The sequence below is a fragment of the Bos indicus genome, chromosome 16 (assembly GCF_029378745.1).
Source record: "Bos indicus isolate NIAB-ARS_2022 breed Sahiwal x Tharparkar chromosome 16, NIAB-ARS_B.indTharparkar_mat_pri_1.0, whole genome shotgun sequence".
NCBI lineage: Eukaryota > Metazoa > Chordata > Mammalia > Artiodactyla > Bovidae > Bos > Bos indicus.
The window spans coordinates 44,758,790-44,809,695 of record NC_091775.1 but is presented as its reverse complement, the minus strand read 5'-3'; the positions used below and the strand labels follow the sequence as shown (position 1 = coordinate 44,809,695).

Below are 50,906 nucleotides of genomic sequence, written 5' to 3'. Positions count from 1 at the left end.
TCTATTTGCCATGAAGTGATGGGACTGGATATCATGATCTTAGTTTTTTGAATGCATGACACTAAAGACAGTGTTAGGGGGTAGGATGGCTGATCATGGACCTTCTTCTGATTGGTTGGTGGTGTGACAATAAGGTGATGAATGGGAATCTCAGTTTCAACCTTCTGGTTCCAACCAGTCTGGGGTCCGGTACTTGTGGTCAGCATGTCATCACCATCCTCCACTGGGTGGGGTCTAAGTTTATGCAGAACAACTCAAAGAGTTGGATCAGATTGTTATCTCTGTCCCTTCAGGAGGAACTAGGAGTCCTGGGACTTTATTGTCCTAATCATTAACTGCTGGATCTGCTCTTTGGAACTCGGGGAAAGCCTAGGAGACTAAAGTCTTTTTTTCTACAAACAAGAAACAAGAGACAGTGGAGGTACTGTTGTTCCCAGGGGGACACCGGAGGGTCCTGCTTAGTTTCAATTTCCCACTTTTCTTAGATACTCCTCAATCCTGAGGGGAACAGGGAACAGACAAGGACGAGAATAAAGTTTTAGAAAGAAAGGTTAATCATAAACTCGGCAGGAAAACTCAGTTTCAGTTTTTTCAGTTTTGAGGTAGACTCGGTTTCAGAAACCATAACTGGTAGGACCTCAGCACGTGACTGTATTTGCAGTCAGGGCCTTTAAAGATGTGCCTATGGTTGAGTGAGGTCATACAGATGGGCTCAAAGCTCTTAGAGAGACGCCAGGGAGGGAAGGCCGGCTGAGGACACAGGGAGACAGTGGCGTCTGCAGGCCTAGAGAGAAGCCCCAGGAGAAACCAAACCTTCAGCACCTTGATCGTGGAGTCTCGGCCTGCAGAACTATGAGAAAATCCCTTTCTGTGGCTGCGGCCACCCAGTCTGGTACTTTGTTCAGGCAACCCAAGCAGACTGAGACATTAGGTAATCTGACATTTGAGAATAAGGAGTGGCATTGACACCCACCAGGATGGGAGGGGTGAATTCCTGAGAAGGGTGGGTGGGTTCCTGGGTGACTAGCCAGGGAGCAGTTTCCTGACTCGGAGAATCTCATCACCCTGGTACAACCCTTGTTGTCCAGAAGTGTGTGGGCTTCTGGAGGCCATGACCACCATGTCTCCCTTCATGGTTTGATATTGGTGCAGCCTGGATCTGGGGTGAGTGGGTCCGACTCAGTCGTGTCCAACTCAGTCGTGTCTGACTCTGTGATCCTATGGACTGTAGCCCACCAGGCTCCTCTGTCCATGGAACTTTCCAGGCAAGAATACTGGAGTAGGTTGCCATTTCCTACTCCAGGGGATCTTCCCAAACCAGGGATGGAACCCATGTCTCCTGTGTCTTCTGCATTAGCAGGTGGATTCTTTATCACTGAGCCAGCTGGGGAGTGGGGGGTGGGGGGAACCTGGATCTGGTAACAAGAGCTTTGAAACCTCCATGTGAGACCAAGTGATCTTGCTCATTCCCAGCATCCAGTCCTTCCTTCCTTCAGTGTAAGTAATGCTTAGTGTAAGGGGCATTGTACCAGATGCAGCAGTATCATCAACTGCTTTATCTCCAATATCACAACCCAAGGCTCAGTGAACTTTCCGCACCAAACAGTAACTATTTTCAGCTTTACAGCCATCCCATCTATGTCTCTACTACACAGTTCTGCCTACATAGGGAAAGCAGCAGCCATGAGCACTACGTAAATGAATGGACAGGGCTGTGTCCCAGCAAAACTTGAAGGACACAGAAATTTAAATTTCTGTAGTTTTCACCTGTCATGAAATATTATTTTCCTGGTGATTCTTTCCCAATCCTTTAAAAATGTAAAAACCTGGACTTCCTGATGGTCTAGGTGTTAAGACTCCGTGCTCCCTATGCAGGGGACATGGGTTCAATCCCTAGTCGGGCAACTAGGGATTCCCAGAGAATCCTAGGGAACTTGAGATCCAGCAAACCACATGATGTGGCCAAGAAAAAAATACAACTTAAAAAAAAAATCAAAAAAGTAAAAATAAAACTTCCCTGGTAGTCCAGCGGTTAAGAATCCGCCTGCCAATGCAGGGGACACGGATTCAATCTCTGGTCTGGGAAGATTCCACATGCCAGGGAGCAACTAAGCCCGTGTACCACAACTACTAAAGCCCGGGCACCAAAACTCCATGCTCAGCGACAAGAAAGGCCTCCACAGTGAGAAGCTCAAGCACTGCAACTAGAGAAAGCCCTCTCACAGCAACGAAGACTCAGCACAGCCCCCAAAATTAAAAGTATAAAAAGAATTTTTAGCTTCTGGGCTATACAAAACAGACCTTAAGGTTGTAGTTTGATGATCTTTATTCGAATTTTTCAAAAAATTCATCAAGCCAAATATGTAATAAAATGACCCAGAGTCTAACAGATTCATCAGGGTTCCTCTGTTTCAATGCCTTGTTGATGGATATGAGTCTCTTTTATTTTTTTAAAGATTTGTTTAATTACATGTTTCTTTATTTATTTTTGGCTGGGCTTCCTGGGTCTTCCTTGCTGCACGAGGGCTTTCTTTGGTTGTGGTGATCAGGGGTACTCTTTGTTGTGGTGCTCGGGCTTCTCTTTGAAGTAGCTTCTCTTCCTGTGGAGCATGGGCTCCAGCCACCAGGGATTCAGTAGTAGTAGACACAGGCTTAGTTGCCAAGTGGCATGTGGGAATCTTCCTGGAGCAAGGGTCAAACCCATGTTGCCCGCATTGGCAAGCAGATTCTTAACCACTGGACCACCAGGGAAGCCAGATGGATATGATTCTTGATGTCGTATCTGAGCTACAAAAATTGAGGTTAAGATGGGTTCCTTCCAATATTTCACAATAGCCAAGATATGCAAACAACCTAAATATCCACTAACAGATGAATGGATAAAGAACATGTGGCATACAGATGCAATGGAAAACTACTCAGCCATGAAAAAGAATGAAATGATGCCACTGGCAGCAACACAGATGGGCCTAGAGATTATCATACTAAGGGAAGTAAATCAGAAAGAGAAAAACAAATACTATATGATATCACTTAAAAGTGGAATCTAAAATAAGACACAAATGAACTTACCTGAGAAACAGAAACAGACCCACAGATTAGAGTACAGACTTGCTGTACTCTTGCTGTCAGGGGGAGGGAGAGGGTGGGAGGAACGGATTGGGAGTCCAGGATTAACAGATCTGAACTATTGTATATAGGATGGATAAACAACAAGGTCTTGCTGTATAGCATAAGGAACTACATTCAGTATCCTCCAATAAACCATAATGGGACAGAATATTTAAAAAAAGAATATACCACAGAAACTAACACAACAGGAGCATCTCTGGTGGTCCAGTGGTTAAGAATCCACCTTCCAATGCAGGGGACTCGGGTTCGATCCCTGGTTGGGGAACTCGGGTTCCACACGCCGCAGGGCAACTAAGCCCACTTACCACAACTAGACACTACAGAAGCCTGCTTCCTGCAATGGAGACCCGGCACAGCCACAAACAAAAGCAAAACAAACCAAGAAAAGAAACAAGCACTCATTGTAAACCAACTGTGGTGGTTGATGCTTTAGTCGTTAAGTCATGTCCAACTCTTTGCAACCCCATGGACTGTAGCCCTCCAGGCTCTTCTATCCATGGGATTTCCCAGGTGAGAATACTGGAGTGGATTGCTGTTTCCTTCTCCAGGGGATCTTCCTGACCCAGGGATCAAAGTTGGGTCTCCTGCATTGAAGGCAGATTCTTTACCAACTGAGCCACCAGGGAAGCCTAAAATCAGGTCAATTTTTTTTTTTTTTTAATGATGGCAGGACTTCCCTAGTGGTCTAATGGTTAGGGCTCTGCATTTCCACTGCAGGAAATGCAGATTCAATCTGTGGTCAGGGAACTAGGATCCCGCACGCTGCACAGCACAGCCAAAAAAGAAAGAAAACATAAGATGGGCAGGATGGGTATCTCCACCTCCACCCTGGAAGTTGATCCTGGAATGAAAATATTCACTTAAATTCACTTTCCCAGTTTACTCATCACTCAAGACTTGTGACTTGTGACCCAATCTGCTTCTAAAGTTCTGGGAATGGAAATCTGATCTGTGACTGCAGGGTTGCCTATAAGGGCACAGATGGGAGCCAAGTCCCAGCACGGTGTCCCTAACAAGCAGGCATGAAGTGCCAGCCCTGCTCCTCCATTGGAAGCCTCGCTCATCCCTGTGGTTGCTAAAGTAGTGCTGGCAACCCCAGGCTTATCCTAGAGCATCAGCCGAGCTCCTTTGTGCTCCCCCAGGGGAAAGCCCGAGGAGTGAGAGGGCAGAGCTAGAGGAAGGAAACATCTCCAACCTCACAGTACAGCAAGTTCCCGGGACCACTGCCAGGACCAGCCAGTCTCCCAGGGATGCACAAACAGAGAAAGAAGGGAAGCGGCATCAAATCGGCTGGCACATGCCCCAAACCAAGAAGCGTGTTTAAAACCTCCTTCTATGGATAAACAGGGGCTTCCCAGATAGCACTAGAGGTAAAGAACCCACCTGCCAATGCAGGAAACACAAGAGATGCGGGTTCAGTCCTTGAGTCAGGAAGATCCCATGTAGAAGGAAATGGCAACTCACTTCAGGATTCTTGCTTGGAGAATTCCATGGACAGAGGACCCTGGGGGGCTACAGGCCATGGGGTCGCAGAGAGTCAGATTCGACTGAGTGACTGAGCACATGGATAAACAGTAAGATCCTACAGTATAGCACAGGGAACTATATTCAATACCCAGTGATAAACCATAGTAGAAGAGAATATGAAAAAAAAGTCTGTGTATGTATTGAATATGTATGTCTTGACTATGTATGTAATGAATATAACTGAATCACTTCGCTGTACAGCAGAAATCAACACAATGTTGTAAATCAACTATACGTCAATAAAATAAGTTAAAAAGCAAAAACCTCACTCTACACTAAACGGGAGGTGAATTTCACCTCAACTTAAAGCCAAAACAAAAACACTTTAAAAGGAGATCCAGTCTAAAATTCAGAGACTTTTTTTAAATCTTATGGTGGCACAGAACAGCATGTGGGGTCTTAGTTCCCTGACCAGGGATCAAACCAGGGAAGTCCCATAACATTCACGGACTGTTTTAAAGAAGTATCTTTATGGGTACAGAGTTACTTACTGAAACTAAGTGAACCAACTTTCCCATAGCAAGGCTCACACTTGTCCAGGCGATGGATGAGAAGGAGGTCGGGGCAGGTCAGTATTTTTCACAACTCTGTTATCTACTCATTTTACTTGTGCTTCCTGGGCTGGGCACAGGGTGAGCTGTAAACACTGTAGCAGGACAGACAACTGTAAACAAATGCTTCTCCCTGGGACATCCGGCTGAAATGTCCTAGGGTGGCCCTGGGTGTGCAGAGGAAGCAATGCTGAGCGGGCCGGGAGGCCAGCAGCAGGGCTCCTCCAGGAGAGGAGGTGACATTTAAGGTTACTTTACATCAGTGAAAGGGGAAAGAATCCCAGGGAGAGGGCATGGCCTGTACAAAAGCATGGGGACATGAAAGTGTCTCAGGGAAGAAGAATCTGGTGATACTCTCAGGGAAGATTGTGCTTTTTTTTTTTTCTGCCACACCTTGAAGCATGTGGGAGGGCTTCCCAGGTGGCTCAAGTGGTAAAGAACCTGCCTGCCGATGCGGGAGGCACAGGAGACGTGGATTTGATCCCTGGGTCAGGAAGATCCCCCAGAGCGGGAAACGGCAACCCACTACAGTATTCTTGCTTGGGAAATCCCGTGGACAGAGGAGGCTGTCAGGCTACAGTCCATGGGGTCACAAAGAGTTGGGCACAACTGAGCACATGCATGCACTGCATGTTTGATCTTTGTTCCCCCGCCAGAAATGAGCCTTACGTCCCCTGCAGTGGGAGCGTGGGGTCTTAACCACTGGACTGCCAGGGAAGCCCCGGTGAATTGGGGCTTGCATTCAGCTGGGCACCTTAGGATGGGAATTCTGCAGAGTCAGGGTTGAGGATATGAGGCCTCTGCCAGACCCTCCAACACTGCTCCCAGGACGACTGAACTTAACGGATTAAACCTTGTCCGGGATTAACCACATCTCCTCAACCAGCCCCACGTCATGGCGAACACTTCCCAGTAGGCCCCCATGGCTTCTGGAATCCTCTGTGAGGACAAGAACATTTCTGGACTGTGGGGACACATGTTCAGAGTGAAACAGGAGCTGATCGCCTTGAGAGTCACTTTGATGGAGAGATGCCCAGCCCCCACCCCCCTCAGGGACAGTCTGAGCTTCGTCCCACTCAGTCTCCTTGGGGCCCCCTCAGGGTCTGGCCCCACATCCCCACATGAGTAACAGCTTGTTGGCACCCCATTATCCTTCTTCTCCCTGCTCACCTCCCTGCCCCACCTGTGAACACCTCCCACACCGACTGGCCCAACCCAGGGCCTTCTCACAGGCCCTACTTTGAGGAAAAGCAAAGGCAAACATGTATGGATGTGAGAATTAGACTATAAAGAAAGCTGAGCGCCAAAGAATTGATGCTTTTGAACTGTGGTGTTGGAGAAGACTCCTCAGAGTCCCTTGGACTGCAAGGAGATCCAACCAGTCCATCCTAAAGGAAATCAGTCCTGAATATTCATTGGAAGGATTGATGCTGAAGCTGAAACTCCAATAGTTTGGCCACCTGATGCAAAGAGTTGACTCATTTGAAAAGACCCTGATGCTGGGAAAGATCGAAGGCAGGAGGAGAAGGGGACGACAGAGGATGAGATGGTTGGATGGTATCATGGCTTCAACAGACGTGAGTTTGAGTAAACTCCAGGAGTTGATGATGGACAGGGAGGCCTGGCGTGCTGCAGTCCATGGGGTCACAAAGAGTCAGACATGACTGAGTGACTGAACTAATCTGAACTGAAAGGCAAACATAAATTTCCCCTTTAGTTCTTTTTTTTCTTTTCTTTTTTTTGGCTGTGCCAGGTCTTAGTTGTGGCATGTGGGATCTACTTCCCTGACCAGGGATCGAATCCAAGACCACATGCATTGGGATCATGGAGTCTTAACCACCAGACCACCCGGGGAAGCCCCTACCCTTTGGTTCTTTCTGGATCACAAAGGTGGTATAAATTCAAACTCCAAACTCACATGAAGGCAGGCCTGTGGGCACAAGTTTTCAGAGGAGCTCTTTTGTTCTTCCTCCTTGTGTCCAGACGAACAGACAAGTTTTTGTCCCCTGACTTTAAGAGCAGTTATGTTAAAATCCGGGCTTCCCAGGTGGCTCTAGTGGTAAAGAACCTGCCTGCCAATGCAGGAGATATAAAAGATGCAGGTTCGATCCCTGGGTTGGGAAGATCCTATGGAGAAGGGAAATGCTATCCACTCCAGTATTCTGGCCTGGAGAATTCCATGGACTTTATAATCCATGGGGTCACAAAGAGTCAGACACGACTCAGTGACTTTCACTTTCCCTGGTGGTCCAGTGGTTAAGAATCCGCCTGTCAATGCAGGGGACATGGATTCAATCCCTGGTCTGGGAAGTTCTCACATGCCATGAAGCAACTAAGCCTGTGAGCCACAACTACTGAAGCCCGAATGCCTAATAGCCTGTGCTCTGCAACAAGAGAAACCACTGCAATGAGAAGCCCACGTACCGCAACAAAGAGTAGCCACCCCACCTCACTGCAACTAGAGAAAGCCCGTGCAAGCAATGAAGATCCAGTGCAGTCAAAAATAAATAAATAAAGTAAAAATGTGAGATAGTAAAAGTATTTTTTAAAGACCATATACAAAAATATAAATATTTTTTAAAAGGGTATGTTAAAAAACTTTTTTAATAAATGATTCAGAGAAAAACTGATTTTGATTTTTAAAGTTCTCCTTTGTGTTCCATCTTGATGTGGAGGAGTTTTGCAGCAAGGGGTGCTTTTCAGGATCTCAAATCAGTTGTATTTCTGGAAACACAGGCTCTGGTACCAAAGCATGAAGGGCCTGCAAAATCCCTCAGCGTCCCCATCAGCATCCCCTTCACAGTCTTGTAAATGCCGTCAGAGAGCCTGCTTCTCCCTGAGTGTGTGGTTCAGCCATGTCTGCACTGCTACAGACTCATGGGGCTTGAATTAGTGAAGTTCTAGGATGCATTCAGAGTGTAGGTTGCTGCAAGACAATCCCCAGGCTAGGGGTGTGGGTGGGGTAAAACCAGATCCTGAAGTCCATGTTGGCCTGGTGCTGACCTGGCATCTTCCCTCCCTTTCTGACAAGGCTCCAGCCACCCAGGCCTCCTTCTTCCAGTTTCTCACAAATCTAAGCTCACTCCCACCTCAGGGCCTTTGCACCTGCTGTGTCAATGGTGGGGACACTCTCCCCAGGCTCTTACACGTCTAGCTCCTTTGTAGCCTCCACATCTAGCCTAATACCACTTCTGCAGACAGGCCTTCCCTGACCATCCTCTCTGAAATGACTGTTAGATACTTAAAACAATTTACCATCACAGCACCCTACTTACTTCCTTCAGGGAGTGGGACATGTAATAATTTAACTTCACAGACCATTTGTTCCTTTGTTTATTGACAGTCACCTCTGCTGGAATTTGAGCTCTGTGATGGGTGGGGACCACTTCTTTTTCTTACTTGAGGTCCTAGTGCCCAGATCAGAAGGAATTCAGGTAGAAGTTGTGTAAAAAAAAAAACAAAAACCACAATGACTCCATTAAGCCCTCAAATCGAGCTTAGACCTAGAAGACAACCTGTGGGTGACAATGTCCTTCTTTTTATTTATTTATTTATTTTTGGCTACACTGGGTCTTCGTTGCTGCATGTGGGCTTTCTCTAGTGGTAGGGAGCAGGGACTGCTCTTCGATGTGGTGCTCAGGCTTCTCATTGCAGTGGCTTCTCTGGTTGCAGAGCACAAGCTTTAGGAACTGTGGGCTCAGTAATCATGGCTCCCAGGCTCTAGAGCACAGGCTCAGTAATTGTAGCATACAGGCTTAGTTGCTCTGCGGCATGTGGGATCTTCCTAGATCAGGGATTGAACCTGTATCTCCTGCATGGACAGGCAGACTTTTTACCACTGAGCCACCTATGAGAGACAGTATGTGTGGGGGAGATTCTGAACAACCTGGTGAAGTAAGCACTATAAGCATCTTCTTATAAAAGAGGAAAGTCAGGTAACTCAACCCAAGTTATACAGCCCATTAAGTACCACAATACACAGTGACGTGCTCAGCTGTGATTAACTTTGAAGGTCATGGCCATGGCAGCCAAAGTCCTTCTGGTAAGAACCCAGTCTGTCTGCCTTCCCTACTCTTGCATTCCTCCCCCTTCACTGGTAACAGATTTACCAGTCAGCACAAACAGGAGTGATCAGTGGGAAGGTGGCTTACAGGTCAGGGAGAAAGAATGGGAATACATTCTGCCGAGAGTCCCTAATCCAGTCCTGGGAGGGTTGGAACATGGACTCTGGAGCTCAACTACCTTGGTTCAAAACCTCTGTGCCTCGGTCTCCTCCTCTGTAAAATGGGGACAAGAATAGCAGTCTTCACCTCACAGGATCTGAGAACAGTTGAATGAGTTCACATGGGTACAGGTGCTCTGTAAAGGGTTAGCTAGGGGACTTCCCTGGAGGTCCAGTGGTGAAGACTCTACTCCCAATGCAGGGGGCCTAGGTTCAACCTGTGGTCAGTGAACTGGATCCCACATGCTGCAACTGAGACTTTCATGCCACAACTTAAGATCCCACATGCCACAACTAAGACCCGGCATAGCCAAATAAATTTTTTAAATACATATTAAAAAAGACAATAAAGGTTAGCTAGGATCCTGGGTCGCTTTTTTAGAACTGCCACATCTCCTTGACCTGGGCCCAGGGCAGCAGCCCAGCTCGGCCCCTGCTTAGACTGTGAGACTGCCAGGCTTGCAACCAGAGCCAGCTCCCTGGGAGGACTGCAAACATGGGATAATTTCCAGGAGCTAATGAATCCTTCAAACCTTGGAATTGCTGGCACATCACCCTTTCGGCCCTCTGAAGCATGCCTTGGTTCCACCTCCCTGGGTGAGTAGGCCCAGGACAAAAGCCCATTGAGAAGTGACCATCAGAGCCTGAAGGATAATCCAAGGATACACAGGCACCTGTGCCCCCCTGCACGTCTGCAGGGACCTGCTGAGACTCCCAGGCCTGCTTCCATATCCGCCGTCTACCAACTCCCTGAGGTCCCACAGGAGGCCAGAGAGAGCAGTTTTCCCCTCGATTTTGTCAATTACAACTGAGCTGAAACTGCCCCGAGATAAACAGCTCTTCTCTCAGCTTCCCCAAGGGGAGTTCTCAGCGCATTTCTCCCGGTTTACTTACACGGGTGAAGGATTTCACAAAAGGGTAATGGGAGTCACCACTGGGCTCTGACATTTGTGGTCATCAGTGTTGATGTTGAGATGTGCACCCAGGCTCTAGGTCATCTACATTGGGTCCACACTTTTTTTTGGCCATGTCACACAGTTTGTGGGATTTTAGTCCCCCGACTTAGTTCATTACCCATTAATCATCAGGTCTCCAAGAGAATGAAGCCTCAGGCATGTAGGATCCTCTAAAGTTTAGCCCCTAAAGATGCCCTCTGCTATGCTCAGCTCTGCAACAGAGTAGGGGGCAAATCAGTATTAGTTGCATGAATGAATGAATAAGTAGTGTCTGCCTTGTCTCTCCTTCCTGCTCAGCCCAACTCTTCGGTGGTTGGAGGTTGCTTTGTGTCTAGACACCGTTGCCTCTCCCTGGGATGGCTGCATCCATGTTGATACTCCTGGCCCAGCATCCCTCAGAGGTCAGCACAGCCAGCCTCAGGTACCAGGTTGAGGAGAACAAGGGTCTCTCCCCAGTTCAGAGCCCCAACCTGTGGAGAAGGATCCAGACCCCACTTCTCAAAGTCTCTTGCCTAACAGCCTTGGCAACTGCCAGCCGCCCCCACCAATCAGTGTAGCTTAAATCCTTATGGGTTTATAGTCTTACTGGTAGGTAAAAAGTCTACCTGCAATGTGGGAAACACAAGTTTGATCCCTGGGTTGGGAAGATTCCCTGGAGAAGGAAACGGTAACCCACTCCAGTATTCACCTGGAAAGTCCCATGGACAGAGGAGACTGGTGGGCTACAGTCCAGGAGTTTGCAGAGTTGAACACAACTGAGCCACTTCACTTTCAGGGGTTTCCCTGGTGGCTCAGATGGTAAAGAGTCTGCCTGCAATGCAGGAGACCCAGGTTCGATCCCTGGGTCGGGAAGATCCCCTGGAGAAGAAAATGGCAACCCACTCCAGTATTCCTGCCTGGAAAATCGCATGGACAGAGGAGCCTGGTAGGAGTTTGCAGAGTCAGACATGACTGAAGCGACTTGGCATGCATGCATGCATGTTTACTGGCAGCTTCTATGACCAAGGGACAATTAGCTTATGTAATCCTCACCACAACCCTGAAAGGCAAGCACTATCATTATTTTTTCTTTTCTTTTTGGCTGCACCACTTGCCATGTGGAATCTTAGTTTCCTTACCAGGAATTGAACCTGTGTCCTCTGAAGTGGAAGCATGGAGTCTTAACCACTGGACTGCCAGGGAATTCCCAGCAGGCACTATTATTGTCCATCTCCTCTTTATAGTTGGGAAACAGATGCTCAGAGAAGTTAAGTGACTTGCCCAAGGTTCTGGCCTTTGAACCCACATGGCCTGACTCCAGTTATCTTCTGCCCCTTCTTGGTGATAAAACATTCCTGTTCCACAGGCAGGGCAGCTTACTTAACCTCTCCTAAGCTCAGTTTGCTCAGCTGTTAAATGGGTATAGTAAGAAGACATGGCTTGACGGGAGGATTGAATGAGGTAGCACTGGACCTGACTGGCATTCCAAAGAATAGCAAGGAGAGATAAGAAAGCCTTTCTCAGTGATCAATGCAAAGAAATAAAGGAAAACAATAGAATGGGAAAGACTAGAGATCTCAAGAAAATTAGAAATACCAAGGGAACATTTCATGCAAAAGACAGTGAAAGTGAATTCGCTCAGTCATGTCCGACTGTTTGTGACCCCATGGACTGTAGCCCACCAGGCTCCTCCATCCATGGGATTCTCCAGGCAAGAATACTGGAGGGGTTGCCATTTCCTTCTCCAGGGGAATCTTCCCGACCCAGGGATCGAACCCAGGTCTCCCGCATTGCAGGCAGATGCTTTAACCTCTGAGCTACCAGGGAAGCCCAAGAAAATTAGAGATACCAAGGGAACATTTCATGCAAAGATGGGCTCAATAAGGACAGAAATGGTATGGACCTAACAGAAGCAGAAGATATTAAGAAGAGGTGGCAAGAATATACAGAAGAACTATACAAAAAAGATCTTCAAGACCCAGATAACCATGATGGTGTGATCACTCACCTAGAGCCAGACATCCTGGAATGCGAAGTCAAGTGGGCCTTAGGAAGCACCACTATTAACAAAGCTAGTGGAAGTGACTGAATTCCAGTTGAGCTATTTCAAATCCTAAAAGATGATGCTGTTAAAAGTGCTGCACTCAATATGCCAGCAAATTTGGAAAACTCAGCAGTGGCCACAGGACAGCAAAAGTCAGTTTGCATTCCAATCCCAAAGAAAGGCAATGCCAAACAATGTTCAAACTACCACACAATTGCACTCATCTCACATTCTAGCAAAGTAACGCTCAAAATTCTCCAGGTCAGACTTCAACAGTACATGAACCGAGAACTTCCAGATGTTCAAGCTGGATTTAGAAAAGACAGAGAAACTAGAGATCAAATTGCCAACATCTTTTGGATCATAGAAAAAGGAAGAGAATTCCAGAAAAACATCTACTTCTGCTTTATTGACTATGTCAAAGCCTTTGACTGTGTGGATCACAACCAGCTGGAAAATTATTAACAAGATGGGAATACCAGACCACCTTATCTGCCTCCTGGGAAATCTGTATGCAGGTCAGGAAGCAACAGTTAGAACTGGATATGGAACAACAGATTGGTTCCGAATTGGAAAGGAGTATGTCAAGTATATCATCACCATGCTTATATAACTTATATGCAGAGTACATCATGAGAAACTCTGGGCTGGAGGAAGCATAAGCTGGAATCAAGATTGCCGGGAGAAATATCAACAACCTCAGATATGCAGATGACACCACACTTATGGCAGAAAGCGAAGAGGAACTAAAGAGCCTCTTCACGAAAGTGAAAGAAGGGAGTGAAAAAGCTGGCTTAAAACTCAACATTCAAAAAACTAAGATTATGGCATCCAGTCCCATCACTTCATGGCAAATAGATGGGAAAACAATGGAATTTCTTGGGCTCCAAAATCACTGCAGATGGTGACTGCAGCCATGAAATTAAGATGCTTGCTCCTTGGAAGAAAAGCTATGACCAACCTAGACAGCATATTAAAAAGCAGAGACATTTGCTGACAAAGGTCCGTCTAATCAAAGCTATGGTTTTTCCAGTAGTCATGTATGGATGTGAGAGTTGGACCATAAAGAAAGCTGAACTATAAGCTGGCTGGTGTAAATGATCTTGCCATTTTGCACTCAAGACTCTGTAACTTCAGGCAAAGTCCTCAGCCTGGCCACTCGGGTGGAAGAATACCCACCTCCCAACCTTGATGGGAGGATGAAGTGAAACACTACTCCACTATCCCTCAACCACCGTTCTTAATTCCAAAATGCCCTGAAAATCGGAGGCGAACTCCCTTGGCAGCAGAACCTGACCTGGATCTGGATCTGCCTCATTTGGTAGTAGAGTCTGACCTTGCTGGATCACGAGGCTATTTACACAGTGTTTTTTTTTTTTCTTTTTTTTTAGTAAACTTTATTAAAATATAATTTAAAATAAAATGTATATATCTGAAGTGTATACTTTGATAAGAGTTAATCAAAGCATATACCAATATAATCACCATACATTCACAATAGAGAGCATTTCAGTCATCTTATTTGTTTTAATATTTATTTATTTGACTGTGCCAGATCTTAGTTGTGGCATATGGGATCTTTAGTTGGGGATGTGAGATCTAGTTCCCTGACTGGGAATGGAACCTGGGACCCCTGTATTGGGAGCATGGAGTTTTACCCACTGGACCTCCGGGGAAGTCCCTCTGCCCTCTTAAAAAGTTCCATTTACACAGTGTTTTTTAATCCCACACAGTGTGGTTATTCAGAACTGTTATGTTCCTGCTGATGGACTGCTGGCCTGGGCCTGGAGTGTCATCTAGCATGCAGTTTATGGACGGTCCGATGTCTCTAAAATCTTCAGAATAACTCAGACTTGTGAAACACACCCAAGGTTTTAGATAAGGAGTTGTGTTTATAGCATTCTCTGCACATGGCTGGCATACAGCAGGTGATCAGCAAATAACCCTCCTCTCTTCTTCATGTCCTTAACCCCTCTTTCCAGCCCACTCTGCTCTTCTAAATCAGAAACAAGAGTTCTTGTGCATATCAATGGATGCAAATAGATAGTGGTACAAACTCTGGTAAAAACTACCGTGTTATCAGTGCTGATCATGGGTAGGGCTCTAAGCCGATCATGTGTCCTACCTCTGACCATGCAACTGGGTGATTAAGCGCATTCTCTTTGTTCAAATTCCAGCTTGGTCAGTTACTAGCAAGGCATGCTGTGTGACCGCTCTACCCCATGACACAGTAAATGGGGATACAAATCATAGCTCCAACTGAAAGGGTCCCAGAAAGACTCAGAACGATGTCTGGCACATAATAAGTGTTAGCAGAATTATTATTATTATCATTATTATTTTAATATTTATTTATCTGACCATGTCGTGTCTCAGTTTCTGCACTCGACATCTTTGTTGCAGCACGTGGGCTTCTCTAGCTGTGGCACAGGCTCAGTAGTTACAATATGTGGGATCTTAGTTTCCAGACCAGAGTTCGAACCTGAGTCTCCTGCATTGGAAGGCAGATTTTCAACCACTGGACCACCAGGGAAACCCCCAGAATTATTGTGAACCCTCACTCTGAAGTATGTCCCTTAACTAGCCTTGTTGAATAGGTGGGGTGACATGGGGAGATTAAGTAACTTGGCAGTTGGGCAACACAGCACTATGCTCTACTGCCTCTCAGAATCTGGGACAAAGGGAAGAATGGGAGAGGGGGAGGAGTGAAGAAAATGGGCATTATCCACCCTGGCAGTGCCTGCCCAGCCGGACAGACTGTCCAGTCAATTTCCAAGTTTTATTCCAAACTTATCAGGAACACGAGTCTGGGCCTCCCAGAACTGACCTTTTACCTAAGCTGCTTTCCTTCTAAGGAACCGTCAAGAAAATGTGGGGGTAGGGACAAGCTTACAAAACGTTTGAAAAAACAGGTTCCAGCCTGGTGGACAAGGAGAGAGAGACCCACTGGCAGTGGTTTATTCTCGCCAGAGCCAGAACAACAGAGCCTTTCATCAGCAAGAAGGCTTGGCTTTGCAGAGCCTCATTAGGACTGTAACCGGAAACCCGGCTCAGGCTGGGTCTAGTAAAGAGAAAGGAAAGGAGGGAGAGAGGCCTGCTGAGCATGTGTCCTTTGCCCTCAATCTCATCACCTGCCCCTGTTTCCCTCCAGCCACCAGGCAGGCACAGGCCTTTCAGCATTTGTGGGGATTTGGGGCCCCCAGTATTCTTGCCTGGAGAATCCCATGGAGAGAAGAGTCTGGCGGGCCATATTCCATGGGGTTGCACAGAGTCAGATACGATTGAAGCGACTTAGCATGCACGCATGGGGCCTATCCCAGCCTTAGGCTCTGCAAAACGGAAATGCTCCTTACAATTTCCTGCAAAGAAATCCCAGCCACAGCGACTGGGTCCATGTGCTGCAACTACGCCTAGAGCCTGCGCTCTGCAATAAGAGAAGCCACGGCAATGAGAAGCTCTCCCACCGCAACTAGAGAAAAGCCTGTGCGACAACAAAGACTCAGCACAGCCATAAATAAGTAAATAAATAAAAATGAAATCCCAGCCCCTGGACGGTAGGGTGAATGGTGGAATGTTTTTCTAATGCTATCCCTTTTGCAGAAAAACAAGGATTAAAGAAGCAATTAGAGGTTTGACAGAGGAAGAAAGCAAAAAGAAACAGGTTCATAAGTCAGCAGGAAGGTTCAGGCCCTTTAAAGCCAAAACCTCAGGTTTGGTTACCAAAAACCCAAACAAGCCTCTCCTCTAGACCCAGCCAAGTCTGGGAGTAGTTCACGTCTTCTGAAATTCAGCAACGTCTAAGTGGATCTCTCAGTGTAACCATCCGTCTGCCCTTTCTCATGTCTAAATTTGATATGATGTTCACATATGCATATATGTGGCCTGCCTTACTTTGTTTTTCTTTTTGATTAATATTATTCAGATATAATTTACATACAATAAAATGCACCCATTTTAAGTATAAGTTTTATTGAGTTTTGACAAGTGTATATACCCTGACCAGAATATGGAACATTTTCATCGCCCCAAGAAGTTCCTCTGGCCCCTTTGTCATTAATCCCCTTCCCAGCCCCCAGTTCAGCCCTAGCCCCAGGCATCTACTGATCTGTTCTCTGTCACTAAATGTTAGTTTTGTTTTTTTCTAGAATTTCTCATAAATATAGAATCCTGTGGCCTTCCCTGGCAGCTCAGATGGTAAAGAATCTGCGTCCATTGCAGGAGACTCAGGTTCGATCCCTGGGTTGGGAAGATCCCCTGGAGAAGGGAATGGCTACCCACTCTGCTATTCTTGCCTGGAAAACTCCATGGACAGAGGAGCCTGGCGGGCTACAGTCCATGGGGTTGCAGAGTTGGATATGACTGAGACTAACACTTTCACACTTTTCATGGAATCATGTACTCCTTTATGTCTGGCTCCTTTATTGTTGTTGGGGTTTTCTGATACTATTGTAAATAATTTTTTTTATTTCATATTCATATTGTTTGTAGCTAGCAAAAGAAGTATTTCTTTTTCTGTATATTGACCTTGTCTCCTTTGATCTTGCTAAATTTGCTGGTTAGTTCTAGCAGTTGTTATATAGATTACTTAGGATTTCCTAGTAAACTATTACATCATCTAGGCTAAAGACAGTTATTCATCTTCCTTTTCAATCTTTAAGCCTTTTCTTTCTTTTTCTTGTCTTACTGCACTGTGACCTCAGGTACCACTTTGAATAAATGGTAAGAGTAAATATCTTTCCTTGTTGCCCATCTTAGGGGGACAGACATGCAGATTTATGCCAAAAATTATGATGTCAGCTGTAGGTTTATTGTTACACCTTTCATTCCTTGCTCCAGTTTGCTAAGAACTTTTTTCAGGAATGGGTATTCTGTGTTATCAAATGTCTTTTCTTTTTTCTAAATTTTTGGCCACACCCAGAGGCATGTGGGGCCTTACTTCTCCAACCAGGGATTGAACCCATACCCTCTGCATTGGAAAGCGGGGTCTTAATCACTGGGCTGCCAAGAAAGTCCCTCAAGTGCTTTTTCTAAACAGAGTCAATGCTCAATAAAAATGTATTGAAAAAATGAACCAGATAGCGTCCTTTCCTTGACATGGGGATCAAACGATGTACGCATACATGCATTTCAACATATTGTCAGAAATTCATTTCTCTCTGAAAATGTCCCAGTCTTCACTCCCACCAACACATACACCAGGGAATGAATGTTGGTGTGTTGTTGTTGTTCAGTCGTGTCCTACTCTTTGCCACCCCATGGACTGTCACACCCCAGGCTCCCCTGTCCTTCACAATTTCCCAGAGTTTGCTCAAATTCATGTCCACTGAGTCAGGGATGCTGTCCAACCATCTCATCCTCTGCTGCCCTCTTCTCCTTTTGCCGTCATCTTTCCCAGCATCAAGGTCTTTTCCAATGAATCAGCTCTTTGCATCAGGCCGAAGTATTGGAGCTTCAACTTCAGCATCAGTCCTTCTGATGAATATTCAGGGTTGATTTCCTTTAGGATTGACTGGTTTGATCTTCTTGCAGTCCACGGGACTCTTAAGAGTCTTTTCCAGCACCACAATTGGAAAGAATCAACTCTTTGGCACTTACCCTTCTCTTTGACCCAACTCTCACATCTATACATGACTACTGGAAAAACCATAGCTTTGACCATAGGTAACTTTGTCAGCAAAGTGAGGTCTCTGCTTTTTAATATGCTGTCTAAGCTGAGCAGTGAAGACCAGGAGAAATAAGCACTCCATGGGGTGACTTCAAAGAGAAGGTGATTTCTGAGCTGGTTTCAGAGAAGGTCCAGAAGGAGTCTGGCCAATTGAGGAAGAGGACATTGTAAGCAACAGCATGGTCCACGTCAAGGAGGCGTGAAAGGTTGTTGCATCATCCACTAACTAGCTGAGTGACCTTGGGCAAATCTACCCTGCTTATCCATAAAAGGGAAGGAAAACAAGAGGGCTGCCAAACAGTGTGAGTATCCAATGAGATGAATACAGAAAAACCTTGGAAAAACTCTAACATGAAGGCAGCATTACTATTAACAAGGGGATGGGGAAGCCTGCTTATGTGTTGCTAGTGGTAAAGAATCTGCCTCCAATGCAGGAGACATAAGAGACGTGAGTTTGATTCCTAGGCCGGGAAGATCCCCTGGAGAAGGGCATGGCAATCCATTCCAATATTCTTGCCTGGAGCATTCCTTGACAGAAGAGCCTGGTGGGCTACAGTCCATAGCATCGCAAACAGTCAGACACAACTAAAGCGATTTGGCACACACACACACTTATGTGTCCGGCACAGACTAGACTGACAGTGCTTAGGGAAAGAGGAGGAGGCGGGCTGCTGCTCTGGGTGAGAAGCCTGGGTTCCAGCCTCAGACACCTGTGTGAAAAAGCACCCAAGATGGAGGGTTGTGCTCCAAAAGTGCATCTCCTTGGGTTTAGAATCTCACCAGGATGGGAACAACTTTCTCCTGGTTAACATGATTGCATTACTCTCTCCTGTTTTCTACTCATGCCTCATAAACCATCTTCAGCTAAAACGAACATTGACTTTCTGAGTAACTGAATCAAGGGATTTGAGAGATCCAGGAAGCAGGAAGAAACAGCTTTCTTTTTTTCCTGGCTGCCTCATTTCCTTCTTCCCTTATTTCTCCCATATATGGAGCACTGATGTGACTTTTTCTGCTCCTAGGGGGAGTAATGGTTTTAATATATAGTAGTCACCATATTTGTATTTTGGATGACCGCTCTTAACACTTGTTTTTAAAGAGCCCCAGCAATCAAATACCCAGCTCCTGTGTTTGCACACAATTTCCCTTCTGCCTAAGCTCTCACTGTGTTTACACACAGGACAGCTAGCAGCCTGGTCTGGTTGAGGTACTGCTTTTAGCAGCCCTGGGAGATTGAAAATAAAACGTTGGCATAGTCTGTACCTGGTGCCTCTGGAGGGGGATGAGAGTGGAGGGCAACCAACTAAAGGGATGAAAGGGTGGCTTGTGACAGGTGGAAGATTTTTGCTGCAAGAGACAGGAAGACTTGAAACCAGCGGCTGCAGTGGAAGGAACACAGAAAGGGGGATGACTCTGGGAGAATTCCAAGGACAGAAGTGCCTGGTGGGCTGAGCAGAGAGATAAAGAGAGGAGTCAAAAGTAATAGGAAAGTTATTGGCGTTGGTGGCTGTGCAGATGGTGGCATCATCTTCTTCCAGGACAGGAAATACAAGAGGCAGACAGGTTTGGGGGAGGGGAAGAATGAAGTGACGAGTCCTATTCAGGGCATTCATTCATTATTTTTTTGGGCATATACCTTGGTATCTGCCAAGAGGCCGACACCTTCTCAGGGAAAACCCTGCAAGAAAGGAACAAAGTCCCTGCACTCCTGAAGCTTACACTCCAGGGGCGGAAGGACAATTTACACAAATAAAACAACAAAAAAACTGCAGAAGCCTATGTGAGGAAATTAGAGTCACGTGGTAGAACGTACAGCAAACGGGGGGCGCAAAGGAAGGCCTGCATGAGAGTGGAGACTTGGAGTTAAGTTGCCAGGTTAAGCTTGACGATGACCCAAGGACACACAAGCAGAGAAACAGCTCGTATACAGAAACTTGAAGCTCAGACGTCTGGGCTGGAGATGATCAGAAAAGAGACCAAAAAGCTACTTCTAGAAAAATCAAAGAAAACACAAAATGATACCACTGGGAGTTAAAGCTGTTTGGATCTTGCTTTTCCCCTAAACTGGGTGATAAGCACAGAGCTTGAGTTGTCATACGTAATTTATATACTTTTTTACACACTTTAAGTATCACAAAGTAAACGACTATAAAAATGAATAAAGGCTAGGCGCACGGTCTCGCTGGGCTCCACCAATCCCAGTTTCCAAGCCTCCCGGATCAGGGACCAGGCAGCTTTAGCCGGTTCTCACTCCAAGCGTATTGGCTCCCGCGGCTCCCACCCGTCTCTCCCTCCCGGTCTGCGCAGTGGCTCCGCCCAGGTCCGCCCTCTGACCAATAGGCGCGCGGAATCCGGGCCCACACCCCCGTCGCGCACCGCCCCGAGCCCGCGCCGCCTAGTGACGTCACGACCCGGCCCCCGCACGTGACAGCCGCGCGCCTGGTTCCCTCTGGCTGCGGCGCTCGCGCTGCAGTGGCCGGTGAGGCGCCTTCAGCCACGCGGCCGACGGCGCAAGCTGAAGGAGCCGGTCGCGGGGTTGCGCGCGCATGGAGGCGGCACCGGAGGCCGCCTGAGGGCAGCCGGGAGAGCGGAGCGACTACCTCGCGCCTCCGTCGAGCCGCCTGGAGCCCGCGGCACCCAGCGGCTGCGGGCCGCGGAGCCGGCGCGGCCATGGCGACGGGGACTCAGCAGAAGGAGAACACGTTGCTTCACCTCTTCGCCGGCGGGTGAGTTACCGGCCCGACCCCGCGCCCCCGCCCTTCTGCCGCGCCGCGCACCCTCGGTGCACCGGGGCCGGTTACCAGCCCTTCCTGGGCTGAAATGCGGGTTCTCGAAGGAGGAAGTCCGGGCGATGGGACGGTGGGGAGGCCCGAGGGGCGCGGGGCCTGTCTCCCTCCAGACCACATCCCCCGACGGTGGTTTTACGCGGCGCCCACGCCCATCCCCATCCCCGCGGCGTCTTCTCCTTTTTCTTCTCTTAAACAATTAGTGGCCGGTCTGACGAGTGTCGCTCGGCGGTCCTGTCTGGCCATGCTGCACTTAGCGACCTCAGAGTAATCCCCCAAGGCCTTTTCCCGAAGGCCCTAGGCGGGCTTGGAGATGCTCAGTGTGGCCCGGGAGTTCCTCAGTGTAGCGCAGGGACGAGTTCATAAGGTAGAGATGCCGGGATTGGGCATCAGCAGGCGCCTGGGAAGTGCTGGTGAACCGTGATGCTCGGGTCAGCAACCGGTGGGAGGGCTGATGGGGGACCGCAGGATCAAATGAGAACGGGAAGGTGTGTTGAAATGCTTCTTACCTGCTAGTTGTAGCGTCAGAAACAACGTAATTCTAAGATGTGCCCTGTTTTTAAAGCATCATTTGGCGGATCGTCAGGGCATCTCTTATGGTTTAGTGGCGGCAACGTATTTTTAGGGAGGTTAGGAAGGGAGCTGGTGTTTTTGTTTTTCGGGAGATAGAAGTTAAAATGTTTCGTATTAGTGATTTGTTTTCTTTCGATACAGCCTTTGGGTGCTTTTGGAGTCTTCTAGATGTTTGGAGTCTTGTTCAAGGACCTCACAGGCCTGGCACAGCCATTTTTAAGTGTAGGACAATTCTACATAAAGTAGCACTTATCCTATTGTTCTGATTTGAGTATTTTAGTTGCAATTTTGTGTTTTAGTTGCTACCCAGATATGTTCCTTATTACAAACAAGCAGTGGTGAAGAATTGTCTGCAAAAATAACCCTTGATGAGAGTGTTCCTGAGTTTTTTGGTATTTTTTATTGTAGTTGTTTACCTAGGTACTTTGTTTCTCCTGTCAGAAAATTTGATTGTTCTTCAGACATAGGCATGATTTCTCATTCATCTCTCTTCTGCCCTTCCCTCTCATTTTGCTTCATCTTTCCATTGAGATTTATTTTGAGAATAACACAAGGTTTGGGGAAGGGGCCGCGTTCCTAAATTAAGACAGAACATTGATTTGTCATTCTGGAGGATTTTAAACAAGTTGGCCATGTTATTAAAGTCATTTCTCAAGCTAACAGGGATTTTTTTTTAAAATTATTTTATTCTCAGTGATTTTGATCTACTGTTTCTAGTGAGGTGGTCTTTTTTTTAAATGCTTGTATTCTGAACCCAGAGAGTTCCTTGCTGTAGAGCAGCCTCTGTGAGGCTCGCTGCGTGATTGATTCCCCTGTCGACTTGAATCTCCCAGCGCGCCCTTCACAGTGCCCTCTGGCTGCTGATTCTCCTACTGGAGCACCAGCCTTTTTCCTTGTGATGGAGGAAAACTGCATTAGCCAGCACAGCTCCGAACTGATTAAAACGGTGGTTTATTAGGGTGGTGCCTGGGGCCATTGTATTTAACAGGTTTCTATTCCTTCATTAGCAGTTCAAGATTCCTTGCTGATCTGCAAGAAAGAAAATAAGTATTTGAAAAGGATGCTTTCAGAGTAGCTAATTGGATTTTGACTCATTCCCACTAGCCTAAAATACAGTGCTTCCAGTTCTTTTAGGGAAGAACATTAAAGGAGCTAAAATATCAAATGGGTGGGTGTATCCTGCAGTTCAAATCAGGCAGTGCAATGGTCCCACCCTGTCTGTTGGAAGGCTGTGTTGCTTTGCTCAAAGTAACTAGCTTCCACTGTTAAGCTGCCCTCTTTCCAGAGAACTGAGTTTAACTGCTTTTGAAAAGAAGTCAGAGACCCTGCTTTTTAATGTAGACTCTGTCACATTTCTCCTATTTATTGAATAGCTATTGGAAACGAACATCAAACAAGTTTAATGCTATCACTAATTGATGATACTGAGTTAATATTTTTACCAGGTCTAACAGACTTATGAATAGTTGAAAATTAATTTTAGATCCTAGAAAATAAAAATGACACCCAAAACAACTCATGTAGTTTTTTAAATTTCCTGCATTATTAAAAACAGTTTCATGGGTTCTTTGCAGAGGCAAAAATGCTCCTAAATTAACCTGTAATAGTCAGGTTTTTATTAATAGTCATCTTTTTAGTATAGCGTTGCCCTTTAAGAAAGAGGAGAACTGAAGGAGAAACCACCCACAAACCAACACCTTCAGAATCAGGTCTGTGTGCATACATATATGCAGCAAAGGTGATTTCATAGTTAATTTTAAAATAGGCTCCCCTTCTTTATGTGTTGCTTCCTCCTTAGAAATATGTTGAGTTTTGATGGCAGCGTGGTAACGAATTCTCTGAATAGACTTCTAATCAACCCTCACTGTTCCGTGGTTGCAGTGAAGAATGTAAACATTTCCAAGCCCAGTGGCAGGAGTTCAGTGAGGCGGTTACCATCATTTATGACAGGGCTACCTAATTTATTCTGATTACATAATTTCTTTCTGACCTCTCATTGCTCATTTTTTTGAAATTCACTGTATATTTGGCTCTGCTGGGCCTTCCTTGCTGCTGCGAGTACTTTCTCTAGTTGTGCCAAGTGGGGGCTACTCTCCAGCTGGGATGTGTAGGCTTCTCATTGTGGTGGCTTCTGCTCAAGGGCAGGCTCTAAAGCTTGGGATCCATAGTTGTGGCCCTTGGGGTTTAGTTGCCTGCAGCATGAGGAATCTTCCCAGACCTGGGATCGAACCTGTGCCTCGTGCATAGGCAGGCAGATTGGTACCCACTGTATGACCAGGGAAGTCCTCATTGCTAATTTTTGCCATTATAAACTGGACATCTTTATGTGTACCTGTGTAGTCATCTGATTATTTCCTGAGGGTAAACTGTGAGCATGGTATGTACAATTGCTGAGTCAAAACACATTTTTAAGACTTGCGATAGCTATCAGCACCTTCATTAGCCATCTCCTAGGGTGGGTTCTTTGTGTGAGCAAACCTTATTCATTTATGTTGGTTTTTAGTGTCTCTGGCTACCCTGGTGGTTCAGACACTAAAGAATCTGCAATTCAGGACACCTGAGTTCCATCACTGGGTCAGGAAGATCCCCTGGAGAAGGGAATGACAACCCACTCCAGTATTCTTGCCTGGAGAATCCCATGGACAGAGGAGCCTGGTGGGCTACAGTCTATGGGGTCGCAAAGAGTCAGACCTGACTAAGCAACTAACGCTTTCACTTCAGTATCTTTAGGGATTCTACTGTTTTCTGCTTTCTTCTCTCCTATCCCCAAGTCTGGGTGGCACCTTCAAAATGAAAAACCTAAACCAATTTTATTGTTACTTCCTAAAAAAACCTATCATTCCTTTTCTACTATTTAAGCCCATCCCCTTAAGAGAAACACGGAAATCCTCCAAAGTAGCCCTTCCATGTGTAGGCCTCATGACAGAGAAAAATCTATTAAACTTTCCCTATGGAATGACTTGGGTTTCCCAGATGGTGCTAGAGGTAAAGAAAGAATCCGCTTGCCAATGCAGGGCACACGGGAGACGCGGGTTCAGTCCCTGGGTCGGGAAGATCCCTAGAGGAGGGCGTGGCAACCCACTCCAGTATTCTTCCTTGGACAGAGAAGCCTGGAATGCTGCAGTCCATAGGGCTGCAAAGAGTCAGACATGACCAAGCAACTGAGCACACATATGTGGAATGACTTGGTGGTTCTGGTTGTGAACAAGCAGCATTCAGGAGAGTACTCAGCACCTGAAATAGCTCTACTAAGCTGTCCTTAGATTAGAGCTTGACGGCCTGGATTATACGCTTTAGGTCTTATTTTTATGGCGTGGTGTTTTCTCTTGTCACTAAATGTATTTACAGGACCTTTAAACTGTACTTTAATGGGGATATGTATGTCTTTAAGGTTTTAAAAATGATATAATCTAAGATATGTTCACAGTTCAGTCTTTCCCCTCATTGTGGACAGCTGTCATCTGTACTGTCCCTGTCCCTGCAGGTTTAATCTGTATCAGCTAAGTGTTAGCTTTGAAGTATTAGGCATACCTGATAGCTCAGTTGGTAAAGAGTCCGCCTGTAATGCAGGAGACCCCAGTTCAATTCCTGGGTCAGGAAGATCCGCTGGAGAAGGGATAGGCTACCCACTCCAGTTTTCTTGGGCTTCCCTTGTGGCTCAGACAGTAAAGAATCCACCTGCAAAGTGGGAGACCTGCGTTTGATCCCTGGGTTGGGAAGATCCCCGGAGAAGGAAACAGCTACCACTCCAGTATTCCTGCCCGGAGAATTCCACGGACTGTATAGTCCATAGGATCACAAAGAGTCGGACACAACTGAGCAACTTTCACTTTGATTAGGTATACGTTAATATATTTGCTGAGGAACCATATGGAGAAGATGCATGATTTATTTGCAATGATTAAAGAAGCTTTGATAAGACAAATATAGTGTGCCCATGTATTTTATATAAAGCTTATGTAAGTATACTAAGGCTGTAAATTGATTTTCTCCAGTGTATTTCATACAGGCAACATTTTTTTTTAATGTATTATGTTTGGATGAAAGGTTCCTGTTAAAATTTATGCGTCATGTAAGTTTAAGCCTCACGGGTAGCAGCCGTGTCTGTTTTCTTCACTGATCCATCCCAAATACAGTAACCCCCACGTGTTAGAGATAACATCATTGCTACTTGTTTAACGAGTAACTAGATGAGTAAAAGGTATTGTGCATCTAACCTGGAGGTATGTAGCCTGTTAAATTGTCCCAAATAAAAGCACTACTGTATTTGTAATTATCAACATGCTATGCTATGCTCAGTCACTTCAGTCGTGTCTGACTCTCTGTGACCCCATAGACGGCAGCCCACCAGGCTCCCCCATCCCTGGGATTCTCCAGGCAAGAACACTGGAGTGGGTTGCCATTTCCTTCTCCAGTTCATGAAAGTGAAAAGTGAAAGTGAAGTCGCTCAATCGTGTCCAACTCTTAGCGACCCCATGGACTGCAGCCTACCAGGCTCCTCCATCCACATGGCTCTGTAGTAAAATTAGCGTAAGGTAACATTTTGGATTTGTGTGTTTGTAAAAGATACTGATTCTCTTCCATTTCAGAAAGTACTGTAAAGTTGTTTTTAGGTCCTTATTTATTTATCTTTGTCTGCACTGGGTCTTTGTTGCTGTGCACAGACTTTTATCTAGGTGCACTGAACAGGGAGTTTCTCTTGTTGTGGAGCATGGGCCCTAGAGCAAGGGAGCTCAGGAGTTCTCTAGAGCCAGGGGCTGGGCAGCTATGGCGCACGCACCGGCTTAGTTGCCCCCTGGCATGTGGAATCTAACTGGGCCAGAGATCGAACTCCTGTCCCCTGCATTAGCAGGCGAATTCTTATCCACTGTACCACCATGGAAATCCACTGTAGAGTTTTCTGTTCGGGTGCTACTTTATTTTTTTTCCCTAAGTGAGGTAGGGTATAGAAAATAGCATCTAAAGGATAATTAGCTGCATCAGAAAAGAAGCATTTTACTTTACTGAGTGAACACAGAATTTGTATAATCAAAACCTTCTAAGCCTTGTGCTAAGTATTCAAATAAAACATTCCAGAAAATTATGTGTAAAGAGGCATTCATTCCTTTTTTTCAGATAGTGACTATAGAGGTAGCAGATGAAAGGGAGAAGTTATCAAAGGCTCCAAATGTAGGGATCACAGGGTGTCTGGCCATATTATTAGTCAGTAGAATCCATATTGTAGTTAGGTATAAGCTGTGAGTCTGGAAACCAGTTTACTGTCAGTTGGGTAGCAATGATAATAATGAGTGTTTTGGTCTTGGCTTTAATGTCTAAATTGAGTGAATCTATGTATAGAAAACAGCTTCTTGTTGAAAACGTCTAGGTTTTAAAATTCTCTTTGTTACGTGCAACTCAGAGTTAAAAGGTAAAAATGTATCAAAAGGTAAAAATTCATCTTTGATCACTTAAGGACTATAGACAAAAATTTAGTGTATGTATTGTAGTAGTAATGGTCCAGCTTAGCTTTGTTCTGCCAGAAAGTAGAGGGGAGGAGCCTAATCCACAGGCTTTAGAGAAATAACAAGCAAGGCCTACATGGGTAAAGATAAACAGTTAAATACATCTTTATGTAAGAAACAGGAGACTTCAGTTCTGAGCAGGAAGAATGAAAGAAGGTAGAGAATGAGGGGGAGGGGAAGGACAAGTAGTAAAAGAAGATACAGGTGCAGAACAATACAGGTCATAAGTTTTGTTTTGTTTTAGAAAATCAGGCAGATAGATTTCAGAGAGCCTCTTGTTGCTACTCTAAGACATGTATGATTTAACTGCTATTCATGGCCTTTCTGCTGCCCTGTTCAAGCCCTTGGGATGGTTTCACTGAATGGAATATCCCAGAGGTATTGGGTATGGAATAGTCCAATGGTCTCTGGCTTCGGCATCCGTGACTAGAGCAGGATTTTAGGAATGAAATTAAATTAATATCCAGGGAATTTCCTCATAGCCATTAGAAACATAGTCCACTGGAAACACAAGTCCTCAGTGTGTTTTAGAAGATTACTGATAATAGTTAATCCCTTTAAGTACTTTCTTGAGAAGCTTGGGTATAATTTTTTTTTTTAATTGACTAGGCTCATTTGGGAGACTTTCAGTTATAAGTAGTAAATCAAATTCACTTACAGCTGCCTTGATTATTGGCATGTATACCCAAATTTTAGAGTGGGCACAGGCTTCAGGAAGGGCTTACCTAAATAGCTCAACAGTGTCACTGTGGGACCCCTCGACGACTGCTCTGCTTTCCAGAAATATCTGCTTGATTCCAAGGTTGGTCCCTGCGTGAACACAGAATGGCTTCCAGCATCTCTCAGCTTGTTCTCCACTGAACAAGCTCGAGCTTAACTCTGACTGGACCAACTTGGACGTGCATCCAGCTCTAAGGAAAGCGGTACTGCTCCCCAGGGAACTATGTCACTTACCTTGGGCTCAATCATGTGCCGTCTCTGAACAGATGACATGGCTTTATGTTGATTAAGTGAGTTAGGACTAAACTAGAAATGGGTTTAATCCCATTCAAACTATTTGTTGTTTAGTGGCAAAGTCGTGTCTGACTCTTTGTGACCCCGTGAGCCATCCATGGCATTTTCCAGGCAAGAATACTGGAGTGGGTTGCCATTTCCTTCCCTAGGGCATCTTCCCGACCCAGAGATCAAACCCGTCTCCTGCTGCGTCTCCTGCATTGCAGGTTGGTTCTTTATAGCTGAGCCACCAGGGAAGCCTGTCCAAACTATATGACTTAAGAAATTTGGGACAGAGAAAGCAGGAATGGATGCTGGGGACAGTACTCCGCATTGGTTATACCGCCTTCAAATACACACACTGTCCATTTTACTGATCTGGAGCCGGGTTTCTCAAGCTCGGCCAAACAATTGTTTAGAGGTCAGGCTTGTCCTGTGCATTGTAGAATGTTAGCTGCTTCCCTGGCCTCCAGCTCCTAGGTGCTAGTAACCCCTCCCCCAATTTCGGCAACCAAAAGTGTCTCCAGGCATTGCAGGATGTCACTGGAGCCAGGGCAGCAGCATCCTGGCTGAGACCACTGGTCTAGAAGAGTGGTCTTCAGACTGATCACACAAGCCTGTGATTAAAATGTTTGTGCATATCCCCATGTATATTTATATTAACTTATTAATTCTATACCTGTTATAAAACATATACACAAAATAGAAGTTAAATGGTGGTGATTCTAAATACAATGAAATTTTATTTTTGGCTGTAATACTTTCTTCCTATATGCCGTGGATCTTTGTGCGTGCCTTTTAGAGCATTCCCCCACTGTGGAGGTTAGTGGCCTAAAATACGGGTGTCCAGTCGGAATTAGTCAGTTGCTCAACTGTGTGGGGCCAGCACTATGTCACCATGAAACTCCAGGTCCAGTGTGACTTTCCCTGCTGTCTGAGCATCGGCTACCCGGGCCCTCAGCTGAACCTACTCTGAGACTTAAAAGGAGGACAGCCACTGACCACTGCATCCGAGGCTGCATACGCAGAGCAGAAAGGCTATAGGTTATAGATGTCAGCATTGTGGCCTGTGGAGTGTTGAGAGAGGCTGTGCCCGTCACTGTTCCCATCCCTGTCACCAGCCCCTACTGCTCTGTGCTGTAGGTTGAGGCAGGTTGTGAGGCTGAGATGTGGGTACCTTGTTCTGTGTCCAGAGGCTTCCTGCAAGGGGAAGGCTGCCGCCTTATCAGCCAGCGCCAGCAGGATGAGAAGGGACCGGTGTGGCGTGCTTGGGGAGGGCTCGGGGTCACTTCCTACCAAGTGTCAGTCTTGTTGCCTCGTGGTGGGCGTGGAAGGACACTAGTGGGCCCCGTTGGCTTACTGTCAAGGAGTATGAGGACCAGAGGAAGGAAAGACACCCAGTGCTGCCAGCAAGTTTCTCAGGCCAAAAGGAGCGTGGGGGGTGGACTGCTGGTGTCTGAACACAGGGGTTCTCAGTGATGGGGCTCTTGGTGGAATTAAGCAGCGCCCAAGGAGGCCTGCACACCATTTACAGACTCATGACATTTGTGAGGCCACCGGTATACATAACACGTAGCCAGGGGACCCTCAGCTAGACCTAGACCTGTGCCCAGAGAGCCCTAAAAGGATGGGAATGGGGAAAAAGTGAAAGAGCAGACCAAGTCCCCTCAGTCTAGCTGGCAGGGGCAAGTTGTGAATCAGATTTGAGATTGAAGTTCTAGGGGACTAAATTTGAAAAACTGAAAGGACAGGAGAGGTGGGATTCGGTGGAGAACAGCTGAAAAGAAGTACTGGCAAGGGCTGGGGAGGACTGGCAGACGGAGCTGATGTCTCCACCCTTTCTGACTGGAGATTCCTGAAAAGCTCGGTTAATATTAATACCTTCAGCAGAGTCACTGTCGATGGGGCTTCGTCCTGGGTAATTGACCATGGTGAGGAGCTGGGCTAACTTGGAAGGTCTTTGCATTGAAGAATTGAGAATTGACAGGGCCTTTTTTTCTACAAAGAATATAATTTGTTGTACTCCTAAGTGCTTTGGACCCAACCTCGTTAAATATCTTTAGAGAATTTGGAAAGCCAATCTCAGAGAAGTCAGTATTTTGATTCCTTTTGTCTACTGTCTCCTCAGACTGATGAATGTCCTGTGTGTTTGGTTCATAAAGAAAGAAAAAGCAGTTGAACCTGTGGCGTGCGATAGTTGCAGAACTCGAGTTTTTAGTTGCCCTGAGGCATGTGGGAATCTTAGTTCCCTGACCATGTCCCCTGTACTGCAAGGCAGATTCTTAACCACTGGACCACCAGGGAAGTCCCAGATTAGTTTTTAAAATTCTGCTCTGGAATGTCTTAAATTTCGGGAAGAATCTTCTTTTGGACAATTTAGTGTAATGTTAGACTAATTAAATGTCCTTTGGGCATTTTTCATTTAAGTGTTTTTTCCTGGTAGATGAGAAGGGACTTAGGTACTGAGCAGCTGCTTCTTGCCGCACTCACTTTCCAGTGTGCAGTGCTTTCCCAGCGCTGTGTATGTTTCCTGGGATGCCGTGGGGCGGGCGGTATCACCCCTCTTGTAGAAAAGGCACGTGGAGACCCTCAGTTTGCCCCTGGAGGAGGCCGGGGTCTTTTCACCACCCGGCCCTCTGCCCTGGGCACGTGGGTGTGTAACATACAGAACGGTGGCTGTGGAGCGAGTGTGGCCTGCCACCCCCGCCCAGGAGGTGACCAGCTCGCTGTCAGCAGGTGTTTGCTTAGCACTTCTGCGGCCGTCCTCTGACTGGTGGCATCCGTGTAGATGACATTTGGCCGAGGCAAGAGGCACGGCTGACCTGGGGACAAGGCAAAGGTGGTTGACAGTGTCTTATTGGAACTTGTTGACTTTCTGATGCAAGAATTTACCGCAAGCTCTGGGGTTGTTTTTTTTTTTTTTTTTTTTTTCAGCAACATGGAATCATCACCTAGTTTTTATTGTAATAGATTAAGAGCAATTTATTTTATGTGAATCGATACAGGTTTGGAAGGGGTTTTTGTTTTTGGTTTTTTTCCCTTTTGAAAACGCTATTATATCCCATTTTCTTTAGATATATTTTTGTGCTCGGAGCATGTTATATCAACCAACATTCAACTGGGCTCAGGATTTTTTCTTCATACTGAAAGACACATTAAAGTTATAAGTCCTAGTTGTCTTAATTGACAATTTTCCATCTTAACTGTGAATTGCAAATAGTGTGAACTAGCTTAACAAACTGTATATAAATACCTGTTCTTCTGTAATACTCCCAGAGGGGATACCTTAGTATAGAGGGAAACAAGGCTCTGCAGACAAAGGGTCTGGACTTGGCTTTCAGTTGAGACACTTAGGCACTTGTGACTTGAGAAAGTATATAAACCTCATCGAGACCCAGGTTCCCTGTGAGGTCAGGATGATACCACCCTGCAAAATCGGGAGCTTGCATGATGGTTGTCCCGCCCACAGGTCAAGTCCTTCCTGCCATCCTCCCTTCCTGTTCTGGTTGAGATATCCTCTAGGTTGCTTTGTGTTCAATGGGTTTTGGCCGCAGTTCAGCAAACATTGGGTAAAGAGACAGCTGTGTTGTTTGTTTTGTTACATTTGTTTTTTTGCCACAGTTTGTGAGATCTTAGTCCCCCAACCAGGGATTGAATCCAGGCACTTGGCAGTGAAAGCTCAGTTTAGGGTATACTTACCATCATGATTTCAAGGCAGGTTTACCTACATAGTTCCAAATGGCTCTTTTCCTCTCCTCCCTGCTTCCCTAGTCTGTATGTCATTCTCTGTTTTCTGACATTGAGGCTCTTTGTGGTAAATTGAAGCTAAACAATGCTACCTTACTAGGATTGTTGGAGGGTTGAATTCTTGTCATAAAATAATCATTCATCAGTGGCAGCAGTGTAATTTAAGTTGATAGCGTCTATGTAGCTCTTGAGTTAGCAGGATTTTACTTGCTATATGTAACTATAGGCTTCTGATTTTAAAATGCTGCCTTACCTCAGGGCCTGTCCTGGGGGCTGAGGGGCTGGGTTTGCCTCCAGATTTTTAACACCTGCATTGAGTCAGGTAGCTCACTTTCAGATTCTGTGTTTGCCAAGGCCTGTCCCTCCTCTTGGCACTCCACTCCAGTACTCTTGGCTGGAGAATCCCATGGACGGAGGAGCCTGGTGGGCTGCAGTCCATGGTGTCGCTAAGAGTCGGACACGACTGAGCGACTTCCCTTTCACTTTTCACTTCTATGCATTGGAGAAGGAAATGGCAACCCACTCCAGTGTTCTTGCCTGGAGAATCCCAGGGACGGGGGAGCCTGGTGGGCTGCCATCTATGGGGTCGCACAGAGTCGGACACAACTGAAGTGACTTAGCAGGTCCCTCCTCTTTCTTGTTGCTTTTCCCAATCATAGATGCCTCTGCTGTTTCATTTTTATTGAACCACTTGTTTGGCCGGTACTGTGCTCTAACCAGGTACAAGAACATACAGTACACAGCTGCTGCCTTCCGGCCTGTGACAGAAGGTACACATTAAGTGCTATTTTCAAACATTTAGCTCCCTTATAGGGCAGTTTAGTAATCCCTCTTCTGACGAACACATACTGTTTGTGAACCTGTGAATCTTAATCCCAGGGATACAAAGATGAATACGATGCAGGTTCTGATCGTGAGTTTTTGATCTTCTCCAGAGAGAAGAACCGTTGTGACTGGTGGTACTGGAATGTTGTCATCAAGACCCAGCCCACCAGACGTGCAGTTCATGGATATTATTGTTTAAGAAAAGACAGAAATAGCTATTTCATGAACAATTGCTAAGTCGTGTCTGACTCTTTGCGACTCCGTGGACTACAGCACGCCAGGCCTCCTTGTCCTTCACTGTCTCCTGGAGTTTGCTGAAACTCATGTCCATGGAGTCAGTGATGCCATCCATCCATCTCATCCTCTGTCACCCCCTGCTCCTCCTGCCCTCAGTCTTTCCCAGCATCAGGGTCTTTTCCAGTGAGTCGGCTCTTCACATCAGGTGGCCAAAGTATTGGAGCTTCAGCATCAGTCCTTCCAATGAATATTTAGGGTTGGTTTCCTTTAGGGTTAACTAGTTGAATCTCCTTGCTATTCAAGGGACTGTCAAGAGTCTTCTCCAACACCACAGTTCAAAAGCATCAATTCTTCTGCTCTCAGCCTTCTTTATGGTCCAACCCTCACATCCACACATGACAACTGGAAAAACCATAGCTTTGACTAGATGGACCTTTGTTGGTAAAGTAAGATCTCTGCTTTTTAATATACTCTCTAGGTTCATCATAGCTCTCTTCCAAGGAGCAAGTGTCTTTTAATTTCATGGCTGCAGTCACCCTGCAGTGATTTTGGAGCCCAAGAAAATAAAATCTGCCACTGTTTCCACTTTTCCCCCTTCTATTTGCCATGAAGTGATGGGACCGAATGCCATGATCTTAGTTTTCTGAATGTTGAGTTTTAAGCCAGCTTTTTCACTCTTCTCTTTCACTTTCATCAAGAGACTCTTTAGTTCCTTTTCACTTTCTGCCACTAGAGCGGTATCATCTGCATATCTGAGGTTGTTGGTATTTCTCTCAACAATCTTGATTCCAACTTGGGATTCACCCAGCCTGGCATTTCACATGATGTACTTTGCATATGGGTTAAATAAGCAGGGTGACAATCACAGCCTTGACGTACTGTATATTAGGATAAATAGCTGAAAATATTTAAATTTTAAGTTCAGGTAGTATTTTTATATGAACCAGTTGTGAAGGATCATTAAGGGAACTCTGACCCACAGAGCCAGTGCATCTAGTGAAATTCTGGAGGATGAATTGATTAGTTCTGAGTGAAACACACAGACTTCATTATTAAAGGTAAGCTTTAGTTTGATTTTCAGTGGAGTCCAAATTAGTCAGATTTTAATAAAAATCTGACTTGTAGTAAACACTGATTTTCAAAACAGTAGCATACCTGAATAATTTTTATTTCACTGTGAAAAGATAAATTTTCTAGAATATTCATTGCAGCATGAGAGTGAAATTGGAAATGAGGTGAACATCTAATGGTAGGAAATAGGTTAAAATATTATACATTGATAGATAGGAACAGGATGCAACCATTGCAAATGACGGTGATGTGGGTGTATATATACTGACATGGAAAGACATCCAAAATATCTAGATAAGAAGAAAAGGATGTGAGGTTAAAAAGCCAGTAATGAAAAGCCCTGAAGGGGGTACTAACATGTTAGCAGTGGTATCTTTTTAGCTGCTGGGATTTCAACCAGTTTTTTTTATTTATTTATTTTTAATTGAAGGATAATTACTGTATGGTGTTGGTTTCTGCCATACATCAAGATGAATCAGCCATACGTATACATATGTCTCCTCCCTTTTGAACCCTTCCATCCCACGCCTTTCGGTTGTCACAGAGCCCTGGTTTGAGTTCCCTGAGTCATACAGCAAATTCCCACTGGCTCTCTGTTTTACATATGTTAGTGTATTCATGTCTCCATGCTGCTCTCTCCGTTTGTCCCACCCTGTTGATATGCTCTAATTATGAAATGAACATAAGTACCTTTTTTTCTTTTTTTAGTAGAGAAAAATCCCATTTCCCATTTCGTGTATGCACAGCTCAGTATAGCTTTTCTGATCCTGTTGTGATTTCCTTTCTTACAGGTGTGGGGGCACGGTTGGTGCTATTTTCACTTGCCCACTAGAAGTCATTAAGACAAGGTTGCAGTCTTCAAGATTAGCTCTTCGGACAGTCTATTATCCTCAGGTTCATCTGGGGACCATCAGCGGAGCTGGGGTGGTGAGACAAACGTCAGTGACGCCTGGACTCTTACAGGTTCTGAAGTAAGTTCAGTCCGGTTCTGGCCTCATGCCACCCGCACCCCCGCCCCCCAACACTGTCAGTGCAGGATGTTTATCCGGCCCATCGGATGGGATGCTCTGTTTGTAGAGGCTGTGACCAAATTTAAGAACTAGGTATCTGTACCAGTATCTTAACTCTGACTTTGCTCTCTTGGCCTCAGGGCTTCCAGCATGCATGTGATCACCATCCAGGGACAGTTAAAGTAAACCTAACAAAGCAAACTCAAAACAATCCATGTTTAAATTGTTACATCAGAGTGTTGCTCTTGCCCCAAGTCTTTTGAGTGCTAGTGAGAAGCTCTGAGGCTTGTAGAATGAATTTTAAAATTGCACAAGAGAAGTATTGTGAATATTTTAAGAGGAAGTAATATGGAAACAAAATGTTGTAATTTTTTACTTTTTATTTGAAAATAATTTTACATTTATAGAAAAACTACAATATATGTTTAGTAAGCTGGTCTTTACAATTTTTGTTTCATACCTAGCCTACCCACCTAGTTTATCTGTTTTTACTGTAGTAAAATATTTCATTTGCTTACCAAGTCGCTGAATATTCTTAAGTTGAATTTGGCTTATCAGTCTCTATGCTTAAGGCAAAATCAGAAATTCAGAAGAGCACTGGGCAATGTCTGCATTTTAGCTCGGGGACCCTGTGCTTTTAAAAGAGAACTTTAAAATGATGACTGACTGTGAACTCCACGTGTTACTCAGAGCTCTAAAGCTGACCTCTGGGAGAGCGCAGGTTCAAGAGAGACACAGCTGTGTACCAGCGTGGGTGTTTAGTGGGGAAGCGTTAGAAAAAGATGCAATAAAATGGAGATGCTCTGTCTTCATAACGACAACACTTTGAATTTGGGGCAGAGTTCAGTCACAGTTTAGATAAGGTAGAATGGATTTGAAAGTGCTTAATTTATTTTTAGGTACGTTTTGTTTGTAAAGCCGACTTCTGGGTAATTCAGGCACCAGCTGCTGAGGGCAAGGTCCCAACTAGAGAAAGAGGTCGCTGATAGCCAAGACTCGAGGCAAATCTTTTTTTTTTAATTGAATGCTGAGAAGGATTGTGGAGACACAAAATGCAGAAGGTCAGGGGCAGGCCAGGAAAGGTGGGGCACTGAGATGGGAGGCGTGCTTTGCTGTCAGTAAGGAGAGAGACCAGCTCTGAAGACACCCTCCCCGTTCGCCTTTAGTAAGTCTAGTCACTGGCAGTGTCTCCAGTGATGCCTCGCTTCTGACGAACTTGAAGGGCTTTGGACATAGTGAAACAGAGGTAATTTGCCAGCTTTGCTAACATCCAAGGTGAACTTCCTCTTACATACTTGCCAATCTCGCATGACTAGTAGATTTATTTATTTACTGTAACTGGGGACCTCTTACCCGGAAGTCGCGGGTGTCACTGGGGCCAAGCCCCTAAGGTAAATAGGAATGTTTCTCTAGTTCAAGTGTGTTACGACACATCTTCTACTAAAATGTAAACCAAAAAAAAAACCAACCTCTCCGTCTTTTAAAACACACGAACAGCGCCCACACCGCATGCAAGACAGCCACCTTCCTAACTGGCCTGGCAGAAGACCTTGTACCCTGCTCCATCCCCAAGCTGTTCTCAGCAAAGCAGAGGAGATCCTTTTGCCCTCACTCCGAGTAAAAGCTGAGGCTGCCCATGGGGCCTCCTGGACCCCTCCCATTACCTCCTTGACTTTGCCCCCTTGAATTTCTCCCTCCTGAACCGTTTTGGCTATACTGGCCTCCTTTCTGGCTCTTTAAAAGACCAGAACATTGGAACATTCCACAGTAGGGCCTCTCTGCTGGACATTATCTGCATGGCTGCCTCTCAGCTGTCCCCTTTGCAGGAAGGCCTTGCAGTGACCACGCTATTGAAAACCAGGCCCTTCCTTCACATTCTCTCCATCCTGCTCTATTTCTAATCCACAGCATTTACCTCTGTCCATCGTGCAGTATAATGTACTGACTTATATTGTTTATTTTCTCTCCCTGCGGGGGCCCCCTGCAAACAGAAATTCCCCAGAGGTAGGGGCTTCAATTTGTTCTGACGACTGAGGTGTCCCCAATCTCTGAGAATGCCGCCTGCCACATGGCAAGAATGCAGGACAGAGAGAACGTGACGCATCAGTAGGATGTTGACTATGAAGAGCGTGACACCCGCTCCTCCCCCTGCCGTGCAAATAACCAGTATTAGCTGCTGTCATAATACCTGCTTCCTGTGCTTTTTAAACATAAGATTTATAGCTGAGTTTCCTGGTAATGAAGGCAAAAAGGCGGGCTGTCACCCTGTATAACTCTCATCTGGAGAAAGCACATGTGCTCCTTGGGGTACATGTATGTTGCTTCTTGTCACAAGTTCTGAAAGCAGAATGTTACCCAGTACTTACATCAGATAGTGCACCAGTGTAAGCAGCACTGTCTTCTAGGGTAGTTTAACAGAAGATGACTGCTTTTTGCTTCCTCCCCCGCCCCTCACCCGCCTGGATTACTGGACTGTGCTTTCTGATTCCTCCACTAATCACCCCTAGACTAGAGCAGTGGTGAGGGGCTACTGAGCAGGCTCTTTTTCTAGGAGTGGTGAACTGAGAGCAGGGATCCAGGCCTTTTCTCTGCCACAAAGCCCACCAAGGTCATCTGCCCACAATTAGAAGCCATTGGGTTTATCAGGTGGTTTCCCTGGTGGCCCAGACAGTGAAGAATCCGCCTCGGGTAGAAGACCCAGGTTCGATCCCTGGGTTGGGAAGATCCCCTGGAGAAGGGAATGGCAGCCCACTCCAGTATTCTTTGCTGGAGAATTCCATGGACAGAGGAGCCTGGCCTATAGTCAGATGGTTATTCATTTAAAACTAAGCTGCTTATTTTTAGTCTTACTCTTCCAGGAAGTGCTACATTTAAAGACTTAACAGAAAACAGAATTTGTTTACAGGAATTTTATTTTTCAAAATACAAATCAGTGTTTGCTTATGTCTCAGGTTAATCTATTAGAGAAAAGGTATTCTCCATTGGAGCACTGATTACCTTTATATTTTGAATATAGTTATTTGAAGACAAGATGTTAACACAATTAGGCTCTCTCTGTTAAAGTTGCCAAAGGGTCATAATCCATTTATTGAAGTATCTGCCTTAAAAAGTCTTAGGACATAATCTTTTAAAAAAATTTTTTTCCATTCAAAACTTTTATTCTTTAAACTATTTCAGGTACTTTGTTTTTTCAAGTACCTTTTTAATGTGAAAAGTAATATGTTAGTGAGGTAGTTTTTCTTTTAAAAGCTGATGGCTTCAGCTCAGAACTTTGTCTTGGAGCTTGATCTGTGGTATGCATAGTCTGATCTAAAAGAAGGAAGAGAACAAAACACTCCAGACAAGACCCGAGTTTCCTTCTGCATTTCTTTCCTAAATGAAAGCTTATAGGACTGTGGGAAACTTAGTCTGGGCCCTAAACATGCTTTATTTTGAAGCTGAGGAGTACCATTTATAGTAGGCACTTGATTGTTCCAGAAAAGTTTTGTAAACATCCAGATAGGTTGGAAGTTTGAATTATGTAACAGATTTGACTTTTTGCCCACTGTTAATGTGCATCACTATGGAGACAGCCTTTTTGCAGCTCTTAAAAGGACCGAGTCACTCGAGGACACAAGTTCCCCACTGCATTATAGATGCGTGGCTCCCAGCTTCCTGGAGCCAGAGACGCCCTTAATTGTGTTTAAGTGATTCCTAGGGCTGGCGGTACAGTGAACAGTCGTGGGGACCACAGACAGAGCCTAAACTTGAAGAAATTCTAAATGTATTGACCATTTGAAAGCTTTCACATACTATACTATGAGATGTAGGTCACTTCAAGATGTGGTTATTTGAGAGAAGTTTTTTTTCCAGAGAGCGTGTTTTTTTTTTGTTTTTTTTTTTTTTTAAGCTAAATCCTGTTTGGAGAAAGAGTTAACAGTAAAGAATTTAAAGTTGAAAACACCAAATTCTGTTAAGGACCAAGTGCCTTGGTCCTGGCCAGTGTGAAAATGCAGTGAAACATGTAGTTCCTTTAGAGTGTTAGGATGAGCTCAGTATTTTTATAACCTATGACCTATAGCTTTTTCATTTTTAAGTTTTTTATTGTGAAATGATTTCCAACTTAAAGAAAAGTGACAGGAACAGGGCACACACCTTGCTTATACTCTACCCAGGGCTCTTGTGTTTGACATTTTGCCACATTTGTTTATCTGTTTTTGCTCTATATACATACTTTTTTTTTCCTGAACCATCTGAAAATGTACAGTTTTCAAATTTAGGAAATTTAGTATTGATATAACTAATCTGCAGTCTGTATTCCAGTTATATCATTTATCTTTTGTTAAGTGATTGATTTAGCACAAGAGCAAAAACATGAAAACTGTTACTGCCAATATTTCTTTTATCTTTTAGAACTTCTTCAGTGAGTCTCTGGGTTTCTTGGTTTAACTGCTTTAGTAAGATGTAATTCAGAGCACTTCCCTGGCAGTCCAGTGTTTCCACTCCAGCAGGCACCAGTTTGATCCCTGATCGGTAACTAGGATCCCACATGCCAAATGGTTGGCCAAATAAAAAAATAAATTCAATTAAAAATTTTTTCAAAATGCACTTAAGATGTAATTCACGGGAGAAGGAAATGGCAACCCACTCCAGTATCCTTGCCTGGAGAACCCCGTGGACGAGGAGCCTGGTGGGCTGCAGTCCACGGGGTTGCAAAGGGTCGGACACGACTGAGCAGCTTTGTACTTTTACTTAGTAACTGCGTAACATCCAGCTAGAGACTGGCAGGCAGGTATTCTTTCTGCCCCCTTCTGATGTCTATGTCAGAAGCTGTCTCTATCTCCTTTATACTTTAATAAAACCTTATTATACAAAAAAAAAAGATGTAATTCACGTACCAGATGATTGCCCACTAAATACATACAGTTCACCTGTTTTAATATGTTCATAGAGTTTTGTGCAACCTTGACAACAGTTTGATTTTAGAACGTTTTCCTTCCCACTACAAGAATCCCCTCACTGTTTGCAGTCACTCCCCATCCCCAGACCCACAGCCCTAGACAACCAACCACTATTCTGTCTATAGGCTTATCTCCTGATTATTTCATCTAAATGAAATCATACAACATACGGCCTTTTGTGTCTGCTTTTACTTAACCTAATGTTTTTTGAAGCTTCATCCTTGTGTAAGTCATCAGTACTTCTTTTTATTGTTGCTGTTGTTCAGTCGATCAGTCGTTTCCAACTCTTTGCAACCCCACGGACTGCAGCATGCCAGGCTTCCCTGCCCTTCACTACCTCCCAGAGTTTACTCAAACTCATGTCCATTGAGTCGATGATGCCACAACCATCTCATCCTCTGTCAACCCCTTCTCCTCCTGCCCTCAACCTTTCCCAGCATTGGGGTCTTTTCCAATGAGTCAGCTCTTCATATCAGGTGGCCAAAGTATTGGAGCTTCAGCATCAGTCCTTCCAATGAATATTCAGGGTTGATTTCCTTTAGGATTGACTGATTTCATCTCTTTGCTGTCCAAGGAGTCTTCTCCTTTTTATTACCAAATGCTATTCCATTGTGTGGCCAGGTTTCATTTGAAACGCACTGCTTTGACCTTCCCCAGATGCCATGAAGAAAGAAATGTGCATTGTACTTGTAGTGAGGTGTCTAGTGTGGTGAACAGAGAGTTAGTGACCCTCATGCGACCCTCAGCATGACCAGAGTTAGTCTGGGCCTTGCAGACAAGAGTGCACCTTGGGGTCACTTACAAGGCTTGGATTTGATACCAGCTAGTAAGGAAAATATTCTGTGATACCTGTCAAGTGCTCTTTTTGCCTTGCAAGAATGCCCATATGTTGTGCAAACCTTGAACATTACTCCTGTGTGGACAAGAGAGCTTTTGAAGCATGTTTTTTCACTGTAGTAATGAAGGCAGTATTCTTCAGTCTTTTGATTCCGTATTGTACTATAATCAGATAAGACCTCAGGGGGTTTGTAAACATTCTGTTCTTTATTCAAGGAGCTAATGTGAAGATTGACCCCTTATCATTTTGCATAGCCCTTGCCTAAGGATTTTAAAGATACATCTTTTCTTATTATTCAGGTCAATCTTGGAGAAGGAGGGACCAAGGTCACTTTTTAGAGGCTTGGGTCCAAATTTGGTTGGAGTTGCACCATCAAGGTAAGCAATGAACCTTTCAGCTAGCCCACAACATACAGTATGTAATGCACCAAGTCCTTCCTTAACCAGAGGGGCAGTACTGCTAGGTGACTAGTTTCTTTTTCTGTGTGAGAATCCTAAATGCATCTGATGCATAGAAATAGTGTTAACTGTTGGTATGTCTCTCAATGTGTATGTGTTAGAAAGAGGCTCTTGGTTGTTGTACTCTTAAGTTGAAAATTATTGCTCCCATCACCTAGAACTTTCTCTGTTTGCTCCTCCTAAGTGTGGTGTGTGGTCAGCAGCAGTGGCGTCACCAAAGAGCTGATTTAAATGACAGGATCTCAGACCCACATCAGAATTTGCATCTGGAAGCACTCATCTGAAGGAATTTTAAAGGCTTCTAGGTTTTACTTTATATGTATTTTTTAAAATCCCCAGTTTTGTTATAAGGTTTAATTCTCTTTAAAGCTTATTTGAACACATCGAGCTGCACTGTCTCAATACAATAGCCACTGGTCACATGGGGCTACTTGAATTAATTAAAATTAAAAATTCAGTTCCTTGGTCTCACCAGCCGCATTTCAGGTATTTAATGTTCACATGTGGTTAGTGGCTCCTGCCTGCGGGACCATAGGCGTAGAGCATTTCCAGCTCCGCAGGAAGTTCTGTTGGGCAGGACTGATGCAGAGGATACACACGTGTGGACATGAAAGGGAATGAATGTTTCTGTGTGTGGAGGGGTGGGGGCAGTGTATCTCTGAAAAGCAGGTAAGAAACTGCTTCTAGAAATTGCCTTCTGGAAAGGGGAGTTGGGTGTGACTGCTAGGACACTTACATGAATCGACATATACAGTAGATCTTTACAACAAAAATGAGAATGTCATTTTATATGAAGTGAAGACTAAAAGCTTCTTGAATTCTTACGGGTCAGTGCTCCAGTTTATACACAGATTTCCTGAGGATATCATAAATATGCAGATTCTTATTAAACCCTTTTGTTCCTTTAGAATTCCGTAGCTTGTGTGTGTGTGATCTATTGAAAATACAGCAAGTACTAGCCTGTGAGATTATATGGGGCACGCATTATTAAGAGTACACAGACATGCTGCATATATGTAATTGATGAAGAACACAGAGTCATTCTACTTGGGGACAGTGCTTAACTTGGTAATGCCCGTCAGTCTGATATAGAGTCTTGGCCACCACACCCATTTAGAATAGTTGGGACCTAGAAAAAAAAACAAAAGACAATTTTATAACACAATCATGATAAGTAGTCAGCATCCTAGGTTGAAAAATACATTCTGTAATTGATCCATTGGCCAGCTGGAAAAAAAGAAGGCCATTTTCCTTGGCATTGCTGGTGAAGAGCAGGGAAAACCACAAGCAGGCTCTGCTCCTCAGCCCCAATCTGGGAGGAGACAGACGAGGGGAAAGCAGACAGGCAGAGGAGACTGAAGAGCCGGGGCGGGGTGGGAGGGAGTGCCACCCTTCCAGTGGTCCCGTTCTGGGGTAGGAAGTGCATCAGTGGAGGGAGCCCTTTATGGAAACGTGTGCCAGCCTACATGTCCCTATGTGGTCCCGAGTCATCAGGAAAAAGGTTCAAATTACATGTGACACACTCGTTATGGTGTAAGGCAGGACACATGTGATATACATTGGAAATGTATTATACATTTTAACAGTTACAATATATGTTGGTGCTTAAAAGGATTGGCATTTATCCAGAATGAAGAATGTAAATGGACTTCATATGTATACTATCAAAACCTCGTCTTCCTCAGTTATTTAGGACACTTCGACCATCACAGACTACTTTCTGGAGGGACAAGCGGGAGCTTCCCCAGGGCGGCTGCAGCAGGTTTTGGTTTGAGCCCAGATGAGGTTAAGCTTGCGATTACCTATTAACCTCTTCTGCATATTCCTGAGTTTGTCAGAGGTTGCATGGAGCCAGTGTCCCAAGATGTCCTGACCGTGTTCTCTCTTTGCTCTGACAGGGCTGTGTACTTCGCCTGCTACTCCAAAGCCAAAGAGCAGTTCAATGGCGTCTTCGTGCCAAACAGCAACATCGTGCACATTTTCTCGGCTGGTTCTGCAGGTGTGTTAGGCCAGTGAGTGCTCATGAATGTCTCAGCTCCCTAAGCGTGCGTTGTGCCAGAAAGCCTCTTTCCAGGAGTTAAAAATTAGCTCTCTGCTTCTTTTGCACCTGAACTCATTTTTCTGAAACTTTATGTTAGAATTGATAAAATCTGAGTATATGAGAACAGCTTGTAACTTGCTTCCGTTTATTCTCCCTTAAGATTGACATGTGAAGACTGACATGTTCTCATGCGTGCTGGTGGTCAGTGTGATTATCTTTTAAAGGAATGTTGGTGTGTTTTCATATCTATCACATCATTTTCTAAACTTGGAGCTGCTTTTCTGTGACCCCCAGGTGTCTGGCATACCCTGTGTACAGTTGTCCTCCGCAGCTGGGTTCTGGATGAGGACTCGGGGCTTGAAGTGGGGTTTGTTCAGCAGGGTTGGTGATAGATAAGATGTCGTTTCTGTTCTTTTTTGAGGGAATCATTCCACCTACCATAGAAAATTCACAACAAGATTTTTCTCCCAGGAAATACTTGGCAGAAATATGTCAGTTGTAGATTGCTGCGAGAAGGCCATGCCATTTTCGATATAAAGTTTATGTCTGTTTAAATAGAAAGGTATTTTAGAGAATTAAATTGACATTTTATGAAAAATTTCCACCCTCTGCTGACCTCTAAATTGTATGTATCCATTTTCTCCCTGTTCCTCCAAATAAAAGTACTAGGAATTCATCTGAATAGTTACAGATAATTCTTGGATCCCAAATGGAAAATGACATTAGCAAAGATGCTTCACAAGAAAGGTGTTTACAGGATATGGAGCTGGCAGGGAGGTCAGAGGGATGGAGTGTAGTGCCTCACTGCCTCAGCCAATAGTGAGTTAGCCGTAAACTAAAAGCTGGGCACCGGTTTTGCAACTTTTGACAAATTAACTTAGAGAAACCCTTGGTAAATAAGATGGATCTGAAGGGAAATTTTGTTTTTTTAATAATCTTCAATTTGCTGTTTCAAGGAGCTAATGTTGCTGTAATTGGTTTTTCCCCTCCTTCCTGGTAGCATTCTTTTCTTTCTTTTTTTGTAATGCAAGTGTAGTTGATTTACAAAGTTGTTTTAGTTTCAGGTGTACAGCAGAGTGATTCAGTGTCTTATGGTCTATTACAAGATAGAGTATTGTTTCCCATGCTATACAGTAGGTCCTGTTGATCTACAGACTATCTGCGTGGGTCTTCCCACATGGCACTAGTGGTTAAGAACCTGCTTGCCAGTACAGGTAGATGTAAGAGATGCAGGTCTGATTTCTGGGTCGGGAAGATCCCCTGGAGAAGGGCATGGCGACCCACTCCAGTATCCTTGCCTGGAGAATCCCGTGGACAGAGGAGCCTGGCAGGGTCCACAGGGTCGAAAAGAATTGGACACAACTGAAGCATGTCTAGGGTCATGTTATCAATCTGTTTAGACTGTGAAAGGGATGACATATTCCAGAGGACTTGCTGTGTGTCAGGTCAGTGATATACGATACTGCTGCTTTTTTGGTTGATGGAGAAGGCAATGGGAACCCACTCCAGTACGCTTGCCTGAAAAATCCCATGGGTGGAGGAGCCTGATAGGCTGCAGTCCATGGGGTCGCAAAGAGTCGGACACGACTTAGCAGCAGCAGCAGCAGCAGAGAGATTAACAACATTAAAATGGAGAAGACTTAAAGATGGTTCTTATAGGCAGACCAATCTTAAAATGTCGATTTCCTAAAATGATCAGTCAGATATCAGAATGTCTTAAGTTTGGATTCAGGTAAATGGAGATTTAGTTTCTTCTATTTTAAGTTAAATATAAGGCATTCTTTCGGATTAGATCATAATTTCTTTAAAACAAATTATTTCTGGACCTGATGCTTTCAATTGAGTTTCAGAATAGTTTCATATTTACCACCATAGGAATCACATTAACAGGAATACCAACAGCACCAGCTAGAGTCTGGAAGGACTAGTAGTCGTCCTCAGTTGCTCAGTTGTGCCCTCCTCTTTGTGACCCTTTCGACTCTGCAGGCTCCTCTGTCCATGGACAGGGCTCTAGAAAATTGAGATTTACTTTAGTTCAGTATTACCAATAGATGTTACATTTTAGGGGACTATATTTTCCATCTGTTGCGTGGAAATGGAACTGCTTCTTACCGTTTTTATTATTAAGCCTTGAAAGCCTGATTTCAAGGTTTATCATATGGAAGACATGGCTTTAATAAGCATTGGATCTGTTCGGTGATAACATTTTCTATTTGTTTTTGTTTTGTTTTGTTTCTTCCAGCTTTTGTCACGAATTCCTTAATGAACCCTATATGGATGGTTAAAACCCGGATGCAGCTAGAACGGAAGTAAGTTTTTACTTGTTCCTTCCTTAATGTAAGACTTGAATTCTCAGGGGTTTTTTTTCTTCTGCCAGTTCCAGTTGTAGAGTGAGACCTATAGCATCCTTAACCATCCCCATCTATGTTTTATCTGCATATAAGCTTATGTAGAAACTTCTCTTGTGTTGAGGTTTATACTGCCAAGCCTCAGCGGGGAGACAGAGGCCAGCAGAAATAACACACAAGGGGATGTCAGGAGTTCGCTCAGGTGTGGCCCCTGATCCCCGGGGTAGTCCTGGGTCTCTGCTCCTGGAGACCCCGCCCCCAGGTGGAGTGCTGTGAACTGTGCTCTAATGGCCTCTCTTGTGGGAAGGTGCCAGAACAGCAGCGCCCAAAGCCTCAGAAGGGGCATTTTAGTCTCCCAAGGCCCTCAGACATCCTGGATTTCTCCCTCAAAACTGTAGCCAGGGATCCTTCACATCTCTTATGCTCTGGGTTCCTTTGGCAGTCTCTAGTGAAGCCTACAGGCACTTTTTAGAATGATTTTTTTCTCTTTTTTGCACTGGGTTTTCATTGCTGCAAGTGGGCTTTCTCTAGTTGCAGTGAGCAGGGGTGCTTGGACTTCTCATTACAGTGGCTCCTCTTGTTGCGGAGCTCGGGCTCTAGGCACACAGACTCAACAGTTGTGGCTCGAAGGCTGAGTTGCCCCTTAGTTGCACATGGAATCTTCGTGGACCAGGGATGGAACCCATGTCCGCTGCATTGGCAGGCAAACTCTTAAGTCCTGTACCACCAGGAAAGCCCTAGAATGACATTTTTAAAAGCAATGAAAACCAATTATTGAAATACAATTATCAGTGTTTTTAAAAGTTACAATATATTAATATACTTCTTTAGTATATTAAATAACAAGATCAAGGAACATCCCAGTAACTACTGTAATTTCAAGTCAGTGATGATGATGATAAACAGTGTTTTCTGATAGGATTCTAAGTACCCTTTTGTTACTAGGTTGCCTAGAAATGTGTGTGGGGCGCTGGAAACTTCCAGCTAGTCCAGTCTAACCTTCAGCTACCTATAGAGAAAGGAGGGGAGAGAGCAAGCAAGAGCTCCACCTAGAAATGGAGGTGGGCTCTGCCTTTGCTTATTTTTCTCTCGAATGACCCGGGTAGCCTCTGAAGTGGGTCTTTGACATTCCCTGTCCGTTCTACCTGAAGGAACCTTCTAAAATGTACCAGGTCTAATCATTTAGAAGAGATATCTTGCTCAGAAGCCTTCAATGAATGTCAGTTACTGTCAGGGTCAAATCCCAACTCCTCAGCTTAACCTTCAAGGTCCTTGGCAGTTTTCAAAAAAATGTCACGTGGTCTCTTGCTTCGGTCTCCTTGAATCTGCCTTCCTCACTAGGAATAGAACCCTCAAGAAGCTCTTGTCCTACGACATCCTGACCAGTCCTCTCCTAGAGCGTCTGGGCAGTTACTTCCAAGCGTGCACACGGTGTCCTCACATCACTTCTGTTTAGCAGAGGATAAATGCATTGGTCAGCTGAGAGCCTTCTTTATGTGCATTTGTTAAAATCTGCCTGGTAATGACCTGTGCTCAGGACATTTTAAAGCTATATTTGGTGGGCTCTATTGACAGAGCCCTCAACAACGAGGATTTGTTGCATGTTTTCCTGTGCACCAGTGGCAGCAGAAACAGCAGAGAATAAGACACAAGCCCTGCCTTCCCAAAGCTCACAGCTTCACAGAAAATAGAGAGAATTATAGGTTGGTGGGAGAAGGGGCCAGCAGTGCTCCAGGACCCTGGGGGGTGGGAGGGAGTCCCTGATGCAGTCTGCATGGGACGTGCAGGGAGGCAGCCAGGGAGGGACTCTTGTGGCAGGGATATCTCCCTGTGTCCAGAAGCCCAGTGGGCACTGGCAGTGAAGGTACCGCAGGCAGAGACTCGGGTGTGCAGCAAATTTGGAGACAGGGAAGCTTTGTTCATTCTGAGCAGCAGAAAGTAGGGGTGTGTCATGCATGTGAATGTGCTGGGGAAGGAGAGAGGTACAGGGAAATAAGGCTGGAGAAGCCGCATCCTTGAAAGCCCTGGGGAGGAACGGGAGCTTGGACTCGGCTGTATTTGGAGGCAGTGTAGAGCTATTAGAGCAGGGATTTCAGGGCCCTGTCCCCAGGGGATGTTTGGCAGCGTCTGAATATTTGTTTCTCACAGCTTAGGTGGTATCTAGTGGATAGAGACCAGGGAGACTGCTAGATACTCTATAACACTTATGACTACCCCCAGCAGAGAACTGTCCAGCCCCAGAAATCCCAGTAGTGCCAAGACTGAGAGACCCCTTGTGAGAGGATGGTAAACAGGGGAGTGGGTGCTTGCGTTTGCATTACAAAGGTCATTCCAGGTAGGGGGCGGGAGTGGGGGGACCCAGTGCACTGATCTGCTCCCCCACAGGAGGGTCTCCTACGTGCGCCCAGCGTGAACGCTATCCAGTCCAGGGATTCTGTGTGTATCCAGGCAGTTTATGAAAACTTCCTGTCGTGGGGCAGGAGCATCCAAGCTGAAGGCCTTTTAGTTATTGTATAGTTTCTTCCGTGTTTATAAGTTTACAAATGTGGGAATAATGGAGGGACTTCCCTGGTGGTCTAGCGGCTAAGACTCCAAGATCCGGATGCAGGGGGTCTGGTTTCAATCTGTGGTCCAGAACGGAGATCCACATGCCGCAACCAAAGATCCTGCATGCAGCAACTAAGACCCGGCACAGCCAGATAAGAACCCAAAAAAGAAAGAATAGAGTCAAAATAACAGCATTTGGAGACCACAGTGGTAACAAAGAGCACTTAAACTTACCACCCTGTGAGATTCTTGGCGGATTTTCCTTCAGTGTTTCCTTAAAGTGTGTTTGTATTATAATTGTACTTTACATGGAATTTCACCTTGCTCTCCACTTTAAGCACTTCCCCATGTCTTACTGCCTTCACGACTCTTTCAATCTAGTCTGTGTACCATCCGTCTGCATGTGTAGACACATGGATGGTTTTGATTCTATTACAGTCATATTTTCCTCTTTGGTGAACACCTTCCATCTAGCTCTTCTCAAAGGTAGATCGAAGACTCTGAGCACTTGTCTGCGAGTTGGGACAGATGCGCGTGCCATCCTGTGGGCCTGTGGCCCCATGTAGCTGATGGGCCTGGCCTCACTGTGGACAGGACTCAGCCAAACCCAGACCAAGGAGGACTATGGCGCCTCCCCGTGTACTTTCTCTTTATCATCCTTGTGACTCGGGGGCAGCAGGCAGGCTCCTCAGCATGTGGCGTGACGGCCTGTCATTGGTCTCCTTTGTGCAGAGTGCGAGGCTCCAAGCAGATGAACACGCTCCAGTGTGCCCGCTATGTTTACCAGACGGAAGGCATCCGCGGCTTCTACAGGGGATTAACTGCCTCGTATGCTGGGATTTCGGAAACCATCATCTGTTTTGCTATTTATGAAAGCTTAAAGAAGTATCTGAAAGAAGCTCCGTTAGCCTCTTCTACAAATGGGACTGAGAAAAATTCCACAAATTTTTTTGGACTTATGGCAGCTGCTGCTCTTTCTAAGGGATGCGCCTCCTGTGTCGCTTACCCCCACGGTAGGTCCTGCCTGGCCTTCAGGCGCGGTATAGTGGCCATTGGTGTATGTCAGTACTTCCCAGGCCTCTGGGGTTCAAATGGAGATGCAGGTACCAGCGGGTGATGCAAGGTAGCTGAGTCCCAGCACAGCCGGCTTCAGCTCGTGCGTGCAGGTCATGCGGGCGGTGGGGGCTCTGCTTTCCTTGGCTCCACCTGATTGTGGCCAACACTCAGCAGAATGTGAGCCGTGTGTTGTGGAACATCTGATGTTTTCAAAGAAACAAAAGAAATCTGGATTTTGTTTAAAATTCGTCAAAAAAAATGATATGGGAGCCAAGCTTTTTAAAAAAAAAAAATTCTCTCAGCTTCCACCTTGAATGGAATGCTGAAGAAAGCTACTTTGGGTAAGTTTATTTTGTAAGGAATTCATAATAGACCTCATGTTCTACTGAACTACTTTTTAAAAAAACAGCTCAGTTTATTGTGCCATGAAAAACAGGTTTTGTTTTCCAGCGCCTGCTGCACGGTCAGCTGTGGCATTGCACACGGCCAACTTGAAACAGGCCACTCAGGCCCCGTCATGTGCTGGGGCACCGAGCAGCCCCACGGGCTCTTGGGGAGGGGGTCTGCCACTCGTCCCACGTCACATGCCCTGAAGTCTGCTTGACGGGCAGTGCCAGGTGTCTTGCCACAGGGGCCAGGGTGAGGCCGGGCCAGGTGGGCAAGACTCTGAGAAAGGAGGAGGTGGTTTTTTAAGCTGGATGGAGTGGAGAAGGATCCTAGTAAGAGGAGAAAGTTGGGGAGTACATGGGAAGAAAGCCTTGTTGGAGATACCACTCACTATACTTAATATAAATTAGGCCTCCAGGGAAGTGACAGCGTTTACTTAAGAGTAGAAAATGATAAACTGTCTTAAAATTGTCTCATTCAAATGAAACTTTTATTTTTCTAATCCTTTAGAAGTCATTTGGCACTCTTACCCCTTAGAAGTATACATAAGTCTTGGGACAATTGACCAATTCCTAGAGTTAGAAAATGTTCTGAAAAAAACTCTTCATGGTCTGTGTGGCTGCCCCATCTAAACGGAGCTGAGAGGGCAAAGAGCCACCGTTGCACATTAACGTGTGTAAAGCTGGGTGCTTTGCTGTCTCTCCATGCACCCTTTGGAAGTTCAGTTCGCTCATAGCCTGAAATGCGTGTCTCTTCCTGCAGAAGTCATCAGGACGCGGCTCCGGGAGGAGGGCAGCAAGTACAAGTCCTTTGTCCAGACTGCTCGGCTGGTCTTCCGGGAAGAAGGCTACCTGGCCTTTTATAGAGGACTCTTTGCCCAGCTCATCCGGCAGATACCAAACACTGCCATTGTGTTGTCTACCTACGAGTTAATTGTGTACCTGTTAGAAGACCATGCTCAGTAACAGGCCAGAAAACTGTGCTCTAGAAGAATAAAACTGAGAAACCCTAGAGAATTTTTTTTTTTTTCCATTGACATGTAGAATGTTTGAGACCGAAACAGGAAAGCCATAGAATATGTGGCTCGCATCACCTGTTGGACATTTCCTTTTGGATTCATGCTTTCTGGAAGGTTTAAATTCATTAACGTTAACAGTTAATTATAACTACTTTTGGTTGGTGTTTGTGTTTGTTTTTTTAACTTAAGAGAATACAGGATTAAGCAGCCAGTAAATTAAATCATGGTATTTAATTTAAGTATAAATTTGGTTTGTGTCCTCTTTTATATCCACCTTATGGTAAACTGTAGCTAACGACTTCAGTTAAGCATAAGCTTAGAAACACAGAGAAAAACTAAAAGTACAGTTGTTTTCTAATATGTTAGATCCTGCTCTGATGGAAAGATAAGAAGTGTCCCAGCTTGGTGGCACCAAGCAGACCAGGACAGACCACCCAGCTGGTCTCCTTTCTTC

At 45.2% G+C, this 50,906-nt stretch overlaps 1 protein-coding gene across 1 annotated transcript; it reads left to right on the top strand.

The window, feature by feature from the left end:
- The first annotated feature begins 20,480 nt into the window (after positions 1-20,480).
- Positions 20,481-50,698, top strand: SLC25A33 (solute carrier family 25 member 33). Its single transcript, XM_019976873.2, has 7 exons — positions 20,481-20,802; positions 34,601-34,780; positions 40,897-40,974; positions 42,954-43,054; positions 45,339-45,405; positions 48,724-49,004; positions 50,197-50,698. The coding sequence occupies exons 1-7, from the start codon at positions 20,747-20,749 to the stop codon at positions 50,397-50,399; spliced, it is 966 nt and encodes a 321-aa protein (XP_019832432.1). The 5' UTR covers positions 20,481-20,746; the 3' UTR covers positions 50,400-50,698.
- The last annotated feature ends 208 nt before the right edge of the window (positions 50,699-50,906 follow it).

What these genes read in the sequence shown, in the direction of transcription:
- SLC25A33 (XM_019976873.2), top strand. Translation starts at nt 20,747, where the DNA reads ATGGCGACGGGGACTCAGCAGAAGGAGAACACGTTGCTTCACCTCTTC. An exon ending in GTTGGAGTTGCACCATCAAG is followed by an intron (nt 40,975 to 42,953) that starts GTAAGCAATGAA and finishes TTGCTCTGACAG; the next exon opens with GGCTGTGTACTTCGCCTGCT. An exon ending in CTGTGTCGCTTACCCCCACG is followed by an intron (nt 49,005 to 50,196) that starts GTAGGTCCTGCC and finishes CTCTTCCTGCAG; the next exon opens with AAGTCATCAGGACGCGGCTC.